We start from the raw sequence: 72,089 nt of genomic DNA, 5'->3' as shown, positions 1-72,089 counted from the left end.
TGCTAAATAGCGTATTTAGAGTGTTTGGCGACGTTTAAAGTGGGAATAATCAAAATGTGCCGGAAATCGAAAAATCAAGCTGAAAACGTCTGAGATCACGAAAACAGTGCTAAATAGCGTTTTTAGAGTGTTTGGCGACGTTTAAAGTGGGAATAATCAAAATGTGCCGGAAATCGAAAAATCAAGCTGAAAACGTCTGAGATCACGAAAACAGTGCTAAATAGCGTTTTTAGAGTGTTTGGCGACGTTTAAAGTGGGAATAATCAAAATGTGCCGGAAATCGAAAAATCAAGCTGAAAACGTCTGAGATCACGAAAACAGTGCTAAATAGCGTTTTTAGAGTGTTTGGCGACGTTTAAAGTGGGAATAATCAAAATGTGCCGGAAATCGAAAAATCAAGCTGAAAACGTCTGAGATCACGAAAACAGTGCTAAATAGCGTTTTTAGAGTGTTTGGCGACGTTTAAAGTGGGAATAATCAAAATGTGCCGGAAATCGAAAAATCAAGCTGAAAACGTCTGAGATCACGAAAACAGTGCTAAATAGCGTTTTTAGAGTGTTTGGCGACGTTTAAAGTGGGAATAATCAAAATGTGCCGGAAATCGAAAAATCAAGCTGAAAACGTTGAGATCACGAAAACAGTGCTAAATAGCGTTTTTAGAGTGTTTGGCGACGTTTAAAGTGGGAATAATCAAAATGTGCCGGAAATCGAAAAATCAAGCTGAAACGTCTGAGACACGAAAACAGTGCTAAATAGCGTTTTTAGAGTGTTTGGCGACGTTTAAAGTGGGAATAATCAAAATGTGCCGGAATCGAAAAATCAAGCTGAAAACGTCTGAGATCACGAAAACAGTGCTAAATAGCGTTTTTAGAGTGTTTGGCGACGTTTAAAGTGGGATAATCAAAATGTGCCGGAAATCGAAAAATCAAGCTGAAAAACGTGTGAGATCACGAAAACAGTGCTAAATAGCGTTTTTAGAGTGTTTGGCGACGTTTAAAGTGGGAATAATCAAAATGTGCCGGAAATCGAAAATCAAGCTGAAAACGTCTGAGATCACGAAAACAGTGCTAAATAGGCGTTTTTAGAGTGTTTGGCGACGTTTAAAGTGGGATAATCAAATGTGCCGGAAATCGAAAAATCAAGCTGAAAACGTCTGAGATCACGAAAACAGTGCTAAATAGCGTTTTTAGAGTGTTTGGCGACGTTTAAAGTGGGAATAATCAAAATGTGCCGGAAATCGAAAAATCAAGCTGAAAACGTCTGAGATCACGAAAAACAGTGCTAATAGCGTATTAGAGTGTTTGGCGACGTTTAAAGTGGGAATAATCAAATGTGCCGGAAATCGAAAAATCAAGCTGAAAACGTCTGAGATCACGAAACAGTGCTAAATAGCGTTTTTAGAGTGTTTGGCGACGTTTAAAGTGGGAATAATCAAAATGTGCCGGAAATCGAAAAATCAAGCTGAAAACGTTGAGATCACGAAAACAGTGCTAAATAGCGTTTTTAGAGTGTTTGGCGACGTTTAAGTGGGAATAATCAAAATGTGCCGGAAATCGAAAAATCAAGCTGAAAACGTGTGAGATCACGAAAACAGTGCTAAATAGCGTTTTTAGAGTGTTTGGCGACGTTTAAAGTGGGAATAATCAAAATGTGCCGGAAATCGAAAAATCAAGCTGAAAACGTGTGAGATCACGAAAACAGTGCTAAATAGCGTTTTTAGGAGTGTTTGGCGACGTTTAAAGTGGGAATAATCAAAATGTGCCGGAAATCGAAAAATCAAGCTGAAACGTGTGAGATCACGAAAACAGTGCTAAATAGCGTTTTTAGAGTGTTTGGCGACGTTTAAAGTGGGAATAATCAAAATGTGCCGGAAATCGAAAAATCAAGCTGAAAACGTCTGAGATCACGAAAACAGTGCTAAATACGTTTTTAGAGTGTTTGGCGACGTTTAAAGTGGGAATAATCAAAATGTGCCGGTAATCGAAAAAATCAAGCTGAAAACGTCTGAGATCACTGAAAACAGTGCTAAATAGCGTTTTTAGAGTGTTTGCGACGTTTAAAGTGGGAATAATCAAAATGTGCCGGTAAATCGAAAAATCAAGCTGAAAAACGTCTGAGATCACGAAACAGTGCTAAATAGCGTTTTTAGAGTGTTTGGCGACGTTTAAAGTGGGAATAATCAAAATGGCCGGTAATCGAAAAATCAAGCTGAAAACGTGTGAGATCACGAAAACAGTGCTAAATAGCGTTTTTAGAGTGTTTGGCGACGTTTAAAGTGGGAATAATCAAAATGTGCCGGAAATCGAAAAATCAAGCTGAAAACGTCTGAGATCACGAAAACAGTGCTAAATAGCGTTTTTAGAGTGTTGGCGACGTTTAAAGTGGGAATAATCAAAATGTGCCGGAAATCGAAAAATCAAGCTGAAAACGTCTGAGATCACGAAAACAGTGCTAAATAGCGTTTTTAGAGTGTTTGGCGACGTTTAAAGTGGGAATAATCAAATGTGCCGGAAATCGAAAAATCAAGCTGAAAACGTCTGAGATCACGAAAACAGTGCTAAATAGCGTTTTTAGAGTGTTTGGCGACGTTTAAAGTGGGAATAATCAAAATGTGCCGGAACTCGAAAATCAAGCTGAAAACGTGTGAGATCACGAAAACAGTGCTAAATAGCGTTTTTAGAGTGTTTGGCGACGTTTAAAGTGGGAATAATCAAAATGTGCCGGAAATCGAAAAATCAAGCTGAAAACGTCTGAGATCACGAAAACAGTGCTAAATAGCGTTTTTAGAGTGTTTGGCGACGTTTAAAGTGGGAATAATCAAAATGTGCCGGAAATCGAAAAATCAAGCTGAAAACGTGCTGAGATCACGAAACAGTGCTAAAAGCGTTTTTAGAGTGTTTGGCGACGTTTAAAGTGGGATAATCAAAATGTGCCGGAAATCGAAAAATCAAGCTGAAAACGTGTGAGATCACGAAAACAGTGCTAAATAGCGTTTTTAGAGTGTTTGGCGACGTTTAAAGTGGGAATAATCAAAATGTGCCGGAAATCGAAAAATCAAGCTGAAAACGTCTGAGATCACGAAAACAGTGCTAAATAGCGTTTTTAGAGTGTTTGGCGACGTTTAAAGTGGGAATAATCAAAATGTGCCGGAAATCGAAAAATCAAGCTGAAAACGTGTGAGATCACGAAAACAGTGCTAAATAGCGTTTTAGAGTGTTTGGCGACGTTTAAAGTGGGAATAATCAAAATGTGCCGGAAATCGAAAAATCAAGCTGAAAACGTGTGAGATCACGAAAACAGTGCTAAATAGCGTTTTTAGAGTGTTTGGCGACGTTTAAAGTGGGAATAATCAAAATGTGCCGGAAATCGAAAAATCAAGCTGAAAACGGTGAGATCACGAAAACAGTGCTAAATAGCGTTTTTAGAGTGTTTGGCGACGTTTAAAGTGGGAAAATCAAATGTGCCGGAAATCGAAAATCAAGCTGAAAACGTCTGAGATCACGAAAACAGTGCTAAATAGCGTTTTAGAGTGTTTGGCGACGTTTAAGTGGGAATAATCAAAATGTGCCGGAATCGAAAAATCAAGCTGAAAACGTCTGAGATCACGAAAACAGTGCTAAATAGACGTTTTTAGAGTGTTTGGCGACGTTTAAAGTGGGAATAATCAAAATGTGCCGGAAATCGAAAAATCAAGCTGAAAACGTGCTGAGATCACGAAAACAGTGCTAAATAGCGTTTTTAGAGTGTTTGGCGACGTTTAAAGTGGGAATAATCAAAATGTGCCGGAAATCGAAAAATCAAGCTGAAAACGTCTGAGATCACGAAAACAGTGCTAAATAGCGTTTTTAGAGTGTTTGGCGACGTTTAAAGTGGGAATAATCAAAATGTGCCGGAATCACGTAAACACGAGCTGAAAAACGTCTGAGATCACGAAAACAGTGCTAAATAGCGTTTTTAGAGTGTTTGGCGACGTTTAAAGTGGGAATAATCAAAATGTGCCGGAAATCGAAAAATCAAGCTGAAAACGTCTGAGATCACGGAAAACAGTGCTAATAGCGTTTTAGAGTGTTTGGCGACGTTTAAGTGGGAATAATCAAAATGTGCCGGAAATCGAAAAATCAAGCTGAAAAACGACTGAGATCACGAAACAGTGCTAAATAGCGTTTTTAGAGTGTTTGGCGACGTTTAAAGTGGGAATAATCAAAATGTGCCGGAAATCGAAAAATCAAGCTGAAAACGTCTGTGATCACGAAAACAGTGCTAAATAGCGTTTTAGAGTGTTTGGCGACGTTTAAAGTGGGAATAATCAAATGTGCCGGAAATCGAAAAATCAAGCTGAAAACGTCTGAGATCACGAAAACAGTGCTAGAATAGCGTTTTTAGAGTGTTTGGCGACGTTTAAAGTGGGAATAATCAAAATGTGCCGGAAATCGAAAAATCAAGCTGAAAACGTCTGAGATCACGAAAACAGTGCTAAATAGCGTTTTTAGAGTGTTTGGCGACGTTTAAAGTGGGAATAATCAAAATGTGCCGGAAATCGAAAAATCAAGCTGAAAACGTCTGAGATCACGAAAACAGTGCTAAATAGCGTTTTTAGAGTGTTTGGCGACGTTTAAAGTGGGAATAATCAAAATGTGCCGGAAATCGAAAAATCAAGCTGAAAACGTCTGAGATCACGAAAACAGTGCTAAATAGCGTTTTTAGAGTGTTTGGCGACGTTTAAAGTGGGAATAATCAAAATGTGCCGGAAATCGAAAAATCAAGCTGAAAACGTCTGAGATCACGAAAACAGTGCTAAATAGCGTTTTTAGAGTGTTTGGCGACGTTTAAAGTGGGAATAATCAAAATGTGCGGAAATCGAAAAATCAAGCTGAAAACGTCTGAGATCACGAAACAGTGCTAAATAGCGTTTTTAGAGTGTTTGGCGACGTTTAAAGTGGGAATAATCAAAATGTGCCGGAAATCGAATAATCAAGCTGAAAACGTCTGAGATCACGAAAACAGTGCTAAATAGCGTTTTTAGAGTGTTTGGCGACGTTTAAAGTGGGAATAATCAAAATGTGCCGGAAATCGAAAAATCAAGCTGAAAACGTCTGAGATCACGAAAACAGTGCCTAAATAGCGTTTTAGAGTGTTTGGCGACGTTTAAAGTGGAATAATCAAAATGGCCGGAATCGAAAATCAAGCTGAAAACGTCTGAGATCACGAAAACAGTGCTAAATAGCGTTTTTAGAGTGTTTGGCGACGTTTAATAGTGGGAATAATCAAAATGTGCCGGAAATCGAAAAATCAAGCTGAAAACGTCTGAGATCACGAAAACAGTGCTAAATAGCGTTTTTAGAGTGTTTGGCGACGTTTAAAGTGGGAATAATCAAAATGTGCCGGAAATCGAAAAATCAAGCTGAAAACGTCTGAGATCACGAAAACAGTGCTAAATAGCGTTTTTAGAGTGTTTGGCGACGTTTAAAGTGGGAATAATCAAAATGTGCCGGAAATCGAAAAATCAAGCTGAAAACGTCTGAGATCACGAAAACAGTGCTAAATAGCGTTTTTAGAGTGTTTGGCGACGTTTAAAGTGGAATAATCAAAATGTGCCGGAAATCGAAAAATCAAGCTGAAAACGTCTGAGATCACGAAAACAGTGTAAATAGCGTTTTTAGAGTGTTTGGCGACGTTTAAAGTGGGGAATAATCAAAATGTGCCGGAAATCGAAAAATCAAGCTGAAAACGTCTGAGATCACGAAAACAGTGCTAAATAGCGTTTTTAGAGTGTTTGGCGACGTTTAAAGTGGGAATAATCAAAATGTGCCGGAAATCGAAAAATCAAGCTGAAAACGTCTGAGATCACGAAAACAGTGCTAAATAGCGTTTTTAGAGTGTTTGGCGACGTTTAAAGTGGGAATAATCAAAATGTGCCGGAAATCGAAAATCAAGCTGAAAACGTCTGAGATCACGAAAACAGTGCTAAATAGCGTTTTTAGAGTGTTTGGCGACGTTTAAAGTGGGAATAATCAAAATGTGCCGGAAATCGAAAAATCAAGCTGAAAACGACCTGAGATCACGAAAACAGTGCTAAATAGCGTTTTTTAGAGTGTTTGGCGACGTTTAAAGGGAATAATCAAAATGTGCCGGAAATCGAAAAATCAAGCTGAAAACGTCTGAGATCACGAAAACAGTGCTAAATAGCGTTTTTAGAGTGTTTGGCGACGTTTAAAGTGGGAATAATCAAAATGTGCCGGAAATCGAAAAATCAAGCTGAAAACGTCTGAGATCACGAAAACAGTGCTAAATAGCGTTTTTAGAGTGTTTGGCGACGTTTAAAGTGGGAATAATCAAAATGTGCCGGAAATCGAAAAATCAAGCTGAAAACGTCTAGATCACGAAAACAGTGCTAAATAGCGTTTTTAGAGTGTTTGGCGACGTTTAAAGTGGGAATAATCAAAATGTGCCGGAAATCGAAAAATCAAGCTGAAAACGTCTGAGATCACGAAAACAGTGCTAAATAGCGTTTTTAGAGTGTTTGGCGACGTTTAAAGTGGGAATAATCAAAATGTGCCGGAAATCGAAAAATCAAGCTGAAAACGTCTGAGATCACGAAAACAGTGCTAAATAGCGTTTTTAGAGTGTTTGGCGACGTTTAAAGTGGGAATAATCAAAAATGTGCCGGAAATCGAAAATCAAGCTGAAAACGTCTGAGATCACGAAAACAGTGCTAAATAGCGTTTTTAGAGTGTTTGGCGACGTTTAAAGTGGGAATAATCAAAATGTGCCGGAAATCGAAAAATCAAGCTGAAAACGTCTGAGATCACGAAAACAGTGCTAAATAGCGTTTTTAGAGTGTTTGGCGACGTTTAAAGTGGGAATAATCAAATGTGCCGGAAATCGAAAAATCAAGCTGAAAACGTCTGAGATCACGAAAACAGTGCTAAATAGCGTTTTTAGAGTGTTTTGGCGACGTTTAAAGTGGGAATAATCAAAATGTGCCGGAAATCGAAAAATCAAGCTGAAAACGTCTGAGATCACGAAAACAGTGCTAAATAGCGTTTTTAGAGTGTTTGGACGTTTAAAGTGGGAATAATCAAAATGTGCCGGAAATCGAAAAATCAAGCTGAAAACGTCTGAGATCACGAAAACAGTGCTAAATAGCGTTTTTAGAGTGTTTGGCGACGTTTAAAGTGGGAATAATCAAAATGTGCCGGAAATCGAAAATCAAGCTGAAAACGTCTGAGATCACGAAAACAGTGCTAAATAGCGTTTTTAGAGTGTTTGGCGACGTTTAAAGTGGGAATAATCAAAATGTGCCGGAAATCGAAAATCAAGCTGAAAACGTCTGAGATCACGAAAACAGTGCTAAATAGCGTTTTTAGAGTGTTTGGCGACGTTTAAAGTGGGAATAATCAAAATGTGCCGGAAATCGAAAAATCAAGCTGAAAACGTCTGAGATCACGAAAACAGTGCTAAATAGCGTTTTTAGAGTGTTTGGCGACGTTTAAAGTGGGAATAATCAAAATGTGCCGGAATCGAAAAATCAAGCTGAAACGTCTGAGATCACGAAAACAGTGCTAAATAGCGTTTTTAGAGTGTTTGGCGACGTTTAAAGTGGGAATAATCAAAATGTGCCGGAAATCGAAAAATCAAGCTGAAAACGTCTGAGATCACGAAAACAGTGCTAAATAGCGTTTTTAGAGTGTTTGGCGACGTTTAAAGTGGGAATAATCAAAATGTGCCGGAAATCGAAAAATCAAGCTGAAAACGTCTGAGATCACGAAAACAGTGCTAAATAGCGTTTTTAGAGTGTTTGGCGACGTTTAAAGTGGGAATAATCAAAATGTGCCGGAATTCGAAAAATCAAGCTGAAAACGTCTGAGATCACGAAAACAGTGCTAAATAGCGTTTTTTAGAGTGTTTGGCGGACGTTTAAAGTGGGAATAATCCAAAATGTGCCGGAAATCGAAAATCAAGCTGAAAACGTCTGAGATCACGAAAACAGTGCTAAATAGCGTTTTAGAGTGTTTTGGCGACGTTTAAAGTGGGAATAATCAAAATGTGCCGGAAATCGAAAAATCAAGCTGAAAACGTCTGAGATCACGAAAACAGTGCTAAATAGCGTTTTTAGAGTGTTTGGCGACGTTTAAAGTGGGAATAATCAAAATGTGCCGGAAATCGAAAAATCAAGCTGAAAACGTCTGAGATCACGAAAACAGTGCTAAATAGCGTTTTTAGAGTGTTTGGCGACGTTTAAAGTGGGAATAATCAAAATGTGCCGGAAATCGAAAATCAAGCTGAAAACGTCTGAGATCACGAAAACAGTGCTAAATAGCGTTTTTAGAGTGTTTGGCGACGTTTAAAGTGGGAATAATCAAAATGTGCCGGAAATCGAAAAATCAAGCTGAAAACGTCTGAGATCACGAAAACAGTGCTAAATAGCGTTTTTAGAGTGTTTGGCGACGTTTAAAGTGGGAATAATCAAAATGTGCCGGAAATCGAAAAATCAAGCTGAAAACGTCTGAGATCACGAAAACAGTGCTAAATAGCGTTTTTAGAGTGTTTGGCGACGTTTAAAGTGGGAATAATCAAAATGTGCCGGAAATCGAAAAATCAAGCTGAAAACTGAGATCACGAAAACAGTGCTAAATAGCGTTTTTAGAGTGTTTGGCGACGTTTAAAGTGGGAATAATCAAAATGTGCCGGAAATCGAAAAATCAAGCTGAAAACGTCTGAGATCACGAAAACAGTGCTAAATAGCGTTTTTAGAGTGTTTGGCGACGTTTAAAGTGGGAATAATCAAAATGTGCCGGAAATCGAAAAATCAAGCTGAAAACGTCTGAGATCACGAAAACAGTGCTAAATAGCGTTTTTAGAGTGTTTGGCGACGTTTAAAGTGGGAATAATCAAAATGTGCCGGAAATCGAAAAATCAAGCTGAAAACGTCTGAGATCACGAAACAGTGCTAAATAGCGTTTTTAGAGTGTTTGGCGACGTTTAAAGTGGGAATAATCAAAATGTGCCGGAAATCGAAAAATCAAGCTGAAAACGTCTGAGATCACGAAAACAGTGCTAAATAGCGTTTTTAGAGTGTTTGGCGACGTTTAAAGTGGGAATAATCAAAATGTGCCGGAAATCGAAAAATCAAGCTGAAAACGTCTGAGATCACGAAAACAGTGCTAAATAGCGTTTTTAGAGTGTTTGGCGACGTTTAAAGTGGGAATAATCAAAATGTGCCGGAAATCGAAAAATCAAGCTGAAAACGTCTGAGATCACGAAAACAGTGCTAAATAGCGTTTTTAGAGTGTTTGGCGACGTTTAAAGTGGGAATAATCAAAATGTGCCGGAAATCGAAAAATCAAGCTGAAAACGTCTGAGATCACGAAAACAGTGCTAAATAGCGTTTTTAGAGTGTTTGGCGACGTTTAAAGTGGGAATAATCAAAATGTGCCGGAAATCGAAAAATCAAGCTGAAAACGTCTGAGATCACGAAAACAGTGCTAAATAGCGTTTTTAGAGTGTTTGGCGACGTTTAAAGTGGGAATAATCAAAATGTGCCGGAAATCGAAAAATCAAGCTGAAAACGTCTGAGATCACGAAAACAGTGCTAAATAGCGTTTTTAGAGTGTTTGGCGACGTTTAAAGTGGGAATAATCAAAATGTGCCGGAAATCGAAAAATCAAGCTGAAAACGTCTGAGATCACGAAAACAGTGCTAAATAGCGTTTTTAGAGTGTTTGGCGACGTTTAAAGTGGGAATAATCAAAATGTGCCGGAAATCGAAAAATCAAGCTGAAAACGTCTGAGATCACGAAAACAGTGCTAAATAGCGTTTTTAGAGTGTTTGGCGACGTTTAAAGTGGGAATAATCAAAATGTGCCGGAAATCGAAAAATCAAGCTGAAAACGTCTGAGATCACGAAAACAGTGCTAAATAGCGTTTTTAGAGTGTTTGGCGACGTTTAAAGTGGGAATAATCAAAATGTGCCGGAAATCGAAAAATCAAGCTGAAAACGTCTGAGATCACGAAAACAGTGCTAAATAGCGTTTTTAGAGTGTTTGGCGACGTTTAAAGTGGGAATAATCAAAATGTGCCGGAAATCGAAAAATCAAGCTGAAAACGTCTGAGATCACGAAAACAGTGCTAAATAGCGTTTTTAGAGTGTTTGGCGACGTTTAAAGTGGGAATAATCAAAATGTGCCGGAAATCGAAAAATCAAGCTGAAAACGTCTGAGATCACGAAAACAGTGCTAAATAGCGTTTTTAGAGTGTTTGGCGACGTTTAAAGTGGGAATAATCAAAATGTGCCGGAAATCGAAAAATCAAGCTGAAAACGTCTGAGATCACGAAAACAGTGCTAAATAGCGTTTTTAGAGTGTTTGGCGACGTTTAAAGTGGGAATAATCAAAATGTGCCGGAAATCGAAAAATCAAGCTGAAAACGTCTGAGATCACGAAAACAGTGCTAAATAGCGTTTTTAGAGTGTTTGGCGACGTTTAAAGTGGGAATAATCAAAATGTGCCGGAAATCGAAAAATCAAGCTGAAAACGTCTGAGATCACGAAAACAGTGCTAAATAGCGTTTTTAGAGTGTTTGGCGACGTTTAAAGTGGGAATAATCAAAATGTGCCGGAAATCGAAAAATCAAGCTGAAAACGTCTGAGATCACGAAAACAGTGCTAAATAGCGTTTTTAGAGTGTTTGGCGACGTTTAAAGTGGGAATAATCAAAATGTGCCGGAAATCGAAAAATCAAGCTGAAAACGTCTGAGATCACGAAAACAGTGCTAAATAGCGTTTTTAGAGTGTTTGGCGACGTTTAAAGTGGGAATAATCAAAATGTGCCGGAAATCGAAAAATCAAGCTGAAAACGTCTGAGATCACGAAAACAGTGCTAAATAGCGTTTTTAGAGTGTTTGGCGACGTTTAAAGTGGGAATAATCAAAATGTGCCGGAAATCGAAAAATCAAGCTGAAAACGTCTGAGATCACGAAAACAGTGCTAAATAGCGTTTTTAGAGTGTTTGGCGACGTTTAAAGTGGGAATAATCAAAATGTGCCGGAAATCGAAAAATCAAGCTGAAAACGTCTGAGATCACGAAAACAGTGCTAAATAGCGTTTTTAGAGTGTTTGGCGACGTTTAAAGTGGGAATAATCAAAATGTGCCGGAAATCGAAAAATCAAGCTGAAAACGTCTGAGATCACGAAAACAGTGCTAAATAGCGTTTTTAGAGTGTTTGGCGACGTTTAAAGTGGGAATAATCAAAATGTGCCGGAAATCGAAAAATCAAGCTGAAAACGTCTGAGATCACGAAAACAGTGCTAAATAGCGTTTTTAGAGTGTTTGGCGACGTTTAAAGTGGGAATAATCAAAATGTGCCGGAAATCGAAAAATCAAGCTGAAAACGTCTGAGATCACGAAAACAGTGCTAAATAGCGTTTTTAGAGTGTTTGGCGACGTTTAAAGTGGGAATAATCAAAATGTGCCGGAAATCGAAAAATCAAGCTGAAAACGTCTGAGATCACGAAAACAGTGCTAAATAGCGTTTTTAGAGTGTTTGGCGACGTTTAAAGTGGGAATAATCAAAATGTGCCGGAAATCGAAAAATCAAGCTGAAAACGTCTGAGATCACGAAAACAGTGCTAAATAGCGTTTTTAGAGTGTTTGGCGACGTTTAAAGTGGGAATAATCAAAATGTGCCGGAAATCGAAAAATCAAGCTGAAAACGTCTGAGATCACGAAAACAGTGCTAAATAGCGTTTTTAGAGTGTTTGGCGACGTTTAAAGTGGGAATAATCAAAATGTGCCGGAAATCGAAAAATCAAGCTGAAAACGTCTGAGATCACGAAAACAGTGCTAAATAGCGTTTTTAGAGTGTTTGGCGACGTTTAAAGTGGGAATAATCAAAATGTGCCGGAAATCGAAAAATCAAGCTGAAAACGTCTGAGATCACGAAAACAGTGCTAAATAGCGTTTTTAGAGTGTTTGGCGACGTTTAAAGTGGGAATAATCAAAATGTGCCGGAAATCGAAAAATCAAGCTGAAAACGTCTGAGATCACGAAAACAGTGCTAAATAGCGTTTTTAGAGTGTTTGGCGACGTTTAAAGTGGGAATAATCAAAATGTGCCGGAAATCGAAAAATCAAGCTGAAAACGTCTGAGATCACGAAAACAGTGCTAAATAGCGTTTTTAGAGTGTTTGGCGACGTTTAAAGTGGGAATAATCAAAATGTGCCGGAAATCGAAAAATCAAGCTGAAAACGTCTGAGATCACGAAAACAGTGCTAAATAGCGTTTTTAGAGTGTTTGGCGACGTTTAAAGTGGGAATAATCAAAATGTGCCGGAAATCGAAAAATCAAGCTGAAAACGTCTGAGATCACGAAACAGTGCTAAATAGCGTTTTTAGAGTGTTTGGCGACGTTTAAAGTGGGAATAATCAAAATGTGCCGGAAATCGAAAAATCAAGCTGAAAACGTCTGAGATCACGAAAACAGTGCTAAATAGCGTTTTTAGAGTGTTTGGCGACGTTTAAAGTGGGAATAATCAAAATGTGCCGGAAATCGAAAAATCAAGCTGAAAACGTCTGAGATCACGAAAACAGTGCTAAATAGCGTTTTTAGAGTGTTTGGCGACGTTTAAAGTGGGAATAATCAAAATGTGCCGGAAATCGAAAAATAAAGCTGAAAACGTCTGAGATCACGAAAACAGTGCTAAATAGCGTTTTTAGAGTGTTTGGCGACGTTTAAAGTGGGAATAATCAAAATGTGCCGGAAATCGAAAAATCAAGCTGAAAACGTCTGAGATCACGAAAACAGTGCTAAATAGCGTTTTTAGAGTGTTTGGCGACGTTTAAAGTGGGAATAATCAAAATGTGCCGGAAATCGAAAAATCAAGCTGAAAACGTCTGAGATCACGAAAACAGTGCTAAATAGCGTTTTTAGAGTGTTTGGCGACGTTTAAAGTGGGAATAATCAAAATGTGCCGGAAATCGAAAAATCAAGCTGAAAACGTCTGAGATCACGAAAACAGTGCTAAATAGCGTTTTTAGAGTGTTTGGCGACGTTTAAAGTGGGAATAATCAAAATGTGCCGGAAATCGAAAAATCAAGCTGAAAACGTCTGAGATCACGAAAACAGTGCTAAATAGCGTTTTTAGAGTGTTTGGCGACGTTTAAAGTGGGAATAATCAAAATGTGCCGGAAATCGAAAAATCAAGCTGAAAACGTCTGAGATCACGAAAACAGTGCTAAATAGCGTTTTTAGAGTGTTTGGCGACGTTTAAAGTGGGAATAATCAAAATGTGCCGGAAATCGAAAAATCAAGCTGAAAACGTCTGAGATCACGAAAACAGTGCTAAATAGCGTTTTTAGAGTGTTTGGCGACGTTTAAAGTGGGAATAATCAAAATGTGCCGGAAATCGAAAAATCAAGCTGAAAACGTCTGAGATCACGAAAACAGTGCTAAATAGCGTTTTTAGAGTTTGGCGACGTTTAAAGTGGGAATAATCAAAATGTGCCGGAAATCGAAAATCAAGCTGAAAACGTCTGAGATCACGAAAACAGTGCTAAATAGCGTTTTTAGAGTGTTTGGCGACGTTTAAAGTGGGAATAATCAAAATGTGCCGGAAATCGAAAAATCAAGCTGAAAACGTCTGAGATCACGAAAACAGTGCTAAATAGCGTTTTTAGAGTGTTTGGCGACGTTTAAAGTGGGAATAATCAAAATGTGCCGGAAATCGAAAAATCAAGCTGAAAACGTCTGAGATCACGAAAACAGTGCTAAATAGCGTTTTTAGAGTGTTTGGCGACGTTTAAAGTGGGAATAATCAAAATGTGCCGGAAATCGAAAAATCAAGCTGAAAACGTCTGAGATCACGAAAACAGTGCTAAATAGCGTTTTTAGAGTGTTTGGCGACGTTTAAAGTGGGAATAATCAAAATGTGCCGGAAATCGAAAAATCAAGCTGAAAACGTCTGAGATCACGAAAACAGTGCTAAATAGCGTTTTTAGAGTGTTTGGCGACGTTTAAAGTGGGAATAATCAAAATGTGCCGGAAATCGAAAAATCAAGCTGAAAACGTCTGAGATCACGAAAACAGTGCTAAATAGCGTTTTTAGAGTGTTTGGCGACGTTTAAAGTGGGAATAATCAAAATGTGCCGGAAATCGAAAAATCAAGCTGAAAACGTCTGAGATCACGAAAACAGTGCTAAATAGCGTTTTTAGAGTGTTTGGCGACGTTTAAAGTGGGAATAATCAAAATGTGCCGGAAATCGAAAAATCAAGCTGAAAACGTCTGAGATCACGAAAACAGTGCTAAATAGCGTTTTTAGAGTGTTTGGCGACGTTTAAAGTGGGAATAATCAAAATGTGCCGGAAATCGAAAAATCAAGCTGAAAACGTCTGAGATCACGAAAACAGTGCTAAATAGCGTTTTTAGAGTGTTTGGCGACGTTTAAAGTGGGAATAATCAAAATGTGCCGGAAATCGAAAAATCAAGCTGAAAACGTCTGAGATCACGAAAACAGTGCTAAATAGCGTTTTTAGAGTGTTTGGCGACGTTTAAAGTGGGAATAATCAAAATGTGCCGGAAATCGAAAAATCAAGCTGAAAACGTCTGAGATCACGAAAACAGTGCTAAATAGCGTTTTTAGAGTGTTTGGCGACGTTTAAAGTGGGAATAATCAAAATGTGCCGGAAATCGAAAAATCAAGCTGAAAACGTCTGAGATCACGAAAACAGTGCTAAATAGCGTTTTTAGAGTGTTTGGCGACGTTTAAAGTGGGAATAATCAAAATGTGCCGGAAATCGAAAAATCAAGCTGAAAACGTCTGAGATCACGAAAACAGTGCTAAATAGCGTTTTTAGAGTGTTTGGCGACGTTTAAAGTGGGAATAATCAAAATGTGCCGGAAATCGAAAAATCAAGCTGAAAACGTCTGAGATCACGAAAACAGTGCTAAATAGCGTTTTTAGAGTGTTTGGCGACGTTTAAAGTGGGAATAATCAAAATGTGCCGGAAATCGAAAAATCAAGCTGAAAACGTCTGAGATCACGAAAACAGTGCTAAATAGCGTTTTTAGAGTGTTTGGCGACGTTTAAAGTGGGAATAATCAAAATGTGCCGGAAATCGAAAAATCAAGCTGAAAACGTCTGAGATCACGAAAACAGTGCTAAATAGCGTTTTTAGAGTGTTTGGCGACGTTTAAAGTGGGAATAATCAAAATGTGCCGGAAATCGAAAAATCAAGCTGAAAACGTCTGAGATCACGAAAACAGTGCTAAATAGCGTTTTTAGAGTGTTTGGCGACGTTTAAAGTGGGAATAATCAAAATGTGCCGGAAATCGAAAAATCAAGCTGAAAACGTCTGAGATCACGAAAACAGTGCTAAATAGCGTTTTTAGAGTGTTTGGCGACGTTTAAAGTGGGAATAATCAAAATGTGCCGGAAATCGAAAAATCAAGCTGAAAACGTCTGAGATCACGAAAACAGTGCTAAATAGCGTTTTTAGAGTGTTTGGCGACGTTTAAAGTGGGAATAATCAAAATGTGCCGGAAATCGAAAAATCAAGCTGAAAACGTCTGAGATCACGAAAACAGTGCTAAATAGCGTTTTTAGAGTGTTTGGCGACGTTTAAAGTGGGAATAATCAAAATGTGCCGGAAATCGAAAAATCAAGCTGAAAACGTCTGAGATCACGAAAACAGTGCTAAATAGCGTTTTTAGAGTGTTTGGCGACGTTTAAAGTGGGAATAATCAAAATGTGCCGGAAATCGAAAAATCAAGCTGAAAACGTCTGAGATCACGAAAACAGTGCTAAATAGCGTTTTTAGAGTGTTTGGCGACGTTTAAAGTGGGAATAATCAAAATGTGCCGGAAATCGAAAAATCAAGCTGAAAACGTCTGAGATCACGAAAACAGTGCTAAATAGCGTTTTTAGAGTGTTTGGCGACGTTTAAAGTGGGAATAATCAAAATGTGCCGGAAATCGAAAAATCAAGCTGAAAACGTCTGAGATCACGAAAACAGTGCTAAATAGCGTTTTTAGAGTGTTTGGCGACGTTTAAAGTGGGAATAATCAAAATGTGCCGGAAATCGAAAAATCAAGCTGAAAACGTCTGAGATCACGAAAACAGTGCTAAATAGCGTTTTTAGAGTGTTTGGCGACGTTTAAAGTGGGAATAATCAAAATGTGCCGGAAATCGAAAAATCAAGCTGAAAACGTCTGAGATCACGAAAACAGTGCTAAATAGCGTTTTTAGAGTGTTTGGCGACGTTTAAAGTGGGAATAATCAAAATGTGCCGGAAATCGAAAAATCAAGCTGAAAACGTCTGAGATCACGAAAACAGTGCTAAATAGCGTTTTTAGAGTGTTTGGCGACGTTTAAAGTGGGAATAATCAAAATGTGCCGGAAATCGAAAAATCAAGCTGAAAACGTCTGAGATCACGAAAACAGTGCTAAATAGCGTTTTTAGAGTGTTTGGCGACGTTTAAAGTGGGAATAATCAAAATGTGCCGGAAATCGAAAAATCAAGCTGAAAACGTCTGAGATCACGAAAACAGTGCTAAATAGCGTTTTTAGAGTGTTTGGCGACGTTTAAAGTGGGAATAATCAAAATGTGCCGGAAATCGAAAAATCAAGCTGAAAACGTCTGAGATCACGAAAACAGTGCTAAATAGCGTTTTTAGAGTGTTTGGCGACGTTTAAAGTGGGAATAATCAAAATGTGCCGGAAATCGAAAAATCAAGCTGAAAACGTCTGAGATCACGAAAACAGTGCTAAATAGCGTTTTTAGAGTGTTTGGCGACGTTTAAAGTGGGAATAATCAAAATGTGCCGGAAATCGAAAAATCAAGCTGAAAACGTCTGAGATCACGAAAACAGTGCTAAATAGCGTTTTTAGAGTGTTTGGCGACGTTTAAAGTGGGAATAATCAAAATGTGCCGGAAATCGAAAAATCAAGCTGAAAACGTCTGAGATCACGAAAACAGTGCTAAATAGCGTTTTTAGAGTGTTTGGCGACGTTTAAAGTGGGAATAATCAAAATGTGCCGGAAATCGAAAAATCAAGCTGAAAACGTCTGAGATCACGAAAACAGTGCTAAATAGCGTTTTTAGAGTGTTTGGCGACGTTTAAAGTGGGAATAATCAAAATGTGCCGGAAATCGAAAAATCAAGCTGAAAACGTCTGAGATCACGAAAACAGTGCTAAATAGCGTTTTTAGAGTGTTTGGCGACGTTTAAAGTGGGAATAATCAAAATGTGCCGGAATCGAAAAATCAAGCTGAAAACGTCTGAGATCACGAAAACAGTGCTAAATAGCGTTTTAGAGGGTTTGGCGACGTTTAAAGTGGGAATAATCAAAATGTGCCGAAATCGAAAAATCAAGCTGAAAACGTCTGAGATCACGAAAACAGTGCTAAATAGCGTTTTTAGAGTGTTTGGCGACGTTTAATAGTGGGAATAATCAAATGTGCCGGAAATCGAAAAAACAAGCTGAAACGTCTGAGATCCGAAATCAGTGCTAAATAGCGTTTTTAGAGTGTTTGCGACGTTTAAAGTGGGAATAATCAAAATGTGCCGGAAATCGAAAAATCAAGCTGAAAACGTCTGAGATCACGAAAACAGTGCTAAATAGCGTTTTTAGAGTGTTTGGCGACGTTTAAAGTGGGAATAATCAAAATGTGCCGGAAATCGAAAAATCAAGCTGAAAACGTCTGAGATCACGAAAACAGTGCTAAATAGCGTTTTTAGAGTGTTTGGCGACGTTTAAAGTGGGAATAATCAAAATGTGCCGGAAATCGAAAAATCAAGCTGAAAACGTCTGAGATCACGAAAACAGTGCTAAATAGCGTTTTTAGAGTGTTTGGCGACGTTTAAAGTGGGAATAATCAAAATGTGCCGGAAATCGAAAAATCAAGCTGAAAACGTCTGAGATCACGAAAACAGTGCTAAATAGCGTTTTTAGAGTGTTTGGCGACGTTTAAAGTGGGAATAATCAAAATGTGCCGGAAATCGAAAAATCAAGCTGAAAACGTCTGAGATCACGAAAACAGTGCTAAATAGCGTTTTTAGAGTGTTTGGCGACGTTTAAAGTGGGAATAATCAAAATGTGCCGGAAATCGAAAAATCAAGCTGAAAACGTCTGAGATCACGAAAACAGTGCTAAATAGCGTTTTTAGAGTGTTTGGCGACGTTTAAAGTGGGAATAATCAAAATGTGCCGGAAATCGAAAAATCAAGCTGAAAACGTCTGAGATCACGAAAACAGTGCTAAATAGCGTTTTTAGAGTGTTTGGCGACGTTTAAAGTGGGAATAATCAAAATGTGCCGGAAATCGAAAAATCAAGCTGAAAACGTCTGAGATCACGAAAACAGTGCTAAATAGCGTTTTTAGAGTGTTTGGCGACGTTTAAAGTGGGAATAATCAAAATGTGCCGGAAATCGAAAAATCAAGCTGAAAACGTCTGAGATCACGAAAACAGTGCTAAATAGCGTTTTTAGAGTGTTTGGCGACGTTTAAAGTGGGAATAATCAAAATGTGCCGGAAATCGAAAAATCAAGCTGAAAACGTCTGAGATCACGAAAACAGTGCTAAATAGCGTTTTTAGAGTGTTTGGCGACGTTTAAAGTGGGAATAATCAAAATGTGCCGGAAATCGAAAAATCAAGCTGAAAACGTCTGAGATCACGAAAACAGTGCTAAATAGCGTTTTTAGAGTGTTTGGCGACGTTTAAAGTGGGAATAATCAAAATGTGCCGGAAATCGAAAAATCAAGCTGAAAACGTCTGAGATCACGAAAACAGTGCTAAATAGCGTTTTTAGAGTGTTTGGCGACGTTTAAAGTGGGAATAATCAAAATGTGCCGGAAATCGAAAAATCAAGCTGAAAACGTCTGAGATCACGAAAACAGTGCTAAATAGCGTTTTTAGAGTGTTTGGCGACGTTTAAAGTGGGAATAATCAAAATGTGCCGGAAATCGAAAAATCAAGCTGAAAACGTCTGAGATCACGAAAACAGTGCTAAATAGCGTTTTTAGAGTGTTTGGCGACGTTTAAAGGGAATAATCAAAATGTGCCGGAAATCGAAAAATCAAGCTGAAAACGTCTGAGATCACCGTAACAGTGCTAAATAGCGTTTTTTAGAGTGTTTGGCGACGTTTAAAGTGGGAAGAATCAAAATGTGCCGGAAATCGAAAAATCAAGCTGAAAACGTCTTAGATCACGAAAACAGTGCTAAATAGCGTTTTTAGAGTGTTTGGCGACGTTTAAAGTGGGAATAATCAAAATGTTGCCGGAAATCGAAAAATCAAGCTGAAAACGTCTGAGATCACGAAAACAGTGCTAAATAGCGTTTTTAGAGTGTTTGGCGACGTTTAAAGTGGGAATAATCAAAATGTGCCGGAAATCGAAAAATCAAGCTGAAAACGTCTGAGATCACGAAAACAGTGCTAAATAGCGTTTTTAGAGTGTTTGGCGACGTTTAAAGTGGGAATAATCAAAATGTGCGGAAATCGAAAAATCAAGCTGAAAACGTCTGAGATCACGAAAACAGTGCTAAATAGCGTTTTTAGAGTGTTTGGCGACGTTTAAAGTGGGAATAATCAAAATGTGCCGGAAATCGAAAAATCAAGCTGAAAACGTCTGAGATCACGAAAACAGTGCTAAATAGCGTTTTTAGAGTGTTTGGGCGACGTTTAAAGTGGGAATAATCAAAATGTGCCGGAAATCGAAAAATCATAGCTGGAAAACGTCTGAGATCACGAAAACAGTGCTAAATAGCGTTTTTTAGAGTGTTTGGCGACGTTTAAGTGGGAATAATCAAAATGTGCCGGAAATCGAAAAATCAAGCTGAAAACGTCTGAGATCACGAAAACAGTGCTAAATAGCGTTTTTTAGAGTGTTTGGCGACGTTTAAAGTGGGAATAATCAAAATGTGCCGGAAATCGAAAAATCAAGCTGAAACGTCTGAGATCACGAAAACAGTGCTAAATAGCGTTTTTAGAGTGTTTGGCGACGTTTAAAGTGGGAATAATCAAAATGTGCCGGAAATCGAAAAATCAAGCTGAAAACGTCTGAGATCACGAAAACAGTGCTAAATAGCGTTTTTAGAGTGTTTGGCGACGTTTAAAGTGGGAATAATCAAAATGTGCCGGAAATCGAAAAATCAAGCTGAAAACGTCTGAGATCACGAAAACAGTGCTAAATAGCGTTTTTAGAGTGTTTGGCGACGTTTAAAGTGGGAATAATCAAAATGTGCCGGAAATCGAAAAATCAAGCTGAAAACGTCTGAGATCACGAAAACAGTGCTAAATAGCGTTTTTAGAGTGTTTGGCGACGTTTAAAGTGGGAATAATCAAAATGTGCCGGAAATCGAAAAATCAAGCTGAAAACGTCTGAGATCACGAAAACAGTGCTAAATAGCGTTTTTAGAGTGTTTGGCGACGTTTAAAGTGGGAATAATCAAAATGTGCCGGAAATCGAAAAATCAAGCTGAAAACGTCTGAGATCACGAAAACAGTGCTAAATAGCGTTTTTAGAGTGTTTGGCGACGTTTAAAGTGGGAATAATCAAAATGTGCCGGAAATCGAAAAATCAAGCTGAAAACGTCTGAGATCACGAAAACAGTGCTAAATAGCGTTTTTAGAGTGTTTGGCGACGTTTAAAGTGGGAATAATCAAAATGTGCCGGAAATCGAAAAATCAAGCTGAAAACGTCTGAGATCACGAAAACAGTGCTAAATAGCGTTTTTAGAGTGTTTGGCGACGTTTAAAGTGGGAATAATCAAAATGTGCCGGAAATCGAAAAATCAAGCTGAAAACGTCTGAGATCACGAAAACAGTGCTAAATAGCGTTTTTAGAGTGTTTGGCGACGTTTAAAGTGGGAATAATCAAAATGTGCCGGAAATCGAAAAATCAAGCTGAAAACGTCTGAGATCACGAAAACAGTGCTAAATAGCGTTTTTAGAGTGTTTGGCGACGTTTAAAGTGGGAATAATCAAAATGTGCCGGAAATCGAAAAATCAAGCTGAAAACGTCTGAGATCACGAAAACAGTGCTAAATAGCGTTTTTAGAGTGTTTGGCGACGTTTAAAGTGGGAATAATCAAAATGTGCCGGAAATCGAAAAATCAAGCTGAAAACGTCTGAGATCACGAAAACAGTGCTAAATAGCGTTTTTTAGAGTGTTTGGCGACGTTTAAAGTGGGAATAATCAAAATGTGCCGGAAATCGAAAAATCAAGCTGAAAACGTCTGAGATCACGAAAACAGTGCTAAATAGCGTTTTTAGAGTGTTTGGCGACGTTTAAAGTGGGAATAATCAAAATGTGCCGGAAATCGAAAAATCAAGCTGAAAACGTCTGAGATCACGAAAACAGTGCTAAATAGCGTTTTTAGAGTGTTTGGCGACGTTTAAAGTGGGAATAATCAAAATGTGCCGGAAATCGAAAAATCAAGCTGAAAACGTCTGAGATCACGAAAACAGTGCTAAATAGCGTTTTTAGAGTGTTTGGCGACGTTTAAAGTGGGAATAATCAAAATGTGCCGGAAATCGAAAAATCAAGCTGAAAACGTCTGAGATCACGAAAACAGTGCTAAATAGCGTTTTTAGAGTGTTTGGCGACGTTTAAAGTGGGAATAATCAAAATGTGCCGGAAATCGAAAAATCAAGCTGAAAACGTCTGAGATCACGAAAACAGTGCTAAATAGCGTTTTTAGAGTGTTTGGCGACGTTTAAAGTGGGAATAATCAAAATGTGCCGGAAATCGAAAAATCAAGCTGAAAACGTCTGAGATCACGAAAACAGTGCTAAATAGCGTTTTTAGAGTGTTTGGCGACGTTTAAAGTGGGAATAATCAAAATGTGCCGGAAATCGAAAAATCAAGCTGAAAACGTCTGAGATCACGAAAACAGTGCTAAATAGCGTTTTTAGAGTGTTTGGCGACGTTTAAAGTGGGAATAATCAAAATGTGCCGGAAATCGAAAAATCAAGCTGAAAACGTCTGAGATCACGAAAACAGTGCTAAATAGCGTTTTTAGAGTGTTTGGCGACGTTTAAAGTGGGAATAATCAAAATGTGCCGGAAATCGAAAAATCAAGCTGAAAACGTCTGAGATCACGAAAACAGTGCTAAATAGCGTTTTTAGAGTGTTTGGCGACGTTTAAAGTGGGAATAATCAAAATGTGCCGGAAATCGAAAAATCAAGCTGAAAACGTCTGAGATCACGAAAACAGTGCTAAATAGCGTTTTTAGAGTGTTTGGCGACGTTTAAAGTGGGAATAATCAAAATGTGCCGGAAATCGAAAAATCAAGCTGAAAACGTCTGAGATCACGAAAACAGTGCTAAATAGCGTTTTTAGAGTGTTTGGCGACGTTTAAAGTGGGAATAATCAAAATGTGCCGGAAATCGAAAAATCAAGCTGAAAACGTCTGAGATCACGAAAACAGTGCTAAATAGCGTTTTTAGAGTGTTTGGCGACGTTTAAAGTGGGAATAATCAAAATGTGCCGGAAATCGAAAAATCAAGCTGAAAACGTCTGAGATCACGAAAACAGTGCTAAATAGCGTTTTTAGAGTGTTTGGCGACGTTTAAAGTGGGAATAATCAAAATGTGCCGGAAATCGAAAAATCAAGCTGAAAACGTCTGAGATCACGAAAACAGTGCTAAATAGCGTTTTTAGAGTGTTTGGCGACGTTTAAAGTGGGAATAATCAAAATGTGCCGGAAATCGAAAAATCAAGCTGAAAACGTCTGAGATCACGAAAACAGTGCTAAATAGCGTTTTTAGAGTGTTTGGCGACGTTTAAAGTGGGAATAATCAAAATGTGCCGGAAATCGAAAAATCAAGCTGAAAACGTCTGAGATCACGAAAACAGTGCTAAATAGCGTTTTTAGAGTGTTTGGCGACGTTTAAAGTGGGAATAATCAAAATGTGCCGGAAATCGAAAAATCAAGCTGAAAACGTCTGAGATCACGAAAACAGTGCTAAATAGCGTTTTTAGAGTGTTTGGCGACGTTTAAAGTGGGAATAATCAAAATGTGCCGGAAATCGAAAAATCAAGCTGAAAACGTCTGAGATCACGAAAACAGTGCTAAATAGCGTTTTTAGAGTGTTTGGCGACGTTTAAAGTGGGAATAATCAAAATGTGCCGGAAATCGAAAAATCAAGCTGAAAACGTCTGAGATCACGAAAACAGTGCTAAATAGCGTTTTTAGAGTGTTTGGCGACGTTTAAAGTGGGAATAATCAAAATGTGCCGGAAATCGAAAAATCAAGCTGAAAACGTCTGAGATCACGAAAACAGTGCTAAATAGCGTTTTTAGAGTGTTTGGCGACGTTTAAAGTGGGAATAATCAAAATGTGCCGGAAATCGAAAAATCAAGCTGAAAACGTCTGAGATCACGAAAACAGTGCTAAATAGCGTTTTTAGAGTGTTTGGCGACGTTTAAAGTGGGAATAATCAAAATGTGCCGGAAATCGAAAAATCAAGCTGAAAACGTCTGAGATCACGAAAACAGTGCTAAATAGCGTTTTTAGAGTGTTTGGCGACGTTTAAAGTGGGAATAATCAAAATGTGCCGGAAATCGAAAAATCAAGCTGAAAACGTCTGAGATCACGAAAACAGTGCTAAATAGCGTTTTTAGAGTGTTTGGCGACGTTTAAAGTGGGAATAATCAAAATGTGCCGGAAATCGAAAAATCAAGCTGAAAACGTCTGAGATCACGAAAACAGTGCTAAATAGCGTTTTTAGAGTGTTTGGCGACGTTTAAAGTGGGAATAATCAAAATGTGCCGGAAATCGAAAAATCAAGCTGAAAACGTCTGAGATCACGAAAACAGTGCTAAATAGCGTTTTTAGAGTGTTTGGCGACGTTTAAAGTGGGAATAATCAAAATGTGCCGGAAATCGAAAAATCAAGCTGAAAACGTCTGAGATCACGAAAACAGTGCTAAATAGCGTTTTTAGAGTGTTTGGCGACGTTTAAAGTGGGAATAATCAAAATGTGCCGGAAATCGAAAAATCAAGCTGAAAACGTCTGAGATCACGAAAACAGTGCTAAATAGCGTTTTTAGAGTGTTTGGCGACGTTTAAAGTGGGAATAATCAAAATGTGCCGGAAATCGAAAAATCAAGCTGAAAACGTCTGAGATCACGAAAACAGTGCTAAATAGCGTTTTTAGAGTGTTTGGCGACGTTTAAAGTGGGAATAATCAAAATGTGCCGGAAATCGAAAAATCAAGCTGAAAACGTCTGAGATCACGAAAACAGTGCTAAATAGCGTTTTTAGAGTGTTTGGCGACGTTTAAAGTGGGAATAATCAAAATGTGCCGGAAATCGAAAAATCAAGCTGAAAACGTCTGAGATCACGAAAACAGTGCTAAATAGCGTTTTTAGAGTGTTTGGCGACGTTTAAAGTGGGAATAATCAAAATGTGCCGGAAATCGAAAAATCAAGCTGAAAACGTCTGAGATCACGAAAACAGTGCTAAATAGCGTTTTTAGAGTGTTTGGCGACGTTTAAAGTGGGAATAATCAAAATGTGCCGGAAATCGAAAAATCAAGCTGAAAACGTCTGAGATCACGAAAACAGTGCTAAATAGCGTTTTTAGAGTGTTTGGCGACGTTTAAAGTGGGAATAATCAAAATGTGCCGGAAATCGAAAAATCAAGCTGAAAACGTCTGAGATCACGAAAACAGTGCTAAATAGCGTTTTTAGAGTGTTTGGCGACGTTTAAAGTGGGAATAATCAAAATGTGCCGGAAATCGAAAAATCAAGCTGAAAACGTCTGAGATCACGAAAACAGTGCTAAATAGCGTTTTTAGAGTGTTTGGCGACGTTTAAAGTGGGAATAATCAAAATGTGCCGGAAATCGAAAAATCAAGCTGAAAACGTCTGAGATCACGAAAACAGTGCTAAATAGCGTTTTTAGAGTGTTTGGCGACGTTTAAAGTGGGAATAATCAAAATGTGCCGGAAATCGAAAAATCAAGCTGAAAACGTCTGAGATCACGAAAACAGTGCTAAATAGCGTTTTTAGAGTGTTTGGCGACGTTTAAAGTGGGAATAATCAAAATGTGCCGGAAATCGAAAAATCAAGCTGAAAACGTCTGAGATCACGAAAACAGTGCTAAATAGCGTTTTTAGAGTGTTTGGCGACGTTTAAAGTGGGAATAATCAAAATGTGCCGGAAATCGAAAAATCAAGCTGAAAACGTCTGAGATCACGAAAACAGTGCTAAATAGCGTTTTTAGAGTGTTTGGCGACGTTTAAAGTGGGAATAATCAAAATGTGCCGGAAATCGAAAAATCAAGCTGAAAACGTCTTAGATCACGAAAACAGTGCTAAATAGCGTTTTTAGAGTGTTTGGCGACGTTTAAAGTGGGAATAATCAAAATGTGCCGGAAATCGAAAAATCAAGCTGAAAACGTCTGAGATCACGAAAACAGTGCTAAATAGCGTTTTTAGAGTGTTTGGCGACGTTTAAAGTGGGAATAATCAAAATGTGCCGGAAATCGAAAAATCAAGCTGAAAACGTCTTAGATCACGAAAACAGTGCTAAATAGCGTTTTTAGAGTGTTTGGCGACGTTTAAGGTGGGAATAATCAAAATGTGCCGGAAATCGAAAAATCAAGCTGAAAACGTCTTAGATCACGAAAACAGTGCTAAATAGCGTTTTTAGAGTGTTTGGCGACGTTTAAAGTGGGAATAATCAAAATGTGCCGGAAATCGAAAAATCAAGCTGAAAACGTCTGAGATCACGAAAACAGTGCTAAATAGCGTTTTTAGAGTGTTTGGCGACGTTTAAAGTGGGAATAATCAAAATGTGCCGGAAATCGAAAAATCAAGCTGAAAACGTCTGAGATCACGAAAACAGTGCTAAATAGCGTTTTTAGAGTGTTTGGCGACGTTTAAAGTGGGAATAATCAAAATGTGCCGGAAATCGAAAAATCAAGCTGAAAACGTCTGAGATCACGAAAACAGTGCTAAATAGCGTTTTTAGAGTGTTTGGCGACGTTTAAAGTGGGAATAATCAAAATGTGCCGGAAATCGAAAAATCAAGCTGAAAACGTCTGAGATCACGAAAACAGTGCTAAATAGCATTTTTAGAGTGTTTGGCGACGTTTAAAGTGGGCGGTAATCTGCCCGTTCTCCGTGCCTCCATGCCCTTTTCGTGCTTTCACGAAGAGGGCATGGAACTACTACAGGCAGTGGATACGTATTTCAACGTATGTACTTCCTTCTGAATGAAAAAAAAAAACAAAAAAAAAACAAAGGCTTGCAAGAAAGATTCGGCTTCATTCTGCTGTCTCACTTTCCCCACAAAACCTTTACTCAAGAGCATTAATTAATGGATTTGAGGCAATTAGTTGTGTATTCAAGGGGGTGTCGACTTGTCTGTGTTACTCAACTGCTAAAACTGCATCAGTGCTGCTCACATAACTATAAACGAAGAAGAAAGAAAATCAGTTGTGGATTAAAGAAAAAAAAGAAACGACTGTATAGGGTGTTTTCACATGACGTCAAACGAACGTGTTTGGCCGCCATGGTTATGGTCACTTTTTCGGTGCAGCTGCCGAAATTATGTAGCATTTGCTCGCAAACGAAGCCTTCAATGGTGTTTTAAAATCCGATCATGTCAGTACCCTTCTTTTATCCTAAGTGCACTTTGTCATTGTCGTTCTCACATTTTCCTTTATGAAAACTATGGTTTCTGCGTTGAAAAATAAGGCAGTTTGGCATCATTCAATGCCACTAGCACGAAAAGTGGGAGGAGCTTACGAGCATACCGCATCATAACATGACGTAGGTGTAAACATCCTATATGTGATACATGCATTGTTTTAAGTCTGACACGTGCGGCCTCTGAAATATTCGAGGATATTTTCAAGTATCTGTTTGCTCTGGACTGGCAATCGCTTCAATTCAAAATTTGAATATATGTACAGTGAAACCTCCCTACCTTGGACACCCGTGATGCAGCCAAAAAGTGTCCTAAATAGGGAGGTGTCCGAGTTACAGAATACAAGGGAAACAAAAAATGGAAAGTAACACTGCTGTGTTTCAAGAAATGTCTATCTTCTTCAATTCATGTTTATTAGTCTTATCTGGTACCTCTTTCCCACTCTTCACTGATGATGATTACTGATTTTAGTAGATTCAATTTTGTGCAGATTCCACTCAATGGCATTACCTTTGGAGCTTTTCAAGCAGTGTGCTGCTTCCTTGTGAGTTCAAACCCACTTGGAATGAAGCTCAAGGATTTTTCTGTGAAGCGTCAGCCCACTTTTGATTGCCCTGATGCAGTGCATGTTCAAAGGCTCTAACAAACTGGAGACAAGTGCTCACGCTAAAGAATAGTTGCAGTGTAGACTGCTGGCACCCCTTTTTGGAATCCAAAAAGTAAAACAACACAATGCTGAGACTGGTACAGGAAAAAAAAAAGAAAGAAAACAAAAAATCGCGAAAGTCAAGGGCACTGGCTCAATTTGGGTTTTTTTGGTGCAATGAAGGGCTGTGCTTGAGACCACTGTTTTGTCTGACTTTGCAAGGAATACCCTGTCCTACTTCCGGCATGGGGCGGTGTCTGACATAGAGAATTTTGTCCCCATGTAGTTTCAATGGGAGCCTACCGGCGCAATGAAATCTTGTTCGTCATGGGAAGTTGTCTGACCTCAGAGGTTTTACTGTAGTTCCACATTTGATTTGCAGTTCTAATAGAATACAGTTGGCCCTCGATTTACGAACGGTAAACATTTCTGAAAGTATCGTTAACTAATTGGGGGCTCCATAAATGGACGGGCTTCATAAATGGAAGGAGTGAGAGGATGTGTCGTGTCTCAGAGGACTCCGTTCATGAGGCCACGGAATTCAAAATTCGAGATTTCATCAGTCGAGGATCCACCTTACACGGTTATGTGCTTCTGTTCTTGAAACATCCCTAGACATTTCCGCGTGGGTGAGCCTCCTATGTAAACAGGCAGTACGAATTTTAAGACCTGTGGGCCCTTGTGTTGTTGGGTCATTATGTGAGGCACAGAATTTACATTGGCATGTCATCGTAATGAGTAGAAAGAATTATCCTATTGTCTGACACAGTTGCACAGGTGAATGATAACCACACAGTGCCGTGTTCTGATGTGTTGCCCTTTTGAGTGAGCCATATTATCTATTTACTGCAGAACTTACATCACAAAGTTCAGGCACCTAGGAATGATGATATTGTACATCCAGTCAGTATAGCTCAGTGCCAACTGTCTGAGCCCTTTTGAGCATTGGCCTTTCGGTTTTCTCTTTTGTTCAGAATACATAGTGAAGTTGAAGCACTACTACAAGAAGGAAACACGTGGCCACTACCTTTCAGCGGCTCTGTGTGGTGCAGGGGAGTGGCAAGTTGTCTCAAGGCTGAATGCAGCCAGTGACTTCCCCAGTGACCTCGACGTTGTTTTGGTAAGGTTTCAGAAGATATCAGTGAAGATGCAAGCATTGTGAAAGATGGATAATTGGATGGTTGACATCAGGCAAAGGTGATAAGGCTTTCTGTAATTAATCGCATTTGAAACACAGATAAGATATACAGGGTCACGTGAGATAAACTATGAGGTGTGTATATAAAAGGAGGCCGAACAACGACAACTTTAATATGAGATGATGAATGGGAAGTTTCATTGCAAGGGGCTATACTGTTCTCTATACCCCATTGCTGCTGGTGATGTGGGGAATAAAATAACGAGCCACAATATGCACCAAAGTCCTGAGGTTCCCGAATAGGTCAAAGGAGCTTTGAGGGCAGAGTGGTGGTGGGCTGGATTTGGCCGTGAACTAAGCAGTTTTCATAGAGAGAGAGGGCAACAGTCCAGATGATTAATGACCCAGAGATTGTCACCCTGGAAGGTTGGCAGTGTGGGCAGTGAATAAGAATATGCTCTAGATCACTTTTGTGATGGCATATAATGATGATGATGTTTCTTCATGCATGAAACAGAGGCGAGCAAATAGCCAGGACAGTCTGCTTTGAGAATCTAGGAAAGTCAACTTGTCTGAAGTGGTGATGCCGCTGAGGTGTAAAAGCTGTATTGAGTCGCATTCGGTGAATTGATGCATCCTCTTGACGACAGGTGTTTCGTGGCATGCGGTGAGACCAATGTGGATGGGGCTCCGTGCTCCACTCTGCGGCGCGTGATAGCCTGCCGCCGAGCAAGCGTCCCGGCGAAGGAGGTTCGTCACTCCTGAAGTCACGTTTCGGGACCTGTGCATCGCGCTCCGCGCGCTTCGAAATGGGTTCCGAGTGCGAGACTTTTGCTCGAGCACACTCCGAAAACCACACTCTGTGATGTGCTCCGTCCTCTAAGTGCTTGGGGCACGCACTCCCGTGCTCTAGAGCATGTGTTGAACGCACCCACTTTTCGCCAGAACTCGCTCTTCCTGTGTTACATTTTCCTGAATCCCCTCTATGGTCTGAAAATGGCATCCTTCCTAATTGCTTTCTTCTGTCTCTGATGCAGGGAAAAGTCTGTCGGGGCCATGTCCAGATGATAGGTGCACCAGGAATGTGTGATGTTTTGGTGGTGGTGGCAGTGCTAGTAAAAGGGCTCGCCTCTGTCGACCTCACAGGGATGGCCAATGTCACGATATTTTGCCAATTAATTGGGGATGCACGATCTAGTGCGTTGTTGTGGTGCAGCAGCCATTTTGCACCGATGAGATCCGTTCCAAGTTTTCTCGGGAACTCTTGATGACAGAATCCTATGGTGGTGTCCACTTCATCAGCAGCCCCCTGCATGGTTAAAGAGAAATCGCTGTAAATCTCTGCGCATATTTTCACTGTGTGGTGTCTGTTCACACGAAGGGTTTCCTAAACCCGACGATATAGACCGACTGACTTGATGTAGATCGACTGACTTTTGCCCCTTTGAATTGCTTAAAGTGGCACAGAATTCATTTTTTACACCGTGTTTTCTTTGTGCAGAACTGCTAAGCTGATGATTAAGATACATCATACGAATTAACTCACCCCATAGAGTCGTAATTATCGCACAAATTGAATTTAAAGTGCGCCGCAAAAGACGACCGTGCGCAACGGCAGTGGAGAGCAGTACCAGCCTGTGATCTGCTTGGGACCTCGCGCCGATGCTACGGGGGCCATATTTGCTGATTGGTCCAGAGAAATGCTGTCTTCTACTCCACTGTCGTCTGCTTCTCTGCGGCTGTTTCTGAAAAAGCATTGCTCCTGGCTTGTTGATGATTCGGCTGCTCCTTCTATCCCCAATTCTCTGGGGGAACTGGCAAAACCGGTTTTCGGCGGCAAAGAGACAGGGCGCTGACCCCCGCTGACCAGCAAACTAGAACGCGTTGCCCCTGTAACGTCATCGGTGACGTGTCATCATACTTCTCCTTATTATACCCGGAGTGGCGGCTTAAGGGTGAACGCACGGAGCCAAGTTTATGTGAGTTTTCTTCTGGCATGCAAATTGCACACATCAAAACATTCCACGCTATTCAGTAAAATGACACACAAACTTTCATCAGACGTCTTCTGTGCTCCTTTAAATGGGTTGCTACACTACATCGGAATGTAATCCTGATAAATGTAAAATGCAATAACAGTAGTGCTTCAATAATTTGGACACTTTTGTCCCAGTCTGAAACTGCTCATAAAGCGAATTCATATTGTCGAATATTACAGAAAAGAAAATAAATTTGAGGAATCGAAAACTGTAATCAGTGTGTTTTACATGCATAATGATATGCAACTCAAAGTAGACAAATTTAAGCAACACAGAGTGCATGGTGTCAGTCGCCATTATTTTAAAAAAAGGCTGCTGTAATGGCTGTTTCTGATCATCAATTGCAGTCAGCACTGTGGCAGGAACGTCTGAGAGTCCTGTTCAGAGCCCTCTGTCTCTTCCGAATTGCCCTCCCTACAAGCTGTCTCTTTGCTGCATGCAGTGAAATATTTGCTCAATGGTGGCCGAAGTTCCCTCGATACTGATGAAATCCATAATATCGAGGCAGAAGTACATGGAGGTTCTATAGGTTTGGTACCTTATTCCTCTGTCTATTGTCCAAAAAGCGAGTCTCTATTTTAACAAGATGCAAATACACTGAAGAGGTTTGGTCCCGAGAAAAACTTTCCATGTTAACTCCTTCACTTCCATCGATCGGTCACTTCCATTGCATGCAGCAGTCTATGCTTGATTTCTAACACAGGTGCAAACGAATGACCCAGACAACACGAAATGGTCCGATAAATGTTACTGGGATGTCACATTGGGGATGTTGCGGACATCCCGGGGATGTTCCAAACACAGCCTAAACTTGTCCCAAAAATGAAAAAATGAGACACCGAGAAATGTTTCAGGGAGATCCTGTGGATGTCCTCGAGGGATGTGCATCAGACATGAATGGGATATCGCTGAGAAGCCCCTCCCCCTCGTGCCGTCCCCGTTTTAGTGCTGTCCTTTCCACTTTTTAAGCTATATAATGTATTATAAGCACTGCAAGCAACATGCACACACCGTGAGTAAACATGACAACATTTTATTGTTCCTTTGAGTTACATCTGTCATCATCCAGCACGTTGACCATTAATACTATGAAGCTAATAAAACATCACAGTTCAAACAAATACTAACACTTGTACGGGGTTATAACTATTCCCTGTAAACACTAAAGAATCCAAATGAGGGGATAGCAGCTGCCGCTTCTAAAGAAATTTAAAGCTCCAAATAGATTGTTAAAATTGCCCTCTGTAAAAACACTAAAGGGTTCCCAACCCGAAACGGGTCAAATGGTGAGGTAGCAGAAGTTTAAGCTCATTATAAGCAAGTATAGGCATTATAATATGCAACTGCAACATTCATGAAATCCCTTCTGCATCACACCGCAGCGTCGGACTTTGATAATGCAACTCGCAACAAGAAAAGGCAGTGCAAAAGTTCAAATAGGATGTTGTAAGTAACGACAGGTACTGAACATATTTTCCCTGAAATTTTATTATGTTACCTCGTAGAGGCGCATTTCTGGCTTGGATAGCTGAGGAAAGAGCAGAAGCTGAGGCAGAGGTATGGCGAATACGGCTGACTGCAATTCAATAGAGAGTTTTAATGCACCGTACGCTATCGCCTTTGCGTATATAAGGAATAGCGTGGTGGTTCTGCGCAATGCGTGAAGCATTCTCTATGTTGTGGTCGTGCACAGAACCAGCAACGCTAGCTCTTGCGTACGCAAATGCGTTAACGTACGATCCACTAAAACTCGCTATTTATACAGAGGAAATGAAATGTACAGGTGAATATGCAACAATGGTATAAATGCAAGACATACCACAAGCCCGTAGACCATACAAAAAATTCAGTGAGTGTGCAAGGAAATTGTCCAAACGAAACAACAAACAAAAGAGTCCAAACTAACAAAAGAGCACAAACTGGAATGTTCCTGGTACAGGATGTGGGGCAGTTCAACTGCGCTTCTGGTCTGGGCAGCCGAAGGAAGAGCAGAAGTAGAGATGGAGCGAATACGGCTCACTGCAAGACAACCATACAAAGGGAGTTAAATGTACAGGTGAATATGCAACGGTGCCAAAAATGGGAGATTAATCACAAGAACGTGAAACTTGCTCTCAAACATGATGTGGCAGAGTATAGGCCAAAACTGATCTTTTGTCAGCGGAAGTCCATTGACGTTCATAATTATCGCAATTTCGTATAGTATTTGCATGACTTAATCCCTCCAGTGCGCACCTCTTGCCAAACCGAAATGGCAATATTTTCCATCTTCCATTCCTTCCACACCGGATGCAAAACGTGGGGTTCGTAGCAGGACATTGCTACCACAAGCTGGGAGATCGATAAATGATGGCTGCGTCTTCAGCAATTTCAACACTTTTGTCAGATCTACATGTCACACAGACGATGCAAGCGCCCACAACCTCGGCCGCTCTTCAAAGTTAGCATGCAGAGGAACACTGGATGGGGAAGCGTCTCCCTCGTATTCTTGGTTCTGACAACTCGATTCCATGGATGTTTCACTCAACACGGTGTCAACTTTGTGAAAGGGTAATAGACTAGAAACCGCGAAAATGTTAGCTGGCACAGCTGGGTTCTCAACGGACACAGAACGGATTTCATATCTTCGAAGGGCACGTTTTGGAGGAAGTAAAAGCAGCAAGTGAGGGCACATTAATTGCTGATAAGTTTCCTTGCACCGCTTTCCCTAAGTGACGGTGAAATATTTGTCTAAATTTCTTCATAGTGAAATACCTCTCAAGACTATGCAGCCCACACATAATCCTAACACGTCACCTCGTCTGCAAAGAGCAAAGCAACCGGGAGACGCGCTTTGTGTTTCAGCTGCATCTGCCTGACGTGGTCATGATGGGTCTGCACCCGCAATAGTAGTCACATATAACAATGCAGTTCAAGAGTGCAGAAAGTTTAAATATACTTACTTTTGCTTGCCATTGCTAACTACAGTTCCGTAGCAGAGTCGCATCACAATGGACGCCCGAGCGGCCTCCTTCCCGCTGCTCTCGGTACTGCTCATCGCCGAACGTCCCAATTTGGCATCCACAGGGCGATTTCGCGGATTTCAAATGCTGCGTTTCAAACGCACATCCTACCAATGTACTAGATACATCGCCTGTGGGACTGCGGATGTTGGGACCTGTTTGGGATGTCCCTACAAAGTTTCGTGTTGTCTAAACATCCGCCACAAGAGACACAGATGAATAATTTTTGCTTTATTTTGCTTCTGAAACTTAAGCTAATGTGATGCACTTAAAGATCCTTCTTGGTGTGATATAACCATACCTGCCAACTCTCCTGATTCATCCGAGAGACTCCCGGATTCAGACCGGTTTGTACGATTGTACGACCGAGAAGGAAATCTCCCGGAAAATGCAGTTTCCCCCTCTATATCCCAAACGCCTGCTTTTTCTCTGACCACACAGACGTAAACGTCAATCCAATACCAGCCCGATTGCCAACGGCATTGCTGCCTCTTTCCGGAGCCTCTATGCTACGGAGTTCAAGGTTTCTGGTCATGGTTCTTGTTCTAGCACTTCTAGTTTCCGGGCATTTCCTCCTGTTTTCGGGCGTCTGTTTCTGCCTTGCATATTCCACGTCACGGCTTAGTGTGAGCGGAACAAGTATCTACGCGTGTTTCTGAAGCAATACGCAGATGAATTGGGACGCGTGATCGCGTCCAGGAAGGGCACCATGTGTTCTTCACAGTTTACGGCTGTGACGTCTACATTCTAAACGGAGGGTGGACCGACATTGTTGCCCACGTTACGTCGAGGAAGCGCAAGAATCACCTTAAATGCCAAGACAAACAATGCTAGCTAGGTCAGTATTTCCGAAAGCAACACAAGGACTACAATGTTATCCGCGCGGGCCCTCGTCCTCCGTATTCCCAACTCACGACGATGCAAAACTCTTTGCATAATCTCTCTCTCTCTCTTTGCAGCGTCGGGAGTTGGAAACACGGAGGAGGATTGTGTTTTGAACTAAGTTGAATGCAATTGTCGGTGAAATGTGAAACTGCGCACAAGAGCTCATGATTAAGGCCCTTCTTTTTCTGCTGCGGCAAATCCAGAATTCCGCAGCAGGGAACTATAAATTCTGCGTTTTTCCGCGGTAAAAGGCAAATTGCCCTAGTTCAGGCAGAAAATACTCTCTGTTAGCTCTTAGTGTGGAGGAACACGGTTACAACTTGAAAAACTTTTGTACATTGTACTTTCCGCTGAGAGGGAGTGACGTTTGTCACTGACTATGTACAGAGTATACTGTCACACAGAGGTACTTGACAGCTATGGACACCAAAGCAGGGGTCAGCGTTTGCATTCCGCTCCAGAGTCCCAGAGAGTTGAGGGTTAGAGAGAGGAGGCTTGTTCCAGCACACAGATGGGGCCTTATCCGGTTGGCACATGTACGCTGTAACGCAAGCCGACCCGGTGAGAGCAAAGTTTGTTCATCTCGCGCATAAACTGAGTTAAGCATGCTGTTTCTGCAAAATTCTGCGCAAAACCTCATATTCCGCAGCAGACTCACAATTCCGCGAATTTTTGCAGAATCGCGGAATCGCAGAAAAAGAAGGGCCTTGCTCATGATACTCGCACTGAACTGACCACAGGGATGCACAACTGTGACTGATGGTTCTGACGTACTATGCAAACTACTTTTTAATGACTCGTTAACTAGCTTGTTCAACAACTATTATGTTTAAGCTCTCCTGGCAAGTCCAGATGGGCTTTTGAATTTCAGACACATTACTAAGGTAGTGCTGAACGAGCAGTGTTGAATGTGAGGGCCGTTCAGCATCGTGAAGAGAACGAGGCATAGTTTTGTGTCTTCATGTTCTTTTGAGAAAGTGTCATAGCCTTGTCACAGCTTGAAACCCAGATAGTTTCTTGGAGAGGGAAAACTCTGTTGCTGCAAAACTGGTGCCTGATGTGCCTACTGGGGGCAAGTGTGCTCCTGTTACATGTGCAAATAAGAGCCTCCCAACATCGTTTTTTTCCTTCTTCCCCCCACCCTGGTTTTTGAAATCTCCCTAATTTGGATGTTCCCAAGTTGGCAGTTATGTATAACTTAAAGCACACAGACAGAGGAACCAACCTACCTTGTCAGATTAAAAGCGCTAGAAACAGACGAGAACGACACACGCGGATGGCGCGATAAACTACGTTGGTCCAAAACGAGTCGTTGAACATAGACGATACATACGGAAAGCCCGAATAACTAGAAACGAAGGTACTCAAAATGTGGGATTGGGCCTGTTGGTACTGCATGTCAGATTAAAAGCGCCGTTTAATCTGACATGCATGTGCTATTTTGTATCCTCATTCATTTTGCTTGCATATTTTTTGCTGCAGCTCAAGGCAAATGGATCTCGTGATGCATTGTCGGCTCTGAAAGATCATTCCCTGATCAAGCATGTTACGCCTCAGAGAATGGTCACAAGATCTCTGCTCACATACAGTGGTAAGCTCCAAATTTGTGCAAGGAACCGTTCAAATTGTTCAGCCTGCATAGGTTCACACACTAGTGTTCCATATATTACTTAACACACATGCTACTATCAGAAACTCAAATGGAAAGATATTAGTTTTTGCTTTCCATGAGCAAATTTAAATTTTCTTCAACTGCACGCACATGGCAATAAGTCTTGTAATGATTATCACACATGATAGTCCTCAGAGAATCATAGCACTGGGTATGTGCAGTTAAAGTAGCCCCACATACTTAGATAGATACTTAGCACTTTGCCTGCTTACCGTACGGACTTTCAGTGGCCCATGACGACACACTTATGTAATCAAAACCAACCAAAATATATAGCCAAATGTTTTTCACACACTTCTCCACATGCTCTTGAATAGCCACAGACATGCTGCTCTCGAAGGACCTCTAGTGTTCGTTCGTTCTAACGTTAAGGCAATGGCCCATCTGCCCCATGCACACTGTACAGCAGGCAAACACAAATTTGTGAATGACTCCCATGGAGCACTGACAATGTGATCGTTCACTTTATAACTAGGGCTGTGCGAGTAGCAAAATTTTCGAGTTCGAGTCGAGTTCGAGTAATACCAAATCACTGTTTCGAGTATCGAGTCTAGTTCGAGTAGTTGGCGTTCCATTAAATGATAGGTAATGTGTAGAAGCAGGAAGGTAGAAAATTTTAAGATGCTTAAGCGCCGCTTTTTGGCCAACTTCCCCTTAAAAATGTTCTTTTGTGCTACAGTTGACAACAAAAAATTAAATGAATGAAGATTATAAGAGCTTTATAAAACAAATGTGCCACCTAAGGACAACATTGCTAAATGAATATTACAACCATAAAACATTTACAATTTAGGAGTAGGAAAACTGGTCTTTTTACAACCGTGCGGTTTAACACTTTCCTTACCGCCACAAAAATAGCCATTTGTGGGTGGTTTTACAAATATATTTTTTGTGGGTAACAGTATCACTTCAAAATATGTTGCTCTATGGGAAAATGTAGCCAAATCAATGCCCTATCTAATGATGTGAGTTTCATAAACCAAGCTATCCATGTATTTCCAAAATTGATTTTGGGACACCAAAAGATTGGTGCGAACAGCAGAAACCCTTATGAATATATGCCTGTATCTTGAACAAAAATATCAATCTACAAGTTCTAAAATTTACAAAATGTGGCAACCTTTGTCAGAAATAATATCTGAAAATATCAACCCTCTGGATCAAGAAGTTAATGAGTTGTGAAAAATAACATGAACACTACATGTTGTCCATGTAACTGAGTGAGTCCATGTACATTGAATGAGTAAAACAGCAATTAACATTGTAATTTCTGCTGAAAACATTAGTTTCAGGCTTAACTTTCCTGTTGTACCACATATTGCTATTTCATCACTCTTCCATTCCTCCCGGTTAGTTTTGGAACAGCAAAGAACAGCAATAGTGCAATATATGCCCACACATGCAGGACAAAAATCTGATTGTCTAACACATTCAGAGTCGTTATTTGCGTTGTAATAAACGAAATCGAATCAGAATATGCTTAAAATGGGAGTATTGCGCATTTGTGAAAGAGGTCTGCCGGGGGAGCGCCACGCCACAACCAAGATAACATCTCCACACTGCCTCCTTGGCGCAGGGCCAACTTCATAAATCGCTACCACAAAGAAAAGATAAAAGTGAAAATTGAACTCATTCTGTAGTGTTTATAGTATCCAACAAATGTGACCACTTGTCCGAATCTACTTTAGGGACCGAGTAGCGCCGCTCATAAAACGTCAATCACGGGAATCGACTCTCTATGGGCACGGTAAGGAATCGTTCGTACCGGAAATTTTCGTAAAGTAGTCCTACACGAGGCTTCCAGCCCTTTTCGGTTTTGTGCAGATGCACTTTCTTCACTCTTGTGAGACGTCTCCGAGTTTTATGAGCTAGCAGAACCGAAACAGACTCTCCTGTCGAAGAAACGAAACTATGAAATGCGCTCCTCCCAGGTCGGATACGCTTCTGCGCGCGCGCCTCCTCCATGGTCAGCAGTAGCCAGTTCAAGCCAGTTTGCCATTCACAGCCACTAATCAGTCTGTAGCCAAGTCGAGGTTAGCTGAAGCTAATACTGAAAACAAGATGGCGGAACTGTGACAGCAATCACGGCTGCGCAAAATGCGTGTTTCCAAACGGTGGAATCGTTGTTACAGGTTATATATAGGGCCTGACTTTTTAGGGTTAAACCCGTATCCGCCCGATATTTACCCCCCGAACGAAATCTGAAAAATTCGGGTTTAACCCGAATCTACCCGAAAACATCCGGGTCGCGTGGCACACTCATAAGCGTGCATTAAGATAATGTTTGATAACATTGCTAAACATTAGTTCCATGTTAAGACAAATTTTTATTAAACAAAAAGATCACCCGAATACACCCGAATTCCTGACGACAGAACATGCCGTAACGGGATTTAACCCGAATACACCCGAATTTTCAAATGAAAAATATCACCCGATATTTACCCCCCGAATTTGGCCAAAAATAAAACCCGAAAAAGTCAGGCCCTAGTTATATATTACATGTGATGGATTTTAATATGGATCTAACGCGAGCTCGAAATGATATCGAGTACTCGAAAGTTGTCGAGTCATCATTTGTCGAGTCGAGTTCAAGTCGAGTACGAGATCGACTCGACTCGAACTCGAAATTTCGAGTACTCGCACAGCACTCCAGCTGTGACTCTGTTCATCTTTACAACTAGCAAAGCTCCATCATTATTCAATTATTCCATTATTATTTCATTCTCCACATTTGAAGCAACTGGGATATCATATGTGCCTCCCAGTTTCTTCAGACTGAGAGACAAGTGATGTGCATACTGTATGACTGTCAGTCTGCCGAGATTGCTTCTACATCATTCCTTCCACCTAGAACTGCTTCCGTTACCTAAAAGCCTCCATGCGATATTGGTTATCACGGATTTCCACTGGTCTTTGGAACCCTTGAAGTCCTGGAATTTTCAAATGCTGTCTTCAAGGTCTGGAAAACACTGGAATTGTCCACAGGCCTTGAAACCTTAATTTTGCATCTATTTTCGCAGGGCTGCAGTGCAAACTTAATTTCGCTTCTTCGGAGCCAGAACAATAGTTTTGAAACCGTAGGAGTTGGCACTCCTTGGAATAGCAATCAAGTAGCGGAAGTCTGAAGTGCTATAAATTAATGGCACCTTGTATTGTATTCATCAGCCTCTTTTCTATCCTATGATCTTCAAGATTCAGGAGTCCTCAGTTAAGTTTGTGAGCAGGTCACTATCGCAAAATCCCCATGTATTCTCTCATGTGATATATGTAGCCTACCAGTATTTTGTGTGAAATATTGAAGTTCCGACGATAAACTGTGTTTTACATCCCCGGGGAAAATGATGAGTCCTTGAGAGACCCTCGAATTCTTTTCCGAAATTGAGTGGGAACCATGGGATATGCAGTCTTCTGGATATTGAGTCGTCTTCGAGCAGCAGGTCTGTTCCTTGGGGCTGGTCTCTTGTTGGTGGCACCATCCTTTTAAAGTGGCATCCGTACAGCTTTTGGTGATGTCATTTTTTGTCACCTTCGAGTGGTTTAAAATGAAGCGCATCAGTGTTCTTGTCCAGGTCATCCTCAGAAGTAGGGCGAGATCCAGAAAATGTAAACAGCTATGCAATGGGGTCTCTATATTGAATTCCAACCTTCTGCCTTCCTGTTGGAAACAAGCTTCTAGGTGCAAGGGATCCGTAGGGCCTACCCACAGGACTAGAAAATCGCTTGCACATCGGAAGGCTTTGAAAGACCTTCATGGTGCATACAGTTCAATGCCTCTTCAACAGCCGCTCCACCCTGGCCAGGAAGATGTCACTCAGAATGGACCAACTTAAATCTGATGCAAACCCCGTTGTTCTGCTTTTATACCTTGTCCCCTTTGTTGCATGAAGATTGTTGTCGGGTAAAGTGCCATTAGATCATGCAGGCGTTTTACCGGCATGCCTGGTCTACTCTTCCTGCGATGTCCACCTGTTCCTGCGCCTTTTTGACCACCTGAAAAGGATGGTAAACTGCGATACAAATTCACTACGTCATCTTTTTCGGCTCCTCGGACACCTTCCTTAGCCATTGAAAAATGACTTCCAATGAATTGGTGCCGATGGAGCAAGGTGGTCCTCAGCCCTAAAAGCACTTCTATACTTTTTGTACACTGCAGGACTTTGGAAGGATTCGAAAAAAATTAAGTGATCATCATACCGAACACAAACCACCTCCATACCTGCCAAGTCTCCCGATTCATCCAGGAGACTCCCGGATTCAGACCGGTTTGTACGATTGTACGACCGAGAAGCAAATCTCCCGGAAAATGCAGTTTCCCCCTCTATGTCTAGAACGCCTCTTTTTTTGTCTGGCCACACAGACGTAAACGTCAATCCCATACCAGCCCGATTGCCATCGGTATCACTTCCGCTTTCTATTCTACTTCTAGCTCTTGTGTTTTCCGGGCATTTCGTCAGTGTTTTCGGACGACAAGGGTGACTTTGTTGTGTTTTCGCCTCGCATATTGCCGATTGCGGCTCCGTGTAAGCGAAACAAGTACCTGCGCGTGTTTCTGAAGCAATAGACAACTGAATTGGGACGCGTGATCACGTCCAGGAGAGGGCACCATGTGTTCTGCACAGTTTATGATGCAACATCAGCATCCCGTGTGGAGGGTGTTACTTTCCATTTTTTGTTTCCCTTGTATTCTGTAACTCGGACACCTCCCTATTTAGGACACTTTTTGGCTGCATCACGGGTGTCCAAGGTAGGGAGGTTTCACTGTACATATATTCAAATTTTGAATTGAAGCGATTGCCAGTCCAGAGCAAACAGATACTTGAAAATATCCTCGAATATTTCAGAGGCCGCACGTGTCAGACTTAAAACAATGCATGTATCACATATAGGATGTTTACACCTACGTCATGTTATGATGCGGTATGCTCGTAAGCTCCTCCCACTTTTCGTGCTAGTGGCATTGAATGATGCCAAACTGCCTTATTTTTCAACGCAGAAACCATAGTTTTCATAAAGGAAAATGTGAGAACGACAATGACAAAGTGCACTTAGGATAAAAGAAGGGTACTGACATGATTGGATTTTAAAACACCATTGAAGGCTTCGTTTGCGAGCAAATGCTAGATAATTTCGGCAGCTGCACCGAAAAAGTGACCATAACCATGGCGGCCAAACACGTTCGTTTGACGTCATGTGAAAACACCCTATACAGTCGTTTCTTTTTTTTCTTTAATCCACAACTGATTTTCTTTCTTCTTCTTTTATAGTTATGTGAGCAGCACTGATGCAGTTTTAGCAGTTGAGTAACACAGACAAGTGGACACCCCCTTGAATACACAACTAATTGCCTCAAATCCATTAATTAATGCTCTTGAGTAAAGGTTTTGTGGGGAAAGTGAGACAGCAGAATGAAGCCGAATCTTTCTTGCAAGCCTTTGTTTTTTTTTTGTTTTTTTTTTTCATTCAGAAGGAAGTACATACGTTGAAATACGTATCCACTGCCTGTAGTAGTTCCATGCCCTCTTCGTGAAAGCACGAAAAGGGCATGGAGGCACGGAGAACGGGCACGGAGCATGGCTCTTAAATGTTGCAGGCAACATTTAAGAGCTATGCTCCACTCATGGATAATCTTTTTCTTACAAACCTGGCACCCTGAAGACAACTATCTGCTTCCAGTAAGCAGCCCTTTCTCTTCGTATTTGATTCGGTTTTAAGATACCTATTCATGCAGTCCTACGAATGTCCCAAAGGGCTTCCAGCTTTCCGATGCCTAAAACGTTGTTGACTAACATAGGAAGTATGTAACGTTACACAGCAGGAGTTTCTGATCTCAAGTGTAGGCGGCTCTAGGGAAGGAAGTGTCTTATCTTTGCTCCACGTCATTTGTTCTTTCGGCAACAGTTCCAAGTACAAAAGTAAATTTTTTATCAACATGGTGCCTCCAATATTCACCACAGAGGTGCGTGCAGAATTCGACAGCTTCCAAAAAAGCTATAGAGAATTTCAGGTACACTTGAGAAACCTATGCAGAATGTACAAAGTACTTTTTTTTTTAATCTGTTTCCCACGAGGTGTCAATTTGTACTTCTAAATTACTCCACTGGTAGGTAGTTCCTGCAAGTACAGTTCTACTCTCATTTATCCAATAACTGCAGTTTCCATAGAAAAATGTCCAGCTGGCGAATCGTCAGGACAAACCAAACTCAGGAGCATATGGAGGGCATAATAAGATGTCCACCAGCATTTGCGTAAAATATAATTCTGCACCTATAAACTCTTACTGACAATTTTACCCTGATGAACATTCTTTGGATTGGAAGTGAAGGAAGCGCCTTGAGGCGTTCGGGCGTAGCCGTTGGCGCTAGGAAAATCAAGTTTTGGCGCAGCTTCGCGATCCGCCGTTGAAGGGCCTCAGGCGTGCATGGATACTAATTTATGATGTGGAATGAATGCCTCCCACGTTAAGTTTCAGTTCCATCGTGTCCAGGAAAATTTTCCACTCAATTTAGAGGCGCAAAATGGGGAAGCTGCAAGGCCACACTAGCGTGGCCGCTTCCGAGGAGTCTGAGCAGAGCGGACGTGAACGTTTTGTTGTGGAACAGCCTAATGCTCCTCAAGGGTAGCAAATTACAATGACTCCCAACAACAGACCTAGACCATACCTTTAGAAGCACGCCCTCATGTCCAGAGTTCGAGGTAACTCGATTCCTAACTAGGTTCATATTTTTTGGTAACTTGTAACTCAACTCGGTACTTTTGTGCTGTGGTAACTTTCTGAGGAGCTTGTTTCTTTTCCGGATGACTTTGCTAAAGTAACTTAAGCTAAGTTCCAAGTTACTTTTAATTCGCTTTTCACTCACGTCCACATATTTTCTTGCTTCCTCTCCGGTTCTTTCGTGGCATTTTATGCCATAAAACGCGAATGAATGAATGAAACGTCAATCAATGAGAGTATTCTATTCAGGAAGTAAGAAACGCTGCCATTGAAATGAAGCTGAACCATTGTGCACCCACAGGGAGTAAGATGCAAAGTGTTCGAATTGCTGTACATACATGAAGACGATCTAAGCGTGTTGCACTCCTCCACAGGCAGCTCATGGTCTAACTCAACTGCTCATGCGCGCTGCACCTGTGCACTGCGGTTTTGTGTCCAAAGTAATTCGGAAGTAACTCGTTCTTTTTTTAAGTAAATCAGTAACCGCGAGTTACATTTCAGGCTGAAGAACTTTGTTATTAACTTACATTTACACATGGTAACTTAACTCGCAACGAGTTCTTTTTGACGGGTCTTGATCTATGCTCATGCCTCTCAGCTTGGATAGCGATGATGATGCAAATCAAAACATGTGATGAAAGTGAAATGCAAGCGAGTTGGTGTATGCTCGACACATGCAACACGTCCCTGAGCATGGGGAAGAAAAAAGATAACACAAAATGAACTACACAATCACTGGAACGTCAGAGTGATGTTCCTCAAAGACACATGCGCATCCCGACACAGCACTATGTCCAGATAAGGAACTCAAAGAACAAAAACAAACCATTATGCACAATGCTCATTGTGTACTGTTCCAGCACCAGTGGAACTGTACCACTGTCTCTGCAGGAGTATCCGCCCTGTCATGCATGTGAGGCTTGCACATTGAATAAAACGGCCAACATGTGAAGGAGGCACAAGAAGAAGCATGAAGGGGTCCGCCATTTCCGCTGCATGTGCATGTTTGGGTCGCAATGCACTTTTGCGTGGTTCGTCGTGGCATTGGGCAGAGTTCTTTGCGTGAGTGCTGCTGCCAACGGTGCAGTTTGTTGGAGCTGCTTTATTCATGCATGACCTGAAAAAAGAGGCACATGTTCACCATTGAGACCCCGGTTCTGTACGAGTTCAGCAGGTGCCTTTACTTTTCACAGGATTGAAACTTGGGGTAGTTTGTACATACATCAAAGGTGCAACTGCACAACGCTGCGCATTCTGTGCTGTGTTTTTTGGCACAGTTGCACCTTTGATGCATTTAGTTTTACACACAACATGCCGAAAGCATTGAGAAACATTTAAGAACGGGAAATGCTCTTAGTGCTCTAAGCACCAAGCAATCCTGTGTTTCCAGTATAGGGTGTCTTCACATGACAAACGACTGATTGATTGATTATGTGTTTAATGGCACAAAGGCAACAAAGGCCATAGAGCGCCAAAACCATGGTGAGTGTGTCGGAGATGATTATGGGAAAGCTGATGTGAGAGAGAGTGTGTGGTAGTTAAAACCTATCTACAGGTATGAGGTAGGAGCGATGAGCGATGAGATTGACCAGGATAAGAGAGAGAGGGGGATGACGATAACAAGCGAGCATGGCAGTTAAAAGCTATCTATAAGTGTGACAATGAGATATTTACATGAGGAGTTTGGTGATATTGGATAAAAGCGGAGCAATGCTTATCATCTACATCTGACTAAGAAACCCACACGTGGTCAAAAATTTGATTACGTTATCAAACGGCACAAAAGGGGTGTCACCCAGTAGAAGGGCTGGGTGGAGTGGGACATGGTATCTGTAGAATGCGGTGAAATACTGTTGGCGTTGGTGTTCGAAGTGAGGGCAGGATGCCAGCGCGTGCAAGACAGTCAGGCTGTCACCGCAGTGCGCACAAGCTGGCGGATCCTGACCTCTGAGTCGGTGGTGATGCGTGAGCCATGTGTGCCCAATCCTCAATCTCGCGTAAAGAACTTCGGATGATCTGTTGATGTGTTCAGTCCGATGCAGGGGGGAAACGTGTGGCTGTGTGAAGTGTAGCTTGTTATTTTCTTCCATGTCCCACTCCTGCTGCCACTGTGTGCAGACAGCTCTCTTTAACACTGGCAGGATGTCTTGGCAGGGTAGTCCTAGAGCTGACTCCTCTTGTGCCAACGCTCGCCGAGCCTCACGGTCGGCTCGTTCATTCCCCGGGATCCCAGTGTGGCTGGGGACCCAGCAGAGACAGATTGAAAAGCCTCGGGAACAAAGTTGAGTCGCAAGCGCTCGTACTCGCTTGACGAGGTGATTCTTGGTGTCATAGCATGAAAGCAGCGCACGCACAGAGCTTAGCGAATAGGAATAAATTACTGAATTTTGAAGGTCGTTTTGTTGAATGTGCCGCAGAGCCAGGAGAATCGCGTAAAGCTCTGCGGTGAAAACTGTGGCGTTTGTGTTCAGGTGTGCCGTCATAATAGAATCACCTTCAAGGGCAACGGCCGCCACACCATTGCTTACTTTAGTCCCATCAGTGTAGATTGCATGGTGGTTCCCGAAGTTATGGTGAATCTCCAGGAATTCCTCGAGAATGACAGTGTGTGCAGTGGACTGTTTGTCAAACTGTGTCATTTTTAAATTTGATTGTATTAGATGTCTCTGCCAAGGCGCAGCATCGAGGACTGCCTGCTGCAGGGGAACGCATGAGGGGCTGAATCCCACACGGGAACTCGCCGCCTGCACACGAAGCGGGAACGAGGGTACAACAGAGGGCTTTGCAAGGAAGAGTCGCTCCAGAGCGGGGTTCACACTAGAGTGTACAACTGGGTCATCGCCCTGGCATCTGTACTTTAGCGCAGCCTTCACATGTTCAAATTGTCTCCGTCTGTCGAGCGACCATTCATTGCCCTCAACATATTAACTCTTCACAGGGGACGTCCGGAAGGCACCGGTGGCGAGTCGGATGCCTTCGTGGTGGATGGGGCCAACACCTTCAATGCCGAAGGCCGCGCCGAGCCATACACGACACTCCCGTACTCAATTACTAAGCGCACAACCGAGTCATAGACCCGCAACAGTGTGACTTTGTCAGCTCCCCACGATCGATGGGATAAAACTTTGAGTATGTTGGAGGATTTCAGGCACTTCTGTTTTATATAATTTATGTGTGGCACAAAAGACAGCTTCTTGTCAAACACCACCCCCAGAAATTTTTGCTCATCAGAAACTGGTAGTGTGTTGCCACCGAGGAGCAGCGAGGGCTCAGCAAATGTGCCTCGCCTCCTCGTAAAGAGAACACACACTGTCTTTTGCGCGGAAAACCTGAAGCCGTTTTCATCAGCCCACTTAGATAGACGGTTGATCGTGAGTTGCACCTGCCTCTCAGCTGTTGAAAGACTTGATGCCGAGTAGGAAACCTGCACATCGTCTACGTAAAGGGAGTACTGGTCGCCAGGTGGGATGGCTCTCGCTATCGAGTTCATTTTCACAACGAATAGTGTAACGCTCAGCACAGACCCCTGTGGAACCCCGTTCTCTTGTACAAAGACGTTAGATAAAGTGGAGCCCAGACGGACACGAAATTTTCTATCCCTGAGGAAATTCTCAATGCACCTGTACATGCACCCTGTGATACCACATGCGTGTAGATCTTGCAGAATCCCGAAGCGCCATGTGGTATCGTATGCCTTTTCGAGATCAAAAAACACGGATACGCAAAACTGCCCACGAACAAAAGCCTCTCTGATTTTTGATTCTAGGTGGAGTAGGTTGTCCTGGGTGCTCCAGCCGGAACGAAAACCACTTTGGTGTTTGTCAAAGATGCCTGCCTCTTCCAAAACATATACGAGCCTTGCATTTACCATGCGCTCAAAAGTCTTCCCAAGGCAGCTGGTTAATGCGATGGGGCGATAACTAATAGCAGCAGACGGGTCTTTCCCTGGCTTGAGAACCGGAACCACTTCGGCTAGCTTCCAGGACAACGGAAGAGTTCCTTCTCTCCACACACGATTAAAAAAGTGGAGTAAAATTTGTTGCGACTGGGGTGTTAAATGCCGCAACATGTCATAGTGTATGCTGTCAGGGCCGGGTGCAGTGTTCTTTCTTGCCTGTAAGGCTCTCTGAAGTTCATGTGCGTTGAAGGGTACATTGTAAGGTGCTGTATCTTGTTTAGGTTGTTTAATAATGCGTTTTTCAGCAACAGCTTTGTGTGACAGGAAACGCTGGCTGTAATGGGAAGAGCTAGACACGTGTTCAAAGTGGCCGCCAAGTAGGTTAGCCTGTTCCTCCAAGGACGTACAGGGAACGCCATTGTGTGAAAGACAAGGCACAGTAAACCCTTTGTATTTCCCGGAGATCTTATTGATACGGTCCCACACAACTTTGGCCGGAGTTCGAGAGTTCAATGTACTCACAAACTCCTTCCACGTGTTGCGCTTGGCCTCCTCCCTTGTGCGTTTGGCTGCAGCACGCTTCCTTTTGTATTGGATCATGTTTTCAACTGTCGGGTATCGACGCAAACGAGCCCACGCCTTTTGTTGTTCCTTGCGCGTCCGTTTACAGTCGTCGTTCCACCAAGGCTTTGAACGCTTGGGCAGAGAGGACGACGTCTTGGATATGGATTGTGTAGCAGCATCTATTATCGTGTTTGTTATGAGTTCATTGGCCTTGTTGATACTCATGTTGTCAATGTTGTGTGGGGTTAGGTCAGCCAGCACGCTGAACACCGCCCAGTTCGCGTCCTGCAGCCTCCAGCGGGGTTTTCGCGTACACAGCACAGCATCGTCACACTGATACTCGACCCAAGTTGGAAAATGGTCACTGCCATAGGGGTTTTGGATCACATGCCACTGCAGATCTTGTGCAATGGTCGCACTACAGATAGAAAGGTCCAATGCAGAGAATGTCCGTGTTGATGTGCTGCAGTATGTTGGTTGTGTTGGGTTCAGGAATGTGATGGAGTGGCGGAGGAGCAAATCCTCAAGAAGTCTGCCCCTCGAGTCCAAATCTGAACATCCCCACAAACGGCTGTGTGCATTAAAATCCCCCATAAGGAGGAATGGGGCTGCCAGCTGGTCTAAGAGATCTTCGATATCCCGTCGCTGCACATCTGCTGCAGGAGGAAGATATATTGAGCAGAGCGTAAGTGGTGTAGAGAGATTCAATCGGACAGCCACAGCTTCCATTGCTGTTGTCAACGGCACCTCAACTGCAGCAACAGACCGGGATGCTAGAATCGCCACTCCACCTGAGGATCGCGAAACCACCGGGCGATCCCTCCTAAACATTTGGTATGGTTGGAACGGATTTGCGTCTCCAGAGTTCAAATACGTCTCTTAGAGGCAGACGCCAATTGGCCTGTGCGCCTCCAGGAGGTCATGCACATCATCAACATTCGGAAGCACTCCCCTGCAGTTCCACTGCATGAAAATCTTTTGCGTATTCAGCATGTTTGGTGTACTTAGGGTGCTTGCACCCTGGCTGGAGGTGCCTTCGGTGACACCTTCTGCGAATGTCCTCTACCTCGACCCGGCTGTTTCCTCTTCTGTTGGTCTGGGGAATTCTGAGGGGTTGGCGATGACTTCTGCAGCGTGCAGCAGTCATCGACATCCATCGACTGAGGTACGGTTTGGACCGAGCCCTCACCGCCCCCATTCCCTTCGGAAGAGGTATTGCCAGCCTGATTGGGGCTGGCGACCTCCTTGTGGCCAGCCCTTGAGCAGGCCACATTTCCCTTGGGAGACACATGAGCTGTGTCCCCAACGTTTGTGTTGGGAGTGTTGTGTGGGGACTCGCCAAACGAACGCGTTTGGCCGCCATGGTGGTGGTCACTTTTTCGGTGCAGCTGCTGGGATTATCTAGCATTTGCTCGAAAACAAAGCCTTGTATGGTGTCCGGTCACGTCTGTACCCTTCTTTTTGTCCCGAAGACGCTTCGTCATTGTCGTTCTCACATTTACTTTGATGAAAACTATAGTCGTTGGATCGAACAAAAGCGCAGTCTGTCATCGTTCAAGGCCGCTAGTACGAAAAGTGACCACCAGTGGGAGGAGCTTACAAGCAGGCCACGTCACTGCCACGTCACATTATAATGTAGGTGAAAGCTCCCTATTTATTCTGTAATTTCCAGTATTATCCTGTGTTTATTCACATGACGTCAACCACAGGAGACCGCCATTGTCACTAGCAGGCAGATGCGCTGCCACTGGCCGCAATATTGTAGGTCCCATCCAAGACGTTACGTTATTGTATTAACCTTACGTACAACTGAAATATGGCAATCATCTAAAATGATGGACAGCGGCAGCACTGTCACCTTCGGCACACCGATGGACAATTACAACCATAGAGGCCGCTATGACGCTAACTTTAACAGACAGCAGCCAGTTACATTTTCATAGCATAACCATTTATGATTTCACCCACTGTTACATGGTTGTATACTGTTTAGAAAGTGTAGCTTGCCAGTGGGGCTGAAAACTACGAAGCATGTCTTATAACTTAGAGCCCAAGTTTTCTTGAGCATCTCAACACACAACCAGGCACTATCTCAGAACTACTAAACTACAAGTGGGAATTTTTAGCAAACACAATAGGGTTGTCGTGGGACTAAAAACGAGAAAATCAGAAGCGTGTCCGTAAACTGCACACTTTTTTCTTGGGGGTAGATAAACAGTACACGAGCGAACGAAGGGAACACTTTTTTACAGTTAACTTACGCACTTTCCGCTACAAGCCCTTGATGGTGAAAAGCGACATATTACGCAAGAAGCAGGATTGCATGAAATAATAAGACATGCTGTCGACATACATGCGCGTTATGAAGTAAAATCGGCACATCGCACATTTCATGGCTAATACCGACTGCGAGCGTCGTCACATAACACGGTGAGGATATTCTGCCACGCCATGGCAACTCTACGAAGCAGTAATGTTCTGTGATTTTGTTGATCTGTTAAACACCTTGTCTGTTCGCACGTAACCATCTAAAACAGTGAGAACGCATATCTGACAGAAACACAGCCAACACCTGCAACACAGACAGCCACCTTTAGAGCACGGATATTGTTGGCTAGCCGATTGGAATGGATTCGGATTTCGATGCGTAGGGTGCAACCGGTGTAGACAACAACACCTAGATAAGGCATTTTTTCATAGAATAGTCCATGGAGGAAGGAAACACAAGGAGCGGCTCTTCCCTCCAGACTAGCGTAGCCACCCTCTAGCGGTCGCTCGGGTCAAAATCGCCATTGCTTCCTGTCCACCACGTGATCCCCTCTAAAGTTTCGGTTTTGCAAGGCTTTGTTTCTCGCGCTGCTGTCCGTATGATTTTGCTTCTTGGAAGTAATTTATTGTGAAAATGTGAGCACCGTCGTAGGAACGACGTATGGTAATGTGTTCCTGTCCCGGCTGTCGCTCTCGTTGAACTGAAATCAGCTCTGTCACGGGAACGCGTTTTGTTCGTAAGTACACGGTAACTTGCTTTAGTCGCCCGTGTGTCTTCGAGTCATCTTGAATTGTTCATTTGGGACCTCAAACTCTGCCGCAGATTCATTTCATATCTTCAATTGTACAAATCTGATTAATGGAACGGCATTCTTAACCACTTAGTCAAGAAAAGTACATACGTTGGAAGTAACCGTTGCCACACGTAAGGTTTCCGGTCCCGCGTACTCCTTTTGCGTTCTGCACACTGTGACTGGTCTTCTAATAGAACAGTAAACATTCGTAACACACAGAAATAAAGTGCAAGCACGCGTTCACCGTAATACTGCCATCTGAACTGCAACACAACTACAGCTCGCGTCGTCTGCTTTGCTGGAGGCTGGAGCCGTGCTGTCTGGAGGGTCACGTGAACGGTCACGTGGTAGACAGGAGCATCCCAGAATGGAATGCGAGGCCGGCTACGCTCGTCCCGATAGAAAACTGTCGGAGGGGCCGCTCCTTGTGTTTCCTTCCTCCATGGAATAGTCAGTCCACTCGTTTATTCTTTTCGGAAGAAAAAGGTTGTACCGGCTCTGCAGCAGTTCTTACATGCATGCGACCTCTATGCAGGATTGTCGCTTTTCAGATGACGTAAAAAATAACGTAGCTGATGCTGTCACATTTTACTTTCTTCATTCCGCACACGACTGCCGCGGCGCCACAAGAGACCCACTTTTCGACACATTTCGCCCTCCTGTGTATCCCTCTAGGCCAGAAATATAAGAGTTTCGTTCTCGAACGTGGTTTTTGGAAGACGCTTTAGGACAAACGTTTCCATGCAGGATTGTCGCTTCTCAGATGACGTAAAAAATAACGTAGCTGATGTAGTCACATTTTACTTTCTTCATTCCATGCTTCATTCCGTACACGACTGCCGCGGCGCCACCAGAGACCCACTTTTCGACACATTTCGCCCTCCTGCGTTTCCCGCTAGGCCAGAAATACAAGAGTTTCGGTTTTTTCACGTGGTTTTTGGAAGACGTTTTAGGACAAACGTTTCCATGCAGGATTGTCGCTTTTCAGATGACGTAAAAAATAACGTAGCTGATGCTGTCACATTTTACTTTCTTCATTCCGTACGCGACTGCGGGGGCGCCACAGGAGATGCACTACTCGACACATTTCGCCTTCCTGTGTTTCCCTCTAGGCGAGAAATACAAGAGTTTCGTTTTTGCACGTGGTTTTTGGAAGACTTTTTAGGACAAACGTTTCCATGCAGGATTGTCGCTTTTCAGACGACGTAAAAAATAACGTAGCTGATGCTGTCACATTTTACTTTCTTCATCCCGTACGCGACTGCGGGGGCGCCACAGGAGATGCACTACTCGACACATTTCTCCCTCCTGTGTTTCCCTCTAGGCCACAAATACAAGAGTTTCGTTTTTGCACGTGGTTTTTGGAAGACGTTTTAGGACAAACGTTTCCATGCAGGATTGTCGCTTTTCAGATGACGTAAAAAATAACGTAGCTGATGCTGTCACATTTTACTTTCTTCATTCCGTACGCGACTGCGGGGGCGCCACAGGAGATGCACTACTCGACACATTTCGCCTTCCTGTGTTTCCCTCTAGGCCAGAAATACAAGAGTTTCGTTTCGAGTAAAAAGAATAGTGAATTCACGACTTTAATGTTAAAATCTTTAACGGAATTTTCTCTTTTGACGTCCACGATTTATTGAATGTAAATGCGTAACTAACGCTGTTGATGTTGTGACTGTATTGTTGAAATACGATCGTGCTCCAGTGTCGGGCTCGTAGCCTAGTCACACTGTCGTTGCCGTCGTTTATGCATTTACCCACGGCATCTCTTGCGAAGACTTCCGTTCGATGTGCACCTGCGAAAGTACTTCGTCAAGTAAAAAGAATAGAAAAGGAAAAGAATAGTGAATTCACGACTTTAATGTTAAAATCTTTAACGGAATTTTCTATTTTGACGTCCACGATTTATTGAATGTAAATGCGTAACTAACGCTGTTGATGTTGTGACTGTATTGTTGAAATACGATCGTGCTCCAGTGTCGGGCTCGTAGCCTAGTCACACTGTCGTTGTCGTCGTTTATGCATTCATCCACGACATCTCTTGCGAAGACTTCCGTTCGATGTGCACCTGCGAAAGTACTTCGTCAAGTAAAAAGAATAGAAAAGGAAAAGAATAGTGAATTCACGACTTTAATGTTAAAATCTTTAACGGAATTTTCTATTTTGACGTCCACGATTTATTGAATGTAAATGCGTAACTAACGCTGTTGATGTTGTCACTGTATTGTTGAAAAGCGAACGGGCTCCACTGGCGGGCTCATAGGCTCCTCACACTGTCGTTGTCGTCGTTTTTGCATTCATCCACGACATCTCTTGCGAAGACTTCCGTTCGATGTGCACCTGCGAAAGTACTTCGTCAAGTAAAAAGAATAGAAAAGGAAACCCAGGGAGCACATGGTGGGCTAGTAAACGTCTAAATGACGTCTAAAAAAAGAGATAAGGAATGTCTATAGAATGTCTACGCAATTAGACCAAATGTCTAGTATCCCTCCACTAGACGTCAAATAACACGTCTAACGTTACGCCACCTAGCCCTAGACATCCGATGTCTATGTACCTAGCCATGATTTAGACACTCTTTTGACCTGGATGTCTGGAACAGGGTCAGACACTTAACCATGTATTAGACATGAAGTCTACAGCTAGACCAATTTTATCCCTCCATTCAGGCGACAGGTCTAGGGTTATACATTTCCTGTACCCTACTTTAGCCACCTTTAGACCTACTTTAGACCATGACTAGTCCTGCTACCGTCCTGGCATGCATTCATGCAGAAATATGATATAATTGATAGCAACACGGATCTCAGCATAAACATTTATTCGCAGTAAGCCACACACGAAGTCTACGGTACAAAACTCTTGTCTAAAACTGGATTGACTTTGCCGCCAAGCAGGCGTCTTGTGTTTTGACTGAGGAGTGTTGAACTGGCAGCAGGGTGTTGATGGCCACCTCATTCCTTTCTTCCAACGAGTGATTGTTGGTGCTGTAGCACTGCCTCCAATGACTCACTGTGGCTAGAAAATAGAACAAAACATGTCAGAAAGCATTATGTAGCCTGCTAGTTCTAACTAGTTTGTTTAGTGGCTATGCACACTCTTTCACGGGATGCTTGTCTGGCCACATAAGAGCAAAAGCTGTATCAACACTGATCTGAGAGACACAAAGAAAAGAAGCTGCACGTACAAAAATCACAGAACTGTTACAGCTACACAACACAAATTACAGCAACAGCTGAAAATCTGTTTGCGCGTCACTACCTGATGTGGACGCTAGAGCCCTGCACCATCCGCGGATGGAAGCAGATATCCGTAAGATACTTGCGGATTCGGATGAGAATTTATCACTTTCTGCGGTGTGCGGATCGGATGGCTCGAGGTCGGATGCAGATATACCGCATGCTATAATTTTTCTACTAGCAATTTATTTGCATTGCGCACCGACAGCGAGCGCATGTCCGGGTTCACCTTTGACCATGCACGGCCAAGACGGGAGAGAAGGCATTTTGGCGTCCACACGAGCACCGGTGAGGAAGCGTTCCAGAAGTCTCTCCATATCGCGTTTGTTGAAAGGTTTACCTTTGCTTGTCGCCATGAGTCCTTCCATGAGAGCATGGAGGCATCCGAAATTATACCAACATTCTTCCGGCTGTGTTTACGCGTCCTTCGAAACTTGCGGATCTAAACGGTTGTGTATGCAATGGTGCGGATCGGATAACGTGTACGCGGATGCTAAAAATCTTATCTGCACAGGGCTCTAGCGGACGCTGCCAGGATCTCAGGGAAATGAGGATGTAACAGCTTTCGCTGTGAAAGTACATCAATGTGACAGGCGTTTTCTCGTGACACACGACCTTACCTGGTCGAGCAGGCGACTGCTAAGCACTCCATGATTGGTGCAGCACTTCCATCACTCCATTACGCTAAAACAACATCTGTGCTGCTCTCATAACTTTGGTGCAAAGCTTCTGTACAGGATAAAAATAAACACTGTGTATATTATAAAAGACAATACAAAGCAAGGGCTGTATCACCACGTCAAATATTATAAGTACGTACAAGTAGTATACAAGTTTATTCACATGACGTCATCCGCAGGAGACCGCCACTGTCGCTAGCAGGCAGATTTGCTGCCATCGGCCCTATTGTAGATTTCAGTCAAGCTGTTACCCATATTATACTCACCGTATATCTGGTGTTTAAAACTTGTTGCTCTGTGATTTGTAGAATGTCTGAGCAATTTCCATATTTTTGGTGTTAATAGTCACCTAAAAAGCATAATGCAGCAAACAAATGCAAGGACTAAACATTGCGGGACCTATAGTATGGCGCTGAGGTGACTTCAGTGAATAAACCTTTTAGGAACTCAAATCTTGCACTACTACCAGATAGCTGTTTGGGTGAAGTAAGACGGAATGACATAGTCACGCTGTTCTCCATACAATACCAAGGATGTCTCAAAACGACAAAGCACAAAAATACTAGTTTTGTACCGTTTGATGAATATTTTGTCTGCTGCCCACACAGGTTGTGCGGTTCCTTAGCAAGCTTCTGGCAGTCGTTTCTTCTACATCGCACTTCCCTGCTGACTTTCACAGCATCTGAAAAAAAGTTCGATTTCGTTAACCACAAGACAACCATGTAAATGGAAAGCAGTTAGAGTCTTCCACCAACTATATTTGCAATACTTTGTTGTCAAAAAATTTAAAGAGGCACCTTCCAGAGTAAGATTAGGGGGCACATCGAACATCAGGAACATTGGAGGACAACACAGTCACACGTCAGTGACAACTGCTTCCCCTCACCTCACAGGGAACTGTTAAGCTTATGTGCAAACAGCTGTTTCGTAGGGTAGGTTACCACTATTTTCATATCCACCGATGCAAGATAGTCCAAGCACCTATAAAAAGAAAAACCCAGTTGCTATGAAACCATGATATGCAAACAAAAGTACTTGCGCAAAATTTTCGGTGTGTAGTTTCACTACCAGCGAAAAATGCAACAACCGAAGTCGGGCTGACATGACAATGAACTAACCAGCATTTATGTTCCGGCATGTCCGCCCTGCAAACCGTAACTGTCGACTTTCGTTTACTCAAGACTTCAACAGTCATCGAAAACTCGTTAATCTCGATGGTTAATTAGTGATACCGTATTTGTTTTAGCACAAAGACGAACCAAGGCACTTAATGAAACGTTGTACTGCCGAACATACAACGTTAATCACTACTTTGAATGCAAGTGCAGTCAGGTCAACCCACACTTCCAATATGCTTCAATCGGTGATACGAAGCCGAAATAAAGGAAACGATATTCCAATATTATGCCACGCATCTCTACTACATGCGATTTGGTGCACAGAAACAGGCACATACTTTAATGAAGAGTGAACTCACCCCTTAAACTTGAAAGCCAGAGAACAAAGAAACGTTGTCCACCACAGTACTCTGGGAGCTCTGCTGCGCTCAACAGCTCTTATCACTGGACAGCACGGCGTACGTTCTCGCTATGCTCAAAAATTGCAAGACAAAACGCGCGGGAGATTAGAACTTCGAAAGATTTTCGTATAACAACCAGTGGAATGCAGCCGCGAAGACCCCAACTGCTACCCGTTGCGCGTCCGGAAAGTTTGAAGTTTCAACCGTTGAAACTGAACTGGTTCGAACTGGTTGGATGGATGGATGATGGATGGTGATTGGGTAGACGGGCAGGCGTCATTGCCATTGCTTTAGCTCGTGCTTATTGAGTACTTATTTTTTGTAATACTTTAATTTCTGTGGCCGTTCATTATAATTGGGTGGTGGAGGTTAAATGTTTAATAACACATATGCCAATCCAGCGGAAGTTACACCAACATCATCATCATTATGCAATCGCCATCGTTGTTGCAGCACAAGACGCTAGATCCTGAGGGGTATCATTGCCGCGTCACTCACTCTTCCAGGTGCTTCCGCGCAAAAATGTAGCTCCTATTTCTCATTGGCTGCTGCGTGGGACGCCTTGCATTCTAGTTGCCTCCGCGGGAAAAATGAAGCCATTATTTCAATTGCATATATTTTTGTTGTACTGTTTATTAATAGGCCTGTTCTTTCACACGAATGTTGCACGGACGACCTTTTTCGCGTTGTTGAAATACTGGGAACTTTTTGCCTGCTTTGTAGTGCGTTGGGTTTGTGTGTTGAAGGTTGAAGTCGTTGAAACCGGTTGAAGTCGTCATGGCTATAGAAGCCCGCTCATATTCGAAACGTTGAAAGTGTATCTGAAGCATGCGAAGCACTTTGTAATTTGCCGCTATGTTTGTCATGGGTCATCATGAGGCACCTCACGCCAGTGATATATGGATTTGATGGAACAAATCGAATTCAAGTCAAGTCTTTATTTTCGAGAAGCAAATGAAGTCATTATGTATCCAGAATTATAGTTTTTTTTTTTCCTGTATTTATTTATTTCTGCTCTTACGCAACAACGCCTTACGACATTACTGTGGCGGGGATACATACAAATAAAAGTAAGCAATAAGTACAGCATACAAAAATAAAAATTAAAAGCACACATTTCTTAGACAACAGGTACTCAGATCCTGAAAAAATAAGCTCTATACATCCGTTGGGCTGAATTTTCCTGCAATGATCGATCTCGATATGTACGATATGGAGGTTCCTTTGTCATATACTAATTTTATCATGAATAATATTATCTGAAAATTGCAAACGTAACTGTTGTCTCCTTGTCGACAAACTATCCAATCTTGACTTTATCTCGCTTATACTAACATCCATGCAACTCATCTGGCCGCAATATTCTGAACCCTCTCCTGAAATAAAAACATTTCGTGCGGATCCCTAACTGTACATGCACAATCCAACGTAGGGCGAACCATAGTAATGTATGCATCCATTTTAACTCGAGTACTAGCCCGTTTAATATTATGGAAAACAAAGTGAAGCATCTTTCTTGCTTATTTGCCTTTTTTCCATGCCAAATCAAATCCCATTTTAAATCCGGGTTTGTCAAATCCTCTGCAGAATCCAGAAATTTTGAGAATTTGGTAGAAAACAAGGCCAGGTGGTCAACTTAAGAGCGTCGTGCTGCTATTCACTGAAAGTATATCGTGTCAGGTTAGCCGGAGACGAATAATAAAACACACGAAGTTTCAAATTTACAAATGCATCCAAAGTAAGGCAGACAGGGTAGTTGGTACGGTGTAAAAACAGCACAAAGAAAGAGAGATATATACACCACGACGCCGAACGTCCAACCGATTTAATAAAAGGAAAAATATACATGTACAACAATTATTCCTTATGTAATGTCTTCCCGCAATTACAGTTTTCTGGCATCTTCCACCAAACTGTACACTTTCCTAGCTCTTTTTTGTTTTTCGCTTTTTCTTTTTTTTTTCTAATGTACAGGCACGCAACGCTTCGGAACCGGTTCTGCAGTAAAAAGTTAAAGGTATCAAGAATATATATGAGGAATACTTCGGATTTCGAAGAATACAAGTTGACACGCGTGTGGAAACAGTCCGGGTGCAATATGTCACGAGGAGCGTTTACAATTTCGCTGCAATACCACACTACTATATTGAAAACAATGATCATCTATGAACAAATTAATATAGTGCAAGAGAAGTGATGTACTCTATAACATTTTTTTTTAGTTCGTATTTGAGTCTTGTATCGTCCTCGTCCTCTTCTGTGTTCTTCAAACGCAAGGAAATGTTACATCTTTCAATAGCCTTGTGTCCAGCTAGACAAAAAGTCCCAGTGAAAATTGCCTAAAATCTGCCGGAGATCGGTATTTGGTTGGCACAAGTCGCTGCAACTTGGGCTGACGTCGTCATATTGTCACCTGCGAAGGCAGTTCGTAAACTGTGTTGGGCTCAAAGCAGTGGCCTAGCCCAAAAATATTTATGGAGGAGTTCTATGGGGACTTTATATGGGTGAGGAGGATTTCATTATCATCTCCCTCTTCCAAATGCACTAACCAAAGTTACAATTTTTTTCTTGGGGGGGGGGGGGTTAAACCCCCAAACCCCGGCATATAAATGCGGGCCAATATTGGCCCAGCGTTGAGAGGAAACTCCAAAACAGCAGCTGCTGCTCGAAACAACAAAGCAACGATATAGTCTATGTAGTTCAATTCGATGTATACAAGTCCATTTCTACATTTTTTCTTCAGCTTGCAAAATTATTTTCAGACAAGGTGAAAACCAGCTTCATACATTGAGCTATAGTGACACGGAGAGCATTACTTAAACGAGTAGGAATTTCCATTTCCTACTCGTTTGTAATGTGTATAACCTTTGACAATAACAGCTGTCGAGCAGGTTGGTACGTATACATATCTATTCCAATAGCGGCAAAACGATGGTAAGACAGGCCACACACGACCAGCAGCAGCACTTTCAACCTTTGGATTTTATTTTTGCAATATACACACTGCCAGATACAGTTGTAAGGCACACTGGTGTTATAGAATAGAATATCGCGTAGAGGGGTGCAGAAGATGCATGGGGTACCTCATAACCATGGTTGGTTGAGAATCTTATTATATTTGGACCATACTTGGCCCATCATTGCTGGTGCCTCATGGGACGCTATCTAGCCAACTAATGCCCGACTAGAAACCAAGCTTGGTTCTACATACAATGGCCCCAACGGCAATGCATGTTGGTCCCCGTGTTTGTTAGGACGGTCTGTCACATACTGGCCCAAAGTTGGCGGTATTCAGTTGGCCCGAGTAAGGCCGATGTCAATGAAAGCTTGGCCGAACCCTCTTCTTCCCAAGCTCGGCCCAACTAGGCCGAACAATGTTTAGGTATAGGAATGTCGTTTTTCTCCATGGGAAGCACATTGCTCTGCTTACTGTTAACAGATTCTTCGTCCTGCTCTGGTTCATAAATTTGGTGCCCCGTGTGTTTCTTTTCTTTCATTTTTGTTTTCTTTTAAATACAGACAGGCAAGCTTTGTGCTGATGGCATGTATATAGTTTCCCTTCAGTTGACAATTGAACCCCTGCATGCAAGAAGGGGATAAGTCGAAAAATCCCAAACCGAGAAAACTTCAAGTGAGTATTTGGTAAAGTGATTGCAGCCAGGTTACCTCGACTAATGCAATGGAAAATGTGTAACATATATGTTTGTGTTTTTTGGGGGTCTGTGACTTAGCAGAAATTGTCCGTGAGCATGATATATCATTTTTCAATGTAACACCGCATGCACACAGGGTTATCGCGCAAATACAAGCAGCTTTCACAAGTCGTACTTGGATTGCTGAAGAACCAGGTAGGGTGAAGCAGGGGCGGATTTAGGGGGGGGGGGGGTCCGGATGTCCAGACCCCCCTCAATTCCAGACTTGGACATGGGGTTCAATGGACCAATCCCAGCATGCACCTGGCACTTGTCCATAGCGGACCCCCCCACCCCCGGGAAAATTCTTGATCCGCCCTTGGGGTGAAGCCACCTGTGCGTTGCAGAGCAGCATGTGTCGAGCGTATCGCGCTGCTAAACGAGCACAATCTTGAAAATAATATCGTAGGTGACCAGCATAATATAACTTATTAGCTTAGTGCTCACGTTTTTTTTTCTTTCTTTTTTTTCGATTACAACGCTCAGTATCACTGCCGACACAGTCGTGTTAGTTAGGAAGAACGTGTTTTTCGAGTGGAAGCCGCAGTTCAATTTAAGCTATCATTTGTATGCGTGTGCAGAAAAGGGGCAAGATCTGACTGCCCATCCCACTGACACACATACATTTCTCGTTTCTTACCCTCCTGTAACAGGTCAACAAATTGAAATACGGTCCTAAATTTTCTATGACAGGTACATGCTGGTATGTGGATGTCATTGCAGCAAAAATACACGAAAGGGGATTGCATTAAATGCATGGATTGCTTACTGCATACAGAGGTTCAATTACTTTATATATGGTTATCTCTAAATTAAAAACCGGAGACTGGGGGACAAAAAACGACAAACACAGAAAGCTTGTCTGTGTTATGGATCTACACCACCAGCTCGCTTGCTACCTCTATCCTCTCGGTACTGTGTATATATTTTTGTCATTTTCTTTGGGGACTGTGTTGCACGATTTGCCCTAAACATACCCGATCATCCTGATCATTTTGTGACCTTAGTATCAATAAAGAAGTATTCTTGATCGAAGACAATTTGTCGCCTTCTCTTATGTTTTTGTCATTTTTATCTGCCTCTCTTCCTTTCTACTTAATCTGCATATCAACATACTTTGGTTATGAACACTTCACTTTTTGTAACCAGTTCGAAGGAGAAGTGGTCACGAGATAAGGGTATTTCGAGGCTGTCGGGATCCGGGGCTCAAGAGCAGTGGCAATCATATAAGGCCGAAAATCATGAGACCGAACTATCAGAAAGCTGGAAAGTCGGAAGACAGAACTATCGAAAAACCGAACAAAGAGGAGCCCTAAGATATGAAAAGCCTTAAAATTACAATTACTACATAAAGTATACTTTCACTAAGTCGATGTTATATGTGAATTGCTGTAGCAAATGAATCATAAAAAAAAAAAAAAAAACACAGAAATTACGGGACTCGCGGTGCTGGATATACGTATATAAACTCAATAAACTGCAAACTAAATTTTGAACATCTCTCAAAGAAATTCTAGAAAAATCTTGGGGGCGACACATGATTCACATTTACCACTTGCACTTGTGTCTGTTTTCCCACGGTGGTGGTTCCTCGGAAAAAACCGGGGGGGGGGGGGGGTAGCAGAATTCGCTTGCGCGAATTCAGTCTCCTCTTGTTGTTTTACCAACCACCGACCAATCAACCTGCTTTGTACATGGTGCTTCTGCGCAGATATAGGACAGCGTTACGTTTCTGATCCTTGTTGTTTAGTTTCGAAAGCGATTGCCCTATCTACAGGGATCTCAAACGCGCGGCCTCTTGGCCGCCAAAGAGAACGAAGCTACCCTCTCGAAAAATTTAAAGACGAATTAGGAGAACAGATTTTCAGGCATTGTTTTCAGCCTGGCCCGCCGTACTGCTGCTGCGCTGTCCATGTTAGGTAGAATACACTGCATGCGAGCAGTTTTCGAGCAGTTCGAGCATGCTCTCGAACCTCACAAAATTACGGAGACGGCAACCTGGTATTCGCGTGCGGTATGGTACACTAGCACACCGTAGCTAATGTGAGGATTGAGTCGATCTGCTGTCCATCCTAATTATTATACTAAATCAAATAGTGACATTAAAAGCCGGCTTTTGAAAGAACTCAGCCAAAACGAAAAGCAAACTGTCAGTTCGAAAGTGAGGTAGTCGAAGTGGCTTAAATAAGTGGTTCTTCCAGTTGTACTACTGAGGATTCTATTTTTCTGATGGATAAGGAACTTGAATTTTTATTCAAATCATAGGAACTTTTTTCACTTGTGTCACCCCTTATCACTACGGTGGTTTTGTTAGCACATGCCTAAAAATGTCATTTTGAGGGTCTTGTCTGACATACTTGTACAGACTTCTTCACTCCGGAGCTATGGCAGACAAGGACAGCAGGAAAAGATCACCACTAGGTGTAAAGTTCCTTTTTAATCGGGTCGTCTCAAAACCCCCAATCCCAACGTTCAACCTTCCTTTTCTGTTTTTCCAGAAATAAACCAGTTGATTGTGGAGTGGTGTGCTGTCCTTGTCTGCCGTAGCTCCATAGTCTAAGATGTCATACCAACTAGCCCACTCTACATTGTTAATCAGTTTTATACTTGTAAAGTGCTGGACAAAAGTTTATGGAACATACTCTGGCGCACTCCTCCCTCCGAGTGACAAGCTGGCAGCGAATGGTACCGTACGGACTTGCATACAGGTGACTTGGCTACCTATACGCACATGTCTAAGTCTGTACGGTCCCATTCAGTGCCACTCAAAGGAAGGAATGCACCGGAACGTGTTCTCTAACATTTGTCTAGCACTGTATTCGTTGTTTTGACATGGTGGGATACCAATGCACCTGCGCACATGACTGCGTCGGGTTTCCTATCATTATAGTTTAGTTGTAAGCAGCTCTGTCTCTCCGTTGTCCCGTCTGTATGCTCTTATTCCCTTTTGCAGTTATGTACCAACTGGCCCAATTTTCTGCACTTCTCATTAAACACAACATAGCAAACCCGAAGCCATAACCCACTGTGAATATGCCAGCTAGCTCTTTCTCTTTGATTTTCCATACTTATTTTTCCAACTGTGAGCTAAGGCAGCAATACAGTAAGTAAATAGATAATTTGGAGTGCTCCTGAACATTCTCCTAAACCTTTGTGAAGGTCGAATAGTTTTTCATACTTTCAGCACTCTATTTGAAAGGCCACCCATTTATTGGCGTTAGCCTAGTAAGCCCGTTAATTTTTTGTGTTATCCACTATCCGACTCCACAATAACTATGTCGGTCCTGTTTTTGTGTACAATGTTATGTATGATATACCAAAGTTTTATGGTAACTACAGTCGTTTCTTTTCCTTGTGGCCCTCCATGATGTGGTCTAAAGTCAATGTGCCCTGTGGCTCCAATGGCGTTCTTCGGACCCAAATATACTGTCTCGTAAAGTTTTGTCCTCAGTGCCAGGGGGGTTCAATGACATAGACTGGCATACAATTATGTCAAGTATACCCGAAGACCTTTTTTCAAATTCTCGTATTATTGGACTACACAAAAAGAACTACCTTTATAGTACAGAGAGAAAGGGGAAAAATGGAGGCATGCAGTACATTCTCCACGTCACTTTTGTCGAAAGACGGTGATAGCTTTTGCAAAAGACATAGAACAGACATAGTACAGGTCTCTCGCAACAGCCTTGACATTTTCTGCTTCATATTTTCTGTGCGAATGAATAATAGGAGTTATAGTCGGTTCCACATAATGTTCACCTTAGCAATATGTTCTGTGATGCATACTTTGACCATCCAAAAGGTGGCAGAACATGACTCCTTCAACTCTAAATATTACTGTCATCAAAAATATAGTGCTTAACGAAATGTATAGAATTTGCAACTGCAATGATTGCTTTCTATCAGCACTGTTGTAGCAATCGTGCTTGAGTTATGGTTAGTTCAGTGATCTTCTATCACCATCAGGGTTTGTTCTATCAGCAGAACGCTAGCCATTGTGGCAGACATATGGTGGCCCTGATAAGGGGCGTTTGTTTACTTCGTCCAGGTCTGCTGTTTCTTCTCCCGTGCACCATGAAGCTACTGAAGAATTCCTTAACATGTCCACGGTCCATCTTCTAGTGTCCATTGTTCCCTACGGGAGCACGCTGTTGGCATAAGACAATCCGTGGGGTAGGGCATCGTCACGCAGCTGGTGCCTGTGAGATGCCCTGGACAGCATTCAGGCATGAATGCAAAAGGCCAATGCAATAATCCCGTGGGAGTGGTACACTTGATTACAGTATGCCACCACAGGCCTTCTGCAGGGTCAGCTCTGTTTGAAGACCTTGAACTGAAAGTAAAACATAATTGTCAGCAGTGTGAAATTACTGAGAATTATAAGTAAACAATGTCAGTTACAAATCTGTCAGCTCAGCACGAGAACAATTGTGTGCCTGCTTTGGTTGACCTAGTGAGGACTAGCATAAGCAGGGGTATGCAATTTCTCCAATAGAATCCCAATACTTCTCTCCCTATCCCATACCCAATTCATGTATGGCATCTGACAGTCCTGGCCTTTCTGGTCAGCTACAGGGGTTCCACCTGGAAACAACAGGGTGAAATGTATTTAGGCAACAAAAAGCTTCAAGTTTGCAGCTTTTAACATGCTGGATAGCATTTTACTCTCCGTAATCATCATTTGCAAGCCTTAAATTTTGGCAGTGTCATTTATAAAATCCTCTACAACTTTTGAAACGAAAACCATCGGATCACTCACTGTGGCATTTCTAAGCTATCAAAGGCCATATGAGGACAAGAAAACGTTGTTTGGTTGTTCAAATCAGGTCGGAGCTTAAAACCTGAGCGGTATCACTCGACACCGCTGCTTGATTGCGGATTTCTCAGCCTTAAATTCTGACTGTATCACATGCTACATCACTCACTGTGGCTTTTATAAGCTATCGAAGGCTATATGAGGACAGGAAAGCTGTGTTCTGTTGTTGATACTGTATCAGAGCTTAAAACCTGAGGGGTATCATTCGTAACTGCTGCTTGACCGCAGGGTTTCGAGGCCCAAAATTCTAACTGTATCACACGCTGAATCATTCACCGAGGCTTGTATAAGCTATCGAAAGCTGCACGAGAACAGGAAAACGTCGTTCGGTTGTTGTAATTTGGTCGGCGCTTAAAACCTGAGGGCTATCATTCGTAACTGCTGCTTCACTGCAGGGTTTTGAGCGCTAAATTCTAAGTGTATCACACGTTAAATCACTCACTGAGGCTTTTATAAGCTATCGAAAGATGCACGAGAACTGGAAAACGTCGTTCGGTTGTTGCAACTTGATCGGAGCTTAAAACCTGAGGGGTATCATTCGTAACTGCTGCTTCACTGCAGGGTTTTAAGCGCTAAATTCTAAGTGTATTACACGTTAAATCACTCACTGAGGCTTTTATAAGCTATCGAAAGCTGCACGAGAACTGGAAAACGTCGTTCGGTTGTTGCAACTTGATCGGAGCTTAAAACCTGAGGGTATCATTCGTAACTGCTGCTTCACTGAAGGGTTTTGAGCGCTAAATTCTAAGTGTATCACACGTTAAATCACTCACTGAGGCTTTTATAAGCTATCGAAAGATGCACGAGAACTGGAAAACGTCGTTCGGTTGTTGCAACTTGATCGGAGCTTAAAACCTGAGGGGTATCATTCGTAACTGCTGCTTCACTGCAGGGTTTTAAGCGCTAAATTCTAAGTGTATTACACGTTAAATCACTCACTGAGGCTTTTATAAGCTATCGAAAGCTGCACGAGAACTGGAAAACGTCGTTCGGTTGTTGCAACTTGATCGGAGCTTAAAACCTGAGGGTATCATTCGTAACTGCTGCTTCACTGAAGGGTTTTGAGCGCTAAATTCTAAGTGTATTACACGTTAAATCATTCACTGAGGCTTTTATAAGCTATCGAAAGTTGGACGAGAACTGGAAAATGTCGTTCGGTTGTTGCAACTTGATCGGAGCTTAAAACCTGAGGGGTATCACACGTTAAATCACTCACTGAGGCTTTTATAAGCTATCGAAAGCTGCACGAGAACTGGAAAACGTCGTTCGGTTGTTGCAACTTGATCGGAGCTTAAAACCTGAGGGTATCATTCGTAACTGCTGCTTCACTGAAGGGTTTTGAGCGCTAAATTCTAAGTGTATTACACGTTAAATCATTCACTGAGGCTTTTATAAGCTATCGAAAGTTGGACGAGAACTGGAAAATGTCGTTCGGTTGTTGCAACTTGATCGGAGCTTAAAACCTGAGGGGTATCACACGTTAAATCACTCACTGAGGCTTTTATAAGCTATCGAAAGCTGCACGAGAACTGGAAAACGTCGTTCGGTTGTTGCAACTTGATCGGAGCTTAAAACCTGAGGGTATCATTCGTAACTGCTGCTTCACTGAAGGGTTTTGAGCGCTAAATTCTAAGTGTATTACACGTTAAATCATTCACTGAGGCTTTTATAAGCTATCGAAAGTTGGACGAGAACTGGAAAATGTCGTTCGGTTGTTGCAACTTGATCGGAGCTTAAAACCTGAGGGGTATCACACGTTAAATCACTCACTGAGGCTTTTATAAGCTATCGAAAGCTGCACGAGAACTGGAAAACGTCGTTCGGTTGTTGCAACTTGATCGGAGCTTAAAACCTGAGGGTATCATTCGTAACTGCTGCTTCACTGAAGGGTTTTGAGCGCTAAATTCTAAGTGTATTACACGTTAAATCATTCACTGAGGCTTTTATAAGCTATCGAAAGTTGGACGAGAACTGGAAAATGTCGTTCGGTTGTTGCAACTTGATCGGAGCTTAAAACCTGAGGGGTATCACACGTTAAATCACTCACTGAGGCTTTTATAAGCTATCGAAAGCTGCACGAGAACTGGAAAACGTCGTTCGGTTGTTGCAACTTGATCGGAGCTTAAAACCTGAGGGTATCATTCGTAACTGCTGCTTCACTGAAGGGTTTTGAGCGCTAAATTCTAAGTGTATTACACGTTAAATCATTCACTGAGGCTTTTATAAGCTATCGAAAGTTGGACGAGAACTGGAAAATGTCGTTCGGTTGTTGCAACTTGATCGGAGCTTAAAACCTGAGGGGTATCACACGTTAAATCACTCACTGAGGCTTTTATAAGCTATCGAAAGCTGCACGAGAACTGGAAAACGTCGTTCGGTTGTTGCAACTTGATCGGAGCTTAAAACCTGAGGGTATCATTCGTAACTGCTGCTTCACTGAAGGGTTTTGAGCGCTAAATTCTAAGTGTATTACACGTTAAATCATTCACTGAGGCTTTTATAAGCTATCGAAAGTTGGACGAGAACTGGAAAATGTCGTTCGGTTGTTGCAACTTGATCGGAGCTTAAAACCTGAGGGGTATCACACGTTAAATCACTCACTGAGGCTTTTATAAGCTATCGAAAGCTGCACGAGAACTGGAAAACGTCGTTCGGTTGTTGCAACTTGATCGGAGCTTAAAACCTGAGGGTATCATTCGTAACTGCTGCTTCACTGAAGGGTTTTGAGCGCTAAATTCTAAGTGTATTACACGTTAAATCATTCACTGAGGCTTTTATAAGCTATCGAAAGCTGGACGAGAACTGGAAAATGTCGTTCGGTTGTTGCAACTTGATCGGAGCTTAAAACCTGAGGGGTATCATTCGTAACTGCTGCTTGACTACAGGGTTTTGAGCGCTAAATTCTAACTGTATCACACGTTAAATCACTCACTGAGGCTTGTATAAGCTATAGAAACTTGCACGGGAACAGGAAAACGTCGTTCGGCTGTTGTAATTTGGTCGGCGCTTAAAACCTGAGGGGTATCATTCGTAACTGCTGCTTCACTGCAAGCGTTTGAGCCCTAAATTCTAACTGTATCACACGTTAAATCACTCACTGAGGCTATTTATAAGCTATCGAAGACTATATGAGAACAGATATACGTTTTTTGATTGTCCAAATTTGATCGGAGTATCATTCGGCACTGTTGCCTGTAAATCTTCCGAAATTGAACTGATTTAACGGATTTCACTACAGCTGAAACACGGCGCGAATGTTTCACTAAAAATTCGGGAGTACAAACATCAAGGAACTAAAATTACTTACCTCCATGTGGTAATTAGCATGAAACAAGAAGCACAACACACACACGTCAACCCACGACAGCGCGAAACCGACGACTGAGAACAATCGATGTCTTCATGCGCTGACCAGGGCACTACATTCATAGCCACCGCCGCCGAGGCGTACGAACACAACGAATGATACCCCTCAGGATCTAGCGCCTCCCTGTTGCAGCGACGAGTGTCGTATTTTGTGATGTATGTGTTGAAAATCGCTGTTCTTTTTGCAAACATTTTATCAGTGCCTTTGCTACTGAGCTACAGGTGTGCCTAATATGTAGCGCATTGCTTGTTCAGTGGTTTCAAAGAGATACCATGGGCAGTTTCAAGATTTTTTGAAGGGTTCTGAAATCCCTGAGTCACGTCAGATTCCATTTTACTGCTGCAGCTGTGTAGCTTGTGGGAAAATGTTGTGTGCAGTAAACAAACATCAGCTATCTGCTGCCCACAGTACGTGCAAAGTGCTTCTGTGTTTGTGGAGCTATGGTTTATAGTGCTGCGCTGCACGATTCGTCGGCGTCGTCGACTTTTTTATTGACGTTTCAGTGATTCAATAATTTAGTTGCTGATTTCTTTAAGTTGGTGTAGCAGTTGGTGCTAAGGCGTTGGTGCAGGGGAGTTACGTCTTACAAAATTTACATTTACCAGCAACGGTAACGCCATCAGGAACGCTAGTTCAAAAAACATTGCCCCGAACAAATGCGGGCTTCCGTTAAGAAAAAAAGATATATATTCAGTAAAATAAAATATTACTTCACAGCACTTAGATTCTGGTAATGTCTTCTAGTTGTGGATGCTGTCAGTGTATATGCATGTCAGTGAGCCAAAAACACAAATATTTAAATTATCTACGTACCTCAGTCAGACTGCCTTCATTTGACTGATCTTTTGTTACAATATATGGGCATACAACTCACATAACATGAAAGACTACATACTATCCATTTGGTCATAATATAATTGGACAAAGTTAATGTGGTCCATTCCTTGCATAGTTTCTGAAGGTTGTTGCAGAGTCCAGTTTTATTACCTCAGTATGATCATTTGCAAACAGATTGTACTTGCTGCTCCACACACGTGTGATGGAAAGTAAGAGAATAAGGAATTTCCTTCATGTATGAGGATCATCCAACAAAAGTTCCTCTGCTGTGATCAAAATAATAAACCTATAGCACAACATTGAAAAAATTTATGTACAGATTAGAGCTCAACGTTACTCCCTAACACAGTCACCTTATTTAGCTGAACATTTTTGATACTGTGATACCAAGTATTCAATACGTTGTCTGTGCCATGCTATGCCCTGTTTACAAAGTGAGGCATTCACTTTGCATTTCACCTGATCAATTTGTGTTTCATGATCACTTGCGAATTGGTGACTGCCGAGGGGTGCTTTGAGAGGAAGATGGAACAGCAGATTGGGTAAATTTTCATTGAAGTAGGAATCATCACCTTGAGCACGAGGAGAACGAAGTATACAGGAAGCCCACGAAAAGGAAACTCACGTTTGTGTGTCTCCTGTATACTTCATTCTCCTCATGCTCAAGGTGATGCTTCCTATTTCAACGTTGTACCAGCTCGCTTGTGTACTTTTTCTCTCTTTGGCAAATTTCCAGATGAATTTCTGGAACAAATCCCGAGTCTTTCAAGACAGGTGCAGACAGCGTTGACATGGTTGTACTACACCCTTCCAAGTCCTGTGCGTTTTGGTTTCATCGTAGTTTGACGCTTTCCCAGGATCTCGCAGTACATCTGCATTTACTGTCATTGTGCATGTGAGATAATCTACAAGTTGCACACAATGATAGTCCTAAAACATTGTCGGCATAGCCTTTCCAGACGAAAATGCGAGTTTGACCTCCTTCAGAATGCTTTCACCGGGCACCCACCATGACTTCCTATGGTATTTTGTCTCAGCACTTGCATAATGCATCCAGGTTTCATTAATAAAAATTGTCATTGCATCCAGGTTTCATTAAGTAAAATTGTCTTGATACCATTGAAGGAAAATGCAAGCTGCATTCATTCGTTGCTGTTTACAAACGTTACCGAGCAAATGTGGCCCCCATCTCGCATAGCTTTCGTTGACCATGCTGAAGGAAATTTGTTCTCATTAGTATCAGAGTGCAGTACCAGTGACCCGCCAGTCTCCGTTAACAATTCTCGGAATTTCAGAAAAGAAACGTCGTTTCGTGGTGTTATAGCTGATCTCCCACTGTACTGTTCATTGTGCAGATTTTCACGACCCTGTATAGAGGACACACCATTTCAATGCCTGTAAAGTGTTTTGTATAAACAGGTGTTAACTGTCAGTGGATATTCTCTAAAGTACTCTTTCACTCTTTTATTCTTTAACGAAAAATAGGATAACTCTTCCGTACTAGGATAGTCAGACGTACTCGGAAATATTACATCCATGCTTGAATGCCTGACACATTAGGTGAACGGCACTTCATTAACCAACATCTGCAGTGCCGGGATGTCACACCCAACTACTACACCATTCAGTTTGTCCTAGTGGTGTTTTCTTTGAATAACAAATATCGGGAAACTTATTTTTGGATGGCCCTCCTAATTCCAGTTCTCTTTCTGCATTTGGCTACATTTTTTAGATTTCTTGTGACGACTCTTGTGGACAAATAGCAGCATGGAAGACTTAATAACAATTGGGGTTTACATTGCGAGACAACTGAGATCATGAGCGGCACCACAGCAGTCGGTCTGTGGATTGCCCACCTGAGTGTCCTTAAATGTGCAATGAAAGCTCACCACACAACACACCGTATTTAATGTCCCTTGTGGAAGATGGCATGTCTAAGCAACCTGTATCCTGGCACTAAGTTGCTGCTGTTTTTGGCCGGGTTCGAACCAGCGATCTCGGGATCAGAAGGCGAACAGACTCACTCACCAGGGCCGGTTCACGGACAACTTGAACACCACAATTATGTTAACTCTGCCATCAAGTAATTCAGTTTCCTGCATATGTTTTGTAACAATTGAACTTCAGTTTTGTAAGCCTGAAAGCTAAGCTTAGAACCACCTCTTATAATATAGTGACTGTATTTGATGTGTGAATGTGTTCACACCTCTTAAAAAGCTAATAAAACAAAAATCTTGATGATTTCTAATATGTGGTACGTACAAGGCCAGCTACAAGACGTCTACAATTAGACGTCAATTACTAAATGTCTACAAGATGTCTAGTAAATCACTAATTTTAGACGTCTAAATAATGGTAAGACTTTTAGACGTCTAGTCAACGTCTAGTTTGGGCACTATCCCTAAAGTCTAGGGCTAGAACAGGTCTGGACGTCTAGTTGACTACCATGTGTTCCCTGGGAAAAGAATAGTGAATTCACGACTTTAATGTTAAAATCTTTAACGGAATTTTCTATTTTGACGTCCACGATTTATTGAATGTAAATGCGTAACTAACGCTGTTGATGTTGTGACTGTATTGTTGAAATACGATCGTGCTCCAGTGTCGGGCTCGTAGCCTAGTCACACTGTCGTTGCCGTCGTTTATGCATTTACCCACGGCATCTCTTGCGAAGACTTCCGTTCGATGTGCACCTGCGAAAGTACTTCGTCAAGTAAAAAGAATAGAAAAGGAAAAGAATAGTGAATTCACGACTTTAATGTTAAAATCTTTAACGGAATTTTCTATTTTGACGTCCACGATTTATTGAATGTAAATGCGTAACTAACGCTGTTGATGTTGTGACTGTATTGTTCAAATACGATCGTGCTCCAGTGTCGGGCTCGTAGCCTAGTCACACTGTCGTTGCCGTCGTTTATGCATTTACCCACGGCATCTCTTGCGAAGACTTCCGTTCGATGTGCACCTGCGAAAGTACTTCGTCAAGTAAAAAGAATAGAAAAGGAAAAGAATAGTGAATTCACGACTTTAATGTTAAAATCTTTAACGGAATTTTCTATTTTGACGTCCACGATTTATTGAATGTAAATGCGTAACTAACGCTGTTGATGTTGTGACTGTATTGTTGAAATACGATCGTGCTCCAGTGTCGGGCTCGTAGCCTAGTCACACTGTCGTTGCCGTCGTTTATGCATTTACCCACGGCATCTCTTGCGAAGACTTCCGTTCGATGTGCACCTGCGAAAGTACTTCGTCAAGTAAAAAGAATAGAAAAGGAAAAGAATAGTGAATTCACGACTTTAATGTTAAAATCTTTAACGGAATTTTCTATTTTGACGTCCACGATTTATTGAATGTAAATGCGTAACTAACGCTGTTGATGTTGTGACTGTATTGTTCAAATACGATCGTGCTCCAGTGTCGGGCTCGTAGCCTAGTCACACTGTCGTTGCCGTCGTTTATGCATTTACCCACGGCATCTCTTGCGAAGACTTCCGTTCGATGTGCACCTGCGAAAGTACTTCGTCAAGTAAAAAGAATAGAAAAGGAAAAGAATAGTGAATTCACGACTTTAATGTTAAAATCTTTAACGGAATTTTCTATTTTGACGTCCACGATTTATTGAATGTAAATGCGTAACTAACGCTGTTGATGTTGTGAC

At 42.0% G+C, this 72,089-nt stretch overlaps 2 long non-coding RNA genes across 4 annotated transcripts; both read right to left on the bottom strand.

Annotated features, from left to right (window-relative positions):
* Positions 1 to 42,063: 42,063 nt before the first annotated feature.
* Positions 42,064 to 49,658, bottom strand: LOC135373014 (uncharacterized). The gene is made up of 2 exons (XR_010416222.1): positions 49,567 to 49,658; positions 42,064 to 43,868 (listed from the first exon to the last, which is right to left on the bottom strand). It is a non-coding gene; the product is annotated as an uncharacterized LOC135373014 (long non-coding RNA).
* A 2,264-nt stretch (positions 49,659 to 51,922) lies between these two features.
* Positions 51,923 to 56,158, bottom strand: LOC135373012 (uncharacterized). Of its 3 annotated transcripts, none has more exons than XR_010416219.1 (6): positions 55,675 to 56,158; positions 55,084 to 55,178; positions 54,772 to 54,879; positions 54,138 to 54,246; positions 52,482 to 53,296; positions 51,923 to 52,346 (listed from the first exon to the last, which is right to left on the bottom strand). It is a non-coding gene; the product is annotated as an uncharacterized LOC135373012 (long non-coding RNA). The 3 variants fall into 3 exon arrangements; XR_010416218.1 differs by having other exon boundaries at positions 51,928 to 52,074; positions 52,210 to 52,346; positions 54,138 to 54,879; XR_010416217.1 differs by having other exon boundaries at positions 51,927 to 52,346; positions 54,138 to 54,879.
* Between the last annotated feature and the right edge of the window lie 15,931 nt (positions 56,159 to 72,089).

The sequence above is a fragment of the Ornithodoros turicata genome, unplaced genomic scaffold, assembly GCF_037126465.1.
Source record: "Ornithodoros turicata isolate Travis unplaced genomic scaffold, ASM3712646v1 Chromosome171, whole genome shotgun sequence".
NCBI lineage: Eukaryota > Metazoa > Arthropoda > Arachnida > Ixodida > Argasidae > Ornithodoros > Ornithodoros turicata.
This window is presented reverse-complemented; position numbering and strand designations above follow the sequence as displayed.